This window comes from Eleutherodactylus coqui, chromosome 6, assembly GCF_035609145.1.
Source record: "Eleutherodactylus coqui strain aEleCoq1 chromosome 6, aEleCoq1.hap1, whole genome shotgun sequence".
Taxonomy (NCBI): Eukaryota; Metazoa; Chordata; class Amphibia; order Anura; family Eleutherodactylidae; genus Eleutherodactylus; species Eleutherodactylus coqui.
The window spans coordinates 157354803-157426891 of NC_089842.1; the positions used below are offsets into that span (position 1 = coordinate 157354803).

Below are 72089 nucleotides of genomic sequence, written 5' to 3' on the forward strand. Positions count from 1 at the left end.
TATTAAAGGTATATATAAGCACCCAACAGCCGTCCCACGAACTACCACCCAACTACCCCTCCTGTGCTTTACACAGAAGCAATAGTCCTTCTGTGAATGGAGGTGGAACATCGTTCTGGCCCGCCCACCTCCATTCACAGTAAACAGGCAGTCGTTCATAGTTGAACAACTGCCTGTTTACACAGGCCAATAGTTGCTTAGTTTTTAGTTCTGCTAAAAACAAAGCGCTTACGACAAGTGAGCAATTTGTCAGTGCCCTGTCGGTGGCCACATGTACACAGGAATTTGCTATTTCCAGTGATAATTCGGGAGATAATTACCCCGTGTAAAGGCACATTGCAAATTCTTAATACTCCTACACTGCATCTCCTGTTCTCACTGCTAAGGCCTGTGATTGGCTGCAACTTTCTGTGACAATCCATATACAGACTAAAGGCCCATTTAGACACAATGATTATCGCTCAAAATTCGCTCAAAAGCCATCTTTTGAGCGATAATCGTTGTGTCTAAATGCGCGGCCATCGTGCACTGTTCGTTCATTGGTGATTTCTAGCAAGCTAAAAATCACCAATGAGTGTTATTAGCGCCGCACGTTGATTTTCTCAGCAGACAACGCTGACAGGATCCTTTTAGCTGGTATCCCGCTGGGACTAACTCGAAGCTGTCAGCGATGTCCCGCTTCGCCTGCATTTAACTCTTTAAGTAGCTAATTAGCTACTTAAGAGTTATGCAAAGATGATCGCTCAGAACTGTCACTCAAACTGCCGTTTGAGCCATCATCTTTCAGTGTAAATGGGCCTTAACTGCAGCTTGTTAACAGACCTGTTGGTGAGAACAAAAAGATGCAAAGTTAGAAGAGTCAGGATCTGGGATGAGTGAGTATATGCTCTTTTATTATTTTTCAGTTGGAAAAAAAAGAAAGGTTGAAAACCCCCTTTAACATCTTATAAAAATACTCCATGACCCAAGAAAGCAATCTAGTTTTGACCACCAGGTGCAACTTTTGTGTAATAAGGACTTTCAAACCTTTAAACTAGTTTGACAGTTGAGTGTACACTACCTAAGTTCATGGTCTTAGCTCTCATCCATCTGCTGGTGTTCCATTATGGGTGGACAAGCTAAGAGGATGTGCAGCAATTTCCTTACACTGCACTGTTCTGCCTGATAGAACCTATCATTAAATGCATGCATTGTGTAGCTACAAGATGTCAGGTAATGCTTCATACTGGGAGTCAGGGCTGGCCTTAGTGTGGTTGGTGTCCTGTGCAGTATTTTTTATTGATGCTTCCCTTATGGTTCTCAAATACTACAATTATACACCATTCAAATTAATATTATATTAAAGTGCCCAAATAGAAATGCCAGACAGTTGCCTGGATAACACTGCCCAGTCACATCAGGGAATGTTGATGAATCCTATCCAGCTGCCTTTCCATAGGTTAGGGCACTATTGGGTAAAATCAAGTATGCAAGTTCTAGGAGCTGAAATTAAGTTATTGGGGCAGTTGCATGCACTTAAGCAGTCACAGGTGATCCTGAGACACTGCATATGTTGCACACTGCTAAGTGGAAAGTCACAGGTTGGAAATCCCTGCTATAGACCATGAAGATCTCCTTTAGGGCGCCCACCCACTGGCGATTTTTTTTTCTTTGCGTTTTGTGTTTTTTCTCAAGAGCAATTAGAATTGAATGTACTCCTGTCCACTGGCGGTTTTTTTTGCGTTGCGTTGCGTTTTTTAACATAGGAACTGTCAGTTGCATATGTATCCTTATTTTTCTCCTAATGCACCCATGAAAGTCAATGGAAATTAATGGAAAAGCCGCGAAAACACCGCGAAAACGCGGCAAAAAACGCAGCGGAAAACGCAGCGTTTTTCACGCACGAAAATCGCAAACGCCAGTGGGTGGGCGCCCTTAAAGAGAACCTATCTCCGTGTTCATGCTGGCCGAACCACAGGCAGCATGAACCTAGGACAGGTGCAGCATCCCATAGGGAGACCCCTGACATACGTGGGGAGCTGGGAGGGTATAGTGCTGACGTGTCATGGTGGCACTTACCAGACTCCTTACCGGAGGGACACACGCAGCCAAAGCCAGAGTATCACTGCAGGCCACCTGGGACCCCCCTAGGATAGGGAATGCCCATTAAACAGGGTAACAGCGGCTGTAGTTATCACGGGTGACGCCACCGTTCCTTCACACACCGGTATGACCCTTGGCGGAAAATAAACTCAGTGTCAGACAGTTTCTTAGTACTACGGGTCCCTAGGAACAGTTAGAGCCTGGCAAACTTTACTTGAAAACTTGGAACAATTATTACAAGGCAGTTCACTCATAGACATTCACAGTGCAGGTAAAAGGCTAGTCTTCAAAATGTAGTACCTCCACACAGCTCTCACAAGCTCAAAGACTCACGTGTGTGAACAGTGATTATTCTCTTGCAGTACCTTCACCCAGTCTGGAAGACGCGTGGGTCTGACAATTAAAGGGTGTACCTCTACGCGGTGATCCAGGCTCCAGACGGCTGCATAGGAAAATTAGACAGTGAAGCTGCCTTGAGAAGAAGTAGTTACTTACAATTGCTCTCTCACTCTTTTGGGGCTCACTCCACTTACAACCAACACACAGGTAGCACGGGATATCTCTCCTCCTCCATTTTCAACAGAGGAAGGCTGAAGGTGCCTTCATGTGGCTCTGTGTGAGCTGGACCTCAGGTGGCAGGCAAGATGAAAGACCTGCTACTCCAGAAGATGGAACTACTTTCCCACTCTCAATCACTCCTATTTATACCTTCTCTCATACCACAAGACATAACAGACTTGATACATTTACATGCAGGCTTTAGATTTTATTGAATACTTAACCCTTCTAGCGCTGCAGCTGTGCAACACACATACTGGAAATAACAAGAAAGCTTTGCACAGTGCATCAACAAAGGACAAACATGTATGACATTTATGGAGGGGACCAGGATGATGTACTGGGTCACTACAAAAGGTATGCCCATTGCCTTTTTGTATTGGGTTATCCTGAAACTGCAATGTTTCAGAATAAACACACATTAAAGTTTGATTAGGAATGGAGCTCGCTAGAGGTACCTGTCAGTATTTAGCAGCGCTAGCCACAGCTAAACTTCCTCCCCTCTATTTTTTTGACGGCTCCCATAGGAATCTATGGAGCCTCCAGCGTTGTGCGGTCCAAAGATAGGGTAAGGGCGCCCACCCACTGGCGTTTGCGTTTTCCGTGGGAAAAAAACGCAGCGTTTTCGCCGCGTTTCCCGCGATTTTTCCGCGCGTTTTTCGCGGCGTTTTCGCGGCTTTTCTGTTAATTTCCATTGACATTTATGGGTGCATTAGGAGAAAAATAAGGACACATATGCAACTGACAGTTCCTATGTTAAAAACGCAAACGCAACGCAAAAAAAACGCCAGTGGACAGGAACACATGTTATCTCTATGCCTGTGCAGGAAAAACGCAAAACGCAGGTAAAAAAACGCCAGTGGGTGGGCGCCCTAAGACCTATATTTTTCGGCAGCATGAAATTTCAGTCGCTGAAATCATGTGCTTATGTGCTATATTTTTCAGGTCCTATATTTTTGCGCGCCAAAAAATCGTTCGTCTGAATGAATCCATAGGAAGCCATTGGTTCTGAGGGTCGCTATTTTATTGCGCTAGCCATGAAATAACGCTTGTGTAATTAAAACCTGAGGCCACTCTCACACACAGTGTTGGTAAAATGCCACGATTTTGATCAGGTAACTACATCCGACAGCAGTTTTTAAATCCACCTCATCTTGGCGATGGGTAATGAGGCACAAAAAAGCGCAACAACGTGGCAAAATAAAGCCGACAGCGCTTGAAAATCGCAGCATTAGTGAACGCCGCTTCAAAGTGCAGGTCTGCGAGGCCCCATTGGGATCAATGGAACCATTGTACTGCGTTTTGAACGCCACAGTAATTGCGGTAGAACGTGTATGTGAGAGTGGCCTAAGGGTGAATTCAGACGTGGCAGATTTGCTGCGGATGTTACTTGCAGACAAAATCTACAGTGAAGCCACAAGACAATATTCAGCAAAGTCTGAATCTAACACATTCCAATTCTGCTGCAGATTTGCGCCGAGATCCGTGGCTGCAATAACTTTAAAGGACCTTTCACACGGAATGGAATATTCCAAACTAGCGTTGCGGAATATGTCATCCCAGAATTCCACACCACAATCCGCACTGCTTTCTGTGGATTTTGATGCAGAATTGATGGTAGGATTCTGCTTTTTTTCAATTCTGCACCAAAAGCCGCACATTAGCAGTGCAGAATATGAGGCTAAATATTCTGCAGAAAGATCCCTAATAGTTTCTAAAACAACTTTCTAGACAAAGAACACTTCAGATCAGCGGTGTGACTTTCAGGTTCTCTATAAAGCAGTGCAGCCCCCTGATTCCAGATACGGATGGGGGTCTGAAATCCCCAACTTGAGATGTGATTTACTGCAGTGCTATTTGATTGGATTTCCCCTTTAAATACAAAATCCACGATGTTCAGGGTGTCAAGCTGCAAAGCCTGATGGGAACCAGAGTTTCGCACTGTGACATGCAGAGAGCTTCTTAGTCCTGCCTTAAGCTATAAATGTCTTGACTCCAATAAAACCGGATTTGCGTTTTTCACATGTAATGCATCAAAGATCCCCAGTATTTTATATATCAATAATCTATTCTATTCCCTCGATTGTGTTAATCTTACTAATGACAAATTAGCATTCTCTATGTATACTTCCTAGGTTTACAAATTAACACTACGGCTTTCAGGGGAGCAAGAATCATCCACGCTTGCTAAAGTCTCCGTGGATTGCCTGACACACAGCAGATTTTTAAATTCTCTTTTAAAGCTTTCAGCTTCAATAGAAATAATTTATACATTTGGCTATCAGTTTCATTTTGCCTTGAGTGGGGGAAAGGGGTCAAACTGGGGGAATGAGAAGCCATATAATAACTCCAAAAAAATTCTCAATTAACCCTTAGGGTAGCAAATACTACAGATGATGTTTATCAGAGACGAATGTAAAAAAAAAAAAAAAATCAAAGGCAACGTAAAAGCCAGAGGTGCTACATACACTTACATGACCCAGATAGGGATATTTTTATGCTGCTGTTATTTAGAATGGATTACAGGGAGGAGTCCTGCGTACAAAAAGCTATGTACAGACAAGAAACCACTACTAACAGTCGTCTACCTGATGGGAATTCCCCCCTGTGTTCATTGTTTCTCAGTATCATTATGTATGCGTGAACGAAAAAACGTCTTCAGCAGTTTTATGAACTTTCTGCCATCAAAGTGGTCATAAGAGACAGAAATTATTATAATACTTACATTATCATGTGTAATAAAGGCTATTTGGCCTCCTTAAGTCATGTTTCTCCAGAATGTCCTTATTGTCTTTTTGGATTTTTCAACCACTAGGGGCATAGTTGGGGGTGGCAAGTGCAGCGTCCTGTAGGGTGACCACAGACACATGGCATGCGCTGAGGAGCTGGGAGGGCAAGATGCTGGCTTGTCACGGCAGCACTTACCACACTCCCTCCTCGAGGGATGCACGCAACCAAGGCCAAGGCAGCGCTGGGCCTCTTCCGGACACCCCCAGCATGGGGAAGCCCAAAAACATTAGGACAGGAGAAAGGGGTTGTAAATAGCGACGCCACCACTTCGGTTGCCACCGGCATGAACTTTGGCAAGGAAATAAACGAGCCACAGACAGTTGTATAGTTCCTCAGGTCCCCGGGAACGGTCGGGACCTGGAATAACTTTTACTTGAAACTTGAATAGTACAAAACAAGGACACTTTTACAACGTGCAGGAATGAAATGAAACCAAGTAGCTCCACATGGCAGACCCAGAGTTTAAACCACCCGTGTGTGAGCAAATAAAGACGCGTACCTCTACTCAGCAGAACTCAGACTTTTGGATGCTTGAGTGTGAACAATGAGCCTGAAGTACCTCCACTTGGTGGTCCCAGACTGTAGGACTCAGGGGTGTGAATTGATTAGATAAGAGTACCTCTGCACTAGGCCTTACCACAAGAACACTTAAGCTCAACTCACGCTTTCTTTCTCTTTTGGGGACTCACTCCTCTAGCAGCATTTCTGGTGGTGTGCGGGGAATCTCTCTTCCTCCTCCATTCTTCACTACATAAGGGCTGAAGGTACCCCCATGTAGCTGGAAATCTTTGACGGGAGCCCAGAAGATGTGGACCTTTTTCCGCTCTCATGCACTCCCAATTATACGTTCTCTCACCCCACGTGACAAAACAGAATTGTTACATTGCAGTTAAGTGTCTGCAAAGCAGGCAGTCTCCATGCTTTGCAGACACTTAACCCATCACATGCTTCAGCTGTGCAATACACAAAACAGAATGACAAGACAGTTTTGCACAGAGCATCAACACAAGACATTACATGTATGACATTTATGGAGGGGGCCAGGAAAGCATGTACTGGGCCACTACACAAGTGTATGACTCCAGACAGGGTACCAACTGCTGTGATTAGTGTTATGGTAACTGGTCGCAACAAATGCTATCCCTTACCTAGAGACATAACTGGAAGCTTTTAGGTCCCAATGCAAAATCTGTAACGGGGTCCCCAACTATAATACTTTATTCATAGTACTAGGCTCCCTATATGGGGAAGAGAGGCCTTAAGTGCAACTGCATCCCCTATAGTTACACCCCTGCCCTTACCTCCTCCTCCTCTTGTTGGCCATGGCCAACACCAAGTTCTCTGAGCCGTGTGCAGCAGACACCGCACCTCCTATCTGTTTCCTAGCCCCGAAAGGTTGTATGCATGCAGCCAGCCTGCCTCTTAAAGAGCCAGAGCATGCACCCAGATTTTCCAACACCGGCCAATCTAGACAACCTTCTGGCTATTTTAGGAATTCCTAACCCTCCCTCTGCTAACAGATGCCTGAGTAATTAGTCGCCAATTGTGCAAAAGTGTTATAGTGTTCTGTCCGCTCTCCTGATTTTGATCCATGTCTGTTCCACTCAGCTTTCCTGACTTCTCCTCTCCTGACTTCAGCTTGCTTATTGACCACAGATAATCGTTCTGATGCCTTCTCTGATCTTCAGCCTATTTCACAATTACAGAGTATTCTGCAAGAATATGACAGCTGAGAGCTATATAAAGCAAACAAAAGTGAGTGTGTAAGCTTGCGTTTGCGTGCTGTATTCTAAGTTTGCTGTTTCTTAAGTGTGTGATCTGAGATTAATAAATTTAGATTTAGGGACTTTAAAAAAGAGTCACTTGTATTTATTTAATGCTTATCTATTTTAATTTTTACTTGCATATATTATTTATATCTAATCTATCTGTACCGCCACCATCTAGAATGTGCTCCATGATTGACAATGCTGTCCAGTGTCCATCTTGTGCCATGTATGCAATCCTTCAACAGTCATTCGAGGTGCATACAGCTGTATGAGCTGCGACCATGTTGGATGTTTAGAAACTCATATCCTGAATCTAAATGCGAAACTTGCAACACTGAGATCCATTGACAACCTGGAAAAGGGAAGAGTGCCAGGGAGGCATGTTGTGAACTGGCACACCCCAACAAGTTTTGCAAAGTTGGCAGATGAGGGGGATGCCATTACAATATTAGCACTGCTATAGCATGACATGTCCTCTGACTGCCAGAGGTATGTCTGCTCCAGTAATAAGGGGAATAGGAGTGCAGGGCAGGCTAGACTGGTCCTGGTAGTGTTTGAACTCAATTATTAGGGGGACAGACAATCTGTCCCAAAGACCGGGATCATCAAACAGTGTGTTATCTTCCTGGCGCTCAAGCTCATCGCATCATGGTTCTGGTTGACAGATTACTGTTGGGGCCATTACTTTGGGGTACCACAGGCTGCAGTATTGGGCTCTATTATTTTTAATATATTTGTTAATGACCCGGGACAAGGATTGTTCAGTAAAATATTAATATTTGCAGATGATAAAAAACTATGTAAAGTAATTAACACCACAAACAACAAAATGTGCTTGCAAATGAATCTGGATAAGTTGGGGGTTGGGCAGAAAAGTGGCAAATGAGGTTTAACACTGATTAATGTAAGGTTTTGCACATGGGCAGAGGAAGTACATGTCATCATTACACACTAAATGGGAAACACTGACATGTAAAAGGACTTGGAGATTTTAGTTAACTGTAAATTTATTTGGAGCAACCAGTGTCAGGCAGCTGCTTCCAAGGCAAATAGGATTGTGGGGGGCATCAAAAGGGCTATAGGGGCGCATGACGGGAACATTGTTCTTGCTCTTTACAAGTCACTAGTCAGACCACACATGGAATATTGTGTTCAGTTGTGGACCCCGGTACTCAAGAAGGACATATCAGATCTTGAGCGAGTTCAAAGGTGGACAACTAAATTGATAAGCGGAATGGGCATACTGCAATATGCAGAGAGGTTATCAAAATTGGGTTATTTTGTTTAGAAAAAAGACAGCTGAGGGGCATCCTAATAACTATGTATAAATATATCATGGAACAATGCAGAGATCTCTCCTATCATCTATTAATACCCAGGACTGTGACTGTAACAAGGGGGCATTCTCTGCGTCTAGAGGAAAGAAGGTTTCTACACCGACATAGAAGTGGTTCTTTACTGTAAGAGCAGTGAAACCATGGAACTCTCTCTGCCTGAGGACGTGGTGATGGCAAACTCACTAAAAGAGTTTAAGAGGGGCCTGAATGCCTTTCTTGAGTGTAACACTATTGCATGTTATAGTCCATGATCGCTTCAGATGTGTTGTTGATCCAGGGATTATTCTGATTACCAGTCAAAGGAGTCGGAGAGGAATTTTTCCTTAAAATTAGGAAGTTTGGCTTCTAACCCATAGCTGTTTTTTTGTCTTCCCCTGCATTAATATTGCAGGAAAATAGGCTGGATGAAATGCATGGACACAAGTGTTTTTTCAGTCTAAAATACTATGTTAAGAATTCTGCCTGTCTACACCCTCAGATATGACATTATGGTAGTTCTAACTCAGTTGCATCAGTCGCAAAGAGCAGATCCAAACTAGTAGTTAAAGGGTGATAACCAGGAAACCCTAGGTGAAGACCTCAGATCTAGCCCTAGGCCAAACTGGTTTTGTGGCCCAACAGATTCACGTCTGCTGCTGTGCCAGTCAGGAATTTAAATATAGGACAGGAATAGTGAACTGAATCTTTGAGAGACTGAAATCCAAGCTACAACCAGCTATGGTTATGATTTCGATCATCATATGCATCTTGTCGCTGGGTGTCCTCATCAACTACCAGAATATCTGCACCAATATGATGTTCTGATAGTATCACTAGTAAACATTTTTGAAAGTAGATGTAATTAATTCAAGAACACAGTGGTCAAGAAATCCACCAAACATCTCGACAGGTCAGTAATTTCAATATCTATAGCCACATAATTGGTCATTAAGAGGAAGGATCTAAAGTATGCTCTCTGGAGCTGGAGATGCTTCGGGAACCATGGCTAGTCTTACAGGTATGTGATCTATGGGTTTGTACAAGGCAAATGAGCTGTCTCTGCTTAAGGGTACACCTGAGGGGCACCTCGGGCGCACATACAACTTAAAGGGGTTGTCCCGCGGCAGCAAGTGGGTCTATACACTTCTGTATGGCCATATTAATGCACTTTGTAATGTACATTGTGCATTAATTATGAGCCATACAGAAGTTATAAAAAGTTTTTCACTTACCTGCTCCGTTGCTAGCGTCCTCATTTTCATGGAGCCGTCTAATTTTCGCCATCTAATGGCCAAATTAGACGCGCTTGCGCAGTCCGGGTCTTCTTCTCTTCTCAATGGGGCTCCGTGTAGCTCCGCCCCGTCACGTGCCGATTCCAGCCAATCAGGAGGCTGGAATCGGCAATGGACCGCACAGAAGAGCTGCGGTCCACGGAGGAAGAAGATCCCGGCGGCCATCTTCAACCGGTAAGTATAGAAGTCACCGGAGCGCGGGGATTCAGGTAAGCGCTGTGCTGGTTTTTTTTTAAGTCCCTGCATCGGGGTTGTCTCGCGCCGAACGGGGGGGGTTGAAAAAAAAAAAAACCCGTTTCGGCGCGGGACAACCCCTTTAATATTAATTCTATCTAGAGATGAGCGAGCACCAAAATGCTCGGGTGCTCGTTACTTGGGATGAAATTATCGCGATGCTCGAGGGTTCGTTTCGAGTAACGAACCCCATTGAAGTCAATGGGCGACCCGAGCATTTTTGTATATCGCCGATGCTCGCTAAGGTTTTCGTTTGTGAAAATCTGGGCAATTCAAGAAAGTGATGGGAACGACACAGCAACGGATAGGGCAGGCGAGGGGCTACATGTTGGGCTGCATCTCAAGTTCCCAGGTCCCACTATTAAGCCACAATAGCGGCAAGAGTGGGCCCCCCCCCTCCCAACAACTTTTACTTCTGAAAAGCCCTCATTAGCAATGCATACCTTAGCTAAGCACCACACTACCTTCAACAAAGCACAATCACTGCCTGCATGACACTCCGCTGCCACTTCCACTGGGTTACATGCTGCCCAACCCCCCCCCCCCCCCCCCGCACGACGCAGTGTCCACAGCGCACACCAAAGTGTCCCTGCACAGCCTTCAGCTGCACTCATGCTACACCACCCTCATGTCTATTTATAAGTGCGTCTGCCATGAGGAGGAACCACAGGCACACACTGCAGAGAATTGGCACGGCTAGGCAGCGACTCTCTTTAAAAGGGGCGGGGCGATAGCCTACAATGCTGTACAGAAGCAATGAGAAATCCAATCCTGTGCCACCTCCATCAGGAGCTGCACACGTGGGCATAGCAATGGGGAACCTATGTGCCACACACTATTCATTCTGTTAAGGTGTCTGCATGCCCCAGTCAGACCGCGTTTTTTTATAAATAGTCACAGGCAGGTACAACTCCGCAATGGGAATTCCGGTGGCACCCACAGCATGGGTGGCTCCCTGGAACCCACCGGCTGTACATAAATGTATCCCATTGCAGTGCCCATCACAGCTGAGGTAACGTCCGATTAAATGCAGGTGGGCTTCGGCCCACACTGCATGCCCCAGTCAGACTGGGGTTCTTTAGAAGTAGACACATGCAGTTACAACTCCGTGTGGACCGACAGCATGGGTGGGTGCCAGGAAGCCACCAGCGGTACATAAATATATCCCATTGCATTGCCCAGCACAGCTGAGGTAATGTCATGTTTAATGCAGGTGGGCTTCGGCCCACACTGCATGCCCCAGTCAGACTGCGGTACTTTAGAAGTAGGCACATGCAGTTACAACTCCTTGTGGACCCACAGCATGGGTGGCTCCCTGGAACCCACCGGCGGTACATAAATATATCCCATTGCAGTGCCCAACACAGCTGATGTAATGTCAGCTTTAATGCAGGTGGGCAAAAAATTAATTGGATTACACTGTAGGCGAGGGCCCCAAAAAATTGGTGTACCAACAGTACTAATGTACGTCAGAAAAATTGCCCATGCCCAACCAAGAGGGCAGGTGAAATCCATTAATCGCTTTGGTTAATGTGGCTTAATTTGTAACTAGGCCTGGAGGCAGCCCAGTTAAAATAAAAATTGGTTCAGGTGAAAGTTTCAACGCTTTAATGAGCATTGAAACGTATAAAAATTGTTTACAAAAATTATATGACTGAGCCTTGTGGGCCTAAAAAAAATAGCCCGTTCGGCGTGATTACGTCAGGTTTCAGGAGGAGGAGCAGGAGGAGGAGGTTGAATATTATACACAGATTGATGAAGCTAAAAGGTCCGCGTTTTTGATGGTGATAGAGAACAATGCTTCCATCCGCGGGTGCAGCCTACGTATTGTTTAGGTATCGCTGCTGTCCGCTGGTGGAGAAGAGAAGTCTGGGGAAATCCAGGCTTTGTTCATCTTGATGAGTGTAAGCCTGTCGGCACTGTCGGTTGACAGGCGGGTACGCTTATCCGTGATGATTCCCCCAGCCGCACTAAACACCCTCTCTGACAAGACGCTAGCCGCAGGACAAGCAAGCACCTCCAGGGCATACAGCGCGAGTTCAGGCCACGTGTCCAGCTTCGACACCCAGTAGTTGTAGGGGGCAGAGACGTCACGGAGGACGGTCGTGCGATCGGCTACGTACTCCCTGACCATCCTTTTACAGTGCTCCCGCCGACTCAGCCTTGACTGGGGAGCGGTGACACAGTCTTGCTGGGGAGCCAGAAAGCTGTCAAAGGCCTTAGAGAGTGTTCCCCTGCCTGTGCTGTACATGCTGCCTGATCTCTGCGCCTCCCCTGCTACCTGGCCCTCGTAACTGCGCCTTCGGCCACTAGCGCTGTCGGATGGGAATTTTACCATCAGTTTGTCCGCCAGGGTCCTGTGGTATAGCATCACTCTCGAACCCCTTTCCTCTTCGGGTATGAGAGTGGAAAGGTTCTCCTTATACCGTGGGTCAAGCAGTGTGTACACCCAGTAATCCGTAGTGGCCAGAATGCGTGTAACGCGAGGGTCACGAGAAAGGCATCCTAACATGAAGTCAGCCATGTGTGCCAGGGTACCTGTACGCAACACATGGCTGTCCTCACTAGGAAGATCACTTTCAGGATCCTCCTCCTCCTCCTCAGGCCATACAAGCTGAAAGGATGAGAGGCAAGCAGCATGGGTACCCTCAGCAGTGGGCCAAGCTGTCTCTTCCCCCTCCTCCTCATCCTCCTCATGCTCCTCTTCCTCCTCCTCAACGCGCTGAGATATAGACAGGAGGGTGCTCTGACTATCCAGCGACATACTGTCTTCCCCTGCCTCTGTTTCCGAGCGCAAAGCGTCTGCCTTTATGCTTTGCAGGAAACTTCTCAAGAGGCATAGCAGAGGAATGGTGGCGCTAATGATTGCAGCATCGCCGCTCACCATCTGGGTAGACTCCTCAAAGTTTCCAAGGACCTGGCAGATGGCTGCCAACCAGGCCCACTCTTCTGTAAAGAATTGAGGAGGCTGACTCCCACTGCGCCGCCCATGTTGGAGTTGGTATTCCACTATAGCTCTACGCTGCTCATAGAGCCTGGCCAACATGTGGAGTGTAGAGTTCCACCGTGTGGGCACGTCGCACAGCAGTCGGTGCACTGGCAGATGAAACCGATGTTGCAGGGTGCGCAGGGTGGCAGCGTCCGTGTGGGACTTGCAGAAATGTGCGCAGAGCCGGCACACCTTTCCGAGCAGGTCTAACAAGCGTGGGTAGCTTTTCAGAAAGCGCTGAACCACCAAATTAAAGACGTGGGCCAGGCATGGCACGTGCGTGAGGCTGCCGAGCTGCAGAGCCGCCACCAGGTTACGGCCGTTGTCACACACGACCATGCCTGGTTAGAGGCTCAGCGGCGCAAGCCAGCAGTCGGTCTGCTCTGTCAGACCCTGCAGCAGTTCGTGGGCCGTGTGCCTCTTCTCTCCTAAGCTGAGTAGTTTCAGCACGGCCTGCTGACGCTTGCCCACCGCTGTGCTGCCACGCCGCGCGACACCGACTGCTGGCGACGTGCTGCTGCTGACACATATTGATTGCGAGACAGAGGTTGCGTAGGAGGAGGAGGAGGGTGGTTTAGTGGAGGAAGCATACACCGCCGCAGATACCACCACCGAGCTGGGGCCCGCAATTCTGGGGGTGGGTGGGACGTGAGCGGTCCCAGGCTCTGACTCTGTCCCAGCCTCCACTAAATTCACCCAATGTGCCGTCAGGGAGATATAGTGGCCCTGCCCGCCTGTGCTTGTCCACGTGTCTGTTGTTAAGTGGACCTTGGCAGTAACCGCGTTGGTGAGGGCGCGTACAATGTTGCGGGAGACGTGGTCGTGCAGGGCTGGGACAGCACATCGGGAAAAGTAGTGGCGACTGGGAACTGAGTAGTGCGGGGCCGCCGCCGCCATCATACCTTTGAAAGCCTCCGTTTCCACAACCCTATACGGCAGCATCTCCAGGCTGATAAATTTGGCTATGTGCACGTTTAACGCTTGAGCGTGTGGGTGCGTGGCGGCGTACTTGCGCTTGCGCTCCAACACTTGCGCTAGCGACGGCTGGACGGTGCGCTGAGAGACATTGGTGGATGGGGCTGAGCACAGCGGAGGTGAGGGTGTGGGTGCAGGCCAGGAGACGGTAGTGCCTGTGTCCTGAGAGGGGGGTTGGATCTCAGTGGCAGGTTGGGGCACAGGGGGAGAGGCAGCGGTGCAAACCGGAGGCGGTGAACGGCCTTCGTCCCACCTTGTGGGGTGCTTGGCCATCATATGTCTGCGCATGCTGGTGGTGGTGAGGCTGGTGGTGGTGGCTCCCCGGCTGATCTTGGCGCGACAAAGGTTGCACACCACTGTTCGTCGGTCGTCTGCACTCTCAGTGAAAAACTGCCAGACCTTTGAGCACCTCGGCCTCTGCAGGGTGGCATGGCGCGAGGGGGCGCTTTGGGAAACAGTTGGTGGATTATTCGGTCTGGCCCTGCCTCTACCCCTGGCCACCGCACTGCCTCTTCCAACCTGCCCTGCTGCTGCACTTGCCTCCCCCTCTGAAGACCTGTCCTCAGTAGGCGTAGCAAACCAGGTGGGTTCAGTCACCTCATCGTCCTGCTGCTCTTCCTCCGAATACTCTGTGCGCTCCTCCCTCGGACTTACTCCAATTACTACTACCTGAGTGATAGACAACTGTGTCTCATCGTAATCGTCCTCCTCCCCCACTGAAAGCTCTTGAGACAGTTGCCGGAAGTCCCCAGCCTCATCCCCCGAACCCTGGGAACTTTCCAAAGGTTGGGCATCGGTCACGACAAACTCCTCCGGTGGGAGAGGAACCATTGCTGGCCATTCTGGGCAGGGGCCCGAGAACAGTTCCTGGGAGTCTGCCTGCTCCTCAGAATGTGTCATTGTAATGGAGTGAGGAGGCTGGGAGGAAGGAGGAGCAGCAGCCAGAGGATTCAGAGTTGCAGCAGTGGACGGCGCAGAACTCTGGGTGGTCGATAGGTTGCTGGATGCACTTTCTGCCATCCATGACAGGACCTGCTCACACTGCTCATTTTCTAATAAAGGTCTACCGCGTGGACCCATTAATTGTGAGATGAATGTGGGGACGCCAGAAACGTGCCTCTCTCCTAATCCCGCAGCAGTCGGCTGCGATACACCTGGATCAGGAGCTCGGCCTGTGCCCACACCCTGACTTGGGCCTCCGCGTCCTCGGCCGCGTCCACGTCCTCTAGGCCTACCCCTACCCCTCAGCATGGTGTATTACCAGTAGTGCAGAAACAGAACGCTGTAATTAAATGTGCTACTTATTGTCCTGTGGTTGGAGGCTGACTTCGCTTACGGAACGCACAGCAGAGGCAGGAAAGAATTTTGCGCAAGCCTGCTGTAACACTTAGCTGGCTGCGTATGAATTAGAACAACTACCCCCAGCAGAGACCCAGTACACTTGTGGACAGGAATACAGCGGTGATGTAAGAGGCAACACAGAGGCAGGAAAGAATTTTGCGCAAGCCTGCTGTAACACTTAGCTGGCTGCGTATGAATTAGGACAACTACCCCCAGCAGAGACCCAGTACACTTGTGGTCAGGAATACAGCGGTGATGTAAGAGGCAACACAGAGGCAGGAAAGAATTTTGCGCAAGCCTGCTGTAACACTTAGCTGGCTGCGTATGAATTAGGACAACTACCCCCAGCAGAGACCCAGTACACTTGTGGACAGGAATACAGCGGTGATGTAAGAGGCAACACAGAGGCAGGAAAGAATTTTGCGCAAGCCTGCTGTAACACTTAGCTGGCTGCGTATGAATTAGGACAACTACCCCCAGCAGAGACCCAGTACACTTGTGGACAGGAATACAGCGGTGATGTAAGAGGCAACACAGAGGCAGGAAAGAATTTTGCGCAAGCCTGCTGTAACACTTAGCTGGCTGCGTATGAATTAGGACAACTACCCCCAGCAGAGACCCAGTACACTGAGGACGGTCACAGGCAGCCCAAATAGATTTTTTTTCCCAAATGTTTTTGGAAAGGCCCACTGCCCATATACACTAAATATGTCTTCTGTCCCTGCCTCACCACTACTGGCCCTGGACAATGTAAAATTACTGCAGGACGCAATGCTCTGCACGGCCGATATACAAAAAAAAAAAATGTGCAACACTGCAAAAAGCAGCCTCCACACTACTGCACACGGTTAGATGTGGCCCTAAGAAGGACCGTTGGGGTTCTTGAAGCCTAAAATAACTCCTAACGCTCTCCCTATAGCAGCTCCGGCACCAGCAGCACTGTCCCTGATCTCTATCAGAATGCATCTGTGGCGAGCCGCGGGAGGGGCCGATTTATATACTCGGGTGACACCTGATCTCGCCAGCCACTCACTGCAGGGGGGTGGTATAGGGCTTGAACGTCGCAGGGGGAAGTTGTAATGCCTTCCCTGTCTTTCTATTGGCCAGAAAAGCGTGCTAACGTCTCAGAGATGAAAGTGAAAGTAACTCGAACATCGCGTGGTACTCATCTCAAGTAACGAGCATCTCGAACACGCTAATACTCGAACGAGTATCAAGCTCGGACGAGTACGTTCGCTCATCTCTAATTCTATCTTACAATTATTTAATTATTATTGGAACTGTTATTTGCTCACCAAATGGTGATATTATTTGAACACTGTATAGTGGTTTAAGGATAGTACCCATTGCTTGGTTACAGTACTGAGACTACAAAGTAGCTACAAAGAATACCTTTCTCTCGGTAGGTCCCACCATGTTTGTACAATACACAGAAATAAAGTATTGCAGTGTGAACTCTGCAATACTTTATTTCTGCTGTGCTATGATGCTGCTGAGTAGTGTTGAGCGAACAAAACCAGAAGAACCCTGTTATGGGTCGAACTTTGCTAAAAGTTCAGTTCAGCATGAACCTGAACCATGTTTTTAACAAGGTTATACCTAAAACAAGGTCCTATTGGTTTAGTTCGTGCAACACTAGTCCTGAACACTGGTGTACAATACTGTTTAAGAACCATAACAGCCCTGTATAACGCTCTTAGAGAGTGCTATACACCAATTTTGGGGGTTTTGGTGAACTTCCTGTTCGGTTCGAAATACTTCAGACCGAACCAAACGTTTTGTAAAGTCCGAACTTAACTTTAGAAAAGTTCACTTATTACAACTGCCATGTTTCCCTCCAGATTACAGCTGAGAACTGTGGATCTCGGTAGCAGCACCTCCTGTGATCACCTTAATATTAAAAAATCCTTCTAACAAAAGAGAATGTCCAAAGCAGGAAATTCGTATAAGGTCTATAAATCCATATTTGCATATATGTTTGCATATGCAATCCGTGACTCCATTGGCAATTCTGTCAGACTCGAAGGCAAGAATAGTGACATGTGCATCACTACTCAACGTAAAAATGATGCAAACCCCAATGGAACTCAAATTTCTCACACTAAGAGTCAATGGGGTCTATTGGGCACCACTGGAATCTGCCATACGACAGATCCAGCACAGTATATGTGAACTGAACCTAGCATAGCCATACTGAGACAACACCAATGTGCCATACAGTGACAGCATAACACAACTGGGTGCTGTCTCTGTACAACCACATGTATTTGTATAGTCACTTAGCACAATTATTATAGAAAGCAGCAGCAGTGGCCATAACTTTTTGGTTGGTTATATAGAGGTATATTAATGCTATAGAAATAGTGGGTGATGACTGATATTCCCGGAATACAGTTTGGTTGCTGAATATATTGCAACATATTTTTTTATCTTTCCTTAGCTGAATTTACAGTCTTTTCACTTGAGTGAAAACCAGCTGCAAATGGCAAAATCACTTGTGGAACAAAACAGATTGTGAAGATGCATTGTCCCTGTATTTTATTTGTTGGAAAAAAAAGTACAACTGAGAAATATATGATTCTGCTGGATAACAAAAAGGTCCTTTTTACCCTGAATCCACTGATATGTCTAAAGCTACAGAGCCAAAATGTTTTGCATTTGGGTATTCAGCAAGGGCATATGATGGCCACACCATTTGTAGAGGTTTGATCCACTAAGTGAAGGGGGTATATGCCTGTAATATAGTCTTATAACTTGAAAAGGGTTCGAGCAATACTGCAAATCCATCTAATAGATTCAGCACATTAAGCCTTTGGTGTAAATTAAAGGTTTGCAATACTGAAAGCAAAACTAATGCACATGCACTTAGAAAGTTTCTTTAATTCAAGTTTGAGTTGATGAAATGTTGCCATAAATCTTCATTTTCGGAAAAGCTCATTGAGTGCTAAGATATAAGGCAAATACAATACATGGATTCATCGCATTTAATCTCAGATATCATACTGTGTTACAGCTACTATATACACACTACCCCCTTGCATTGTATCTGTCACACCACAGAGTGCAACATGGCAAAATCGGTTGACAACCTATTATATTATTGTGTTTGCATTTCTGAAATAGTGATTATTTCAACCTCACATCTCACTTTCTGACAGATGTTCTCCTATAGAAATGAATGACGACCTAATTGCCACTGTGTTGCCATATAATTTACTAGCTATTTTGCAAAGGCATAGACCACTATGGAATCCAATCATATCCTAATTTCTTTTAATGATGTCCCGATATGTATGTGGCTCCACGGGGAGTTGAACCCATCGTCATAATACCACGAACCATTGATCACATGATGCACTTGCCCAAGTAAGTTAAGAAATAGGGTTGGGTGGCTGGTAGAATCAAAAGCATCATATCTACATATCCCGCATGGCAAAGGAAAAGATATAGTGGTTGTATGAGATTGGAAGAATAGGAGCAACCTAATAGGACACATGGACTAGAGTTGCCTTCATAAGATAACCTCCAAAAGGATATTTAAAAGATACCCAGAGGGCACTCTAGTGACAAGTCCTTATTAAAAAGGACTGTCTAGCTTAGAAAACCTTTTTATATACCTTATTAGACAATTGTGAATTATCAGACAGGATCTTCTGCTCAGGGTGAAGAGTGGCCACAAAGAGTGTCTCCCTCTTAAGGACCTGTCTTATCCTGCACTACATAAGCAACCCATTGATTTGATTGGACTATATTGCTCAAAAGGGTTGTCCCACTTCTAGTTTTTTATCTGCAGGACGCAGACCACTCAATAGATTGCGCAATGGCCAGGGTTTGTTCCATTCACTTCAATAAGACTCAGCCTGCAGTACCAACTTGGGCCACTGCGCACTGTATGGAGCTATCTGCTTCCTGTAAAAACAGCTATAAGTGGGGCAATCTCTTTAATTTTCTCTCTGGTGGAGGGAAACTGAACACATGCTGCCAGATTTGCAAACGGAGTACAGATAATCACTGGGGTCCCAGCATGGGGACAATCCCTTTAAATGAACATCTATACATCACCAGTAGTGAAAGGGTTAGCTTAAATCCATAAATTCCGGTCAAAGTAGTAACAAATCAGAGACTTTTGCTATTTTCCAAGAGCTGAGTCACACTTTTTTCTTTACTGTAAACCGTGCGCCACAATGAAGCTGAAGCCGTTAGCACAATTAGCATAACCCACAGCCCGTGACACCAATTTGTATACAGAACCATGTTTTATTTATTTTTTATCAGCCCCTATCAGTAATAAAAATAATCAATGGACTCGCTGCCGGGACGGGGAAAGGCCATTTGGGGGCTCTGCATTTTTTGTAATTTTTTTTTCCGGCCTGTGTTGAGTCAGGGGAAAATAATTTCTAGAACACGGTAGGAATCCATATGGTTGAGATCAAAGGTGTTACTGGGTGCATGATTCTGCTTTATTGCCAGGCACTGCTGTTAATTAGAAAACAAGATCAGAAGCAGTATTAAAATCCAATTAAATTGATATGAACAGATTGCCAAGTGATGTTCACTAATGTATAATTGAGCACCATGCAAATTTCGGTGACTGTCTTTTGTGTTCTTCCCCCCTCACTCTGGAATGAATGATGAAGCTATGTAGTTTTTCGTCGTTGACGAAGATAAACAAGTTAATGCGCTGATCTAGGGGGTATTGCTTGGGTGATTGATGAAAATGAGAGTAGAATATTAAAGTGTGACTTTTTGCCTATATTTTTTATTTTTGTAAATTCCAAGGCAGTTTTATTTTACTGGGTTTTTTAAAAATTATTTTTAGTTTGTTTTTGTTTTTTTACTAATCAACATCATAAATAGCTTGTAGTGGCTCTGTTACAGGGCTTGATTCATGCTTATTTTTTACTTTTAATTACAGCAATTCTGTTGTTTGCAAGTTTGAGCGAACATCAGGATTGATGCTTGTTCCAATAAGGGAGGAGCTATATGCATCCTAGCAGTATTCATAGCCACCCCATACTGGCTGGCACTATAGTGCCCACTAGATGTAGGGTGACAGGCTTTTCCGTTTCATCCACCAAACAACTCCTAATTAAAGATGAGCGAGCGTACTCGCTAAGGGCAAATACTCGAGCGAGTATTGCCTTTTGCGAGTACCTGCCCGCTCGTCTCAAAAGATTCAGGTGCCAGCGGGGAGGAACGGGAGGAGCTCTCTCTCTCCCCCCACTCCCCCCGCTCACTCCCGCAACCCACCGCTCACCCCCGCCGGCACCTGAATCTTTTGAGACGAGCGAGCATGTACTCACAAAAGGCAATACTCGCTCGAGTATTTGCCCTTAGCGAGTACACTCGCTCATCCCTACTCCTAATCCCATCCCAATCCAATCTGTCTCCTACTACGTAAGTAGTATTACGGCTCCTTCAGACGAACGCATTTGCGTGCGCAAAATTTGCCAGTGAAATACGCAGAGAATAGAATCCATTGAATTTGATGGCTTTGATCCCCTACCAGTAATTTCCTGCGTATTTGTGCATCAATGGCCCCATGGAAGCGTGCAAATGTGCAATACACTGCGCAATTCCCTGGAAATGAGAACACATCTGCACCTCATTAGGCTTAATAGCCTTTTAAATCAGAACAGGGGTGAGTTGAGCGCCCTGTGTACACAAAAAGTACAGTAGTATGTGCGGATACGCGCACAAATCAACCTCATTCATTGCACAACCACATTGCACTAAGGCGAGCATATTTGCGTATAAGCTCATCTGAAGCTGGCCTTAGGGGTCCTTCAGAAGAGCATATTTTAGTGTGTGAAAAAATACGGTGCCCAAAACGCGAAAAATAGAACCCATTGATTTCAATAAATTATTTCTCTTTTATTCCCGATGGTTCTTGGGAGCGCAAAAATAGGACCTGCTCTATTTTGTGCATGTTTGCATGCTAAAGAGGTCCATAGAGCTTTATAGGAAGTGCACAAATGCACACATATGTATGCACAGGTATGCGCTAAATGCTGCGCATACCCATGAACACCAACACCTCGTTTGACAATCATCAGTTTGGGGTGATTCCCCCCCCCCCCCCAACACACAGACACAGTGTGAACTAGTGGTGCCTGTGCAAATACGCATAGTATTTGCACAGGCACGCGCAAAAAGTATACTCGTACCCTGCGCAAAAAAGTTGTGCAGGAGCGAGATTATTTTGCAAAACGCTCGTATGACGCTGCCCTTAGATTGGGTGTCTAAAAATCCACAGCCCAAACAATACAGATCTTTCTTAATGGTGAATAGGATTACCACAGGAATTAAGTGCTGGGCCTCATTCACCTGATTGTGTATGTATGCAGCGTATTAAGCGCTGAACAGAACCCATTGATTTCAATCGGTTTGTTCACATGTGCGCATTCTTTCACGCAATGTTCAGTCGCATGAAAAAAAGCAGAATGTCCTGATCTAGGGTGGTTGCACACAGCTGTATGCACAACTACGCTTCCCGCTATGGAGCATAGTATATTGATATAGAAGTGGCAGCATCCAAGGTGCAGTTTTCAAAGTAAATCTTTAATCTTCCCAAGTAATAGAATAACGTTTCGATTTGTAACGTCTTTATCAAATATACAGGTATTATCAAACATAGAACTAAAATAAGACATAGCATGATTTTCCAGAATTTTTGAGGATGCAAAACGATTTTTCAGGCTTTTTGAGGATGCTTGAAATATAAGCCCTACCCCAAAATTAAGCCCTGCTAAGAGTTAATTTAAAAAGTCAATTTAAATAGTGTCCAGGCAGCTATACATGTAAAAAAGTTAAACCTTTTTGAACAAAAATTAATATAAGACACTGTCTTATTTTCTCGGAAACGCGGTATATATAGACAGACAATTAAAAGCAAATGGCCAATTGCAATACAAATGTAATTATGGTAAATCACTACCTCCTTTTCAGCGGTGTCATGGCGTTCACCACTATAGACCAGCGTTTGTGTAACCTGCTTGTGCGCATGCATCATACGTCAGCGTCATGACGTCAATGTCATGTGATGTAACGTCAACATCAAGTGTGACCACGTCATGCCGTATCTAGCGCATGCGTGTTGTAGTATAGAGTGCGTTCCAGCGTGGAGCGCATAATCGAGATCCAGTCTCAAGCCACCAGCTACCGATGCTGTTCAAATGGTGGAGCATAGTTGCGCATAAACAAGTTTTTTCTTTTTCCATCTGGCCATTCAAACTTCGTGCCATAGCGCAGGCTTTTGAAAAAAATAATGGGAAGATAGGTCCTACACCATCGTGTGCGTACGTAGTATGAACTACATGCTGTAAAGATAGAGCAAGTCCTATCTTTTTCGCAGGTGTAGTCACGCCCGAGAAAAGAGCTAGTGAAACTAATTGAAATCAGTGGTTTTGTATTATCCAGTTATGTGGCCATGATTTTCACCGTCGCATAACGGGACTAAGAAATGTTCGACTATTTAAGCCCTAAGGCCTTCTTCCCAAAGGTGCATGCACAACTACGGTCGCCGCTACAGAGTGTAGTTGCGCATGAACAAGGGAAAAATCAGCATGTCCTATTTTGGTGAGTATTGCGCACCGCAATAGGCCATTGAAGAGAAAGGGCCAGCGCAAATACACAATGGATACACAGAAAGCCTGTGTGAATGAGCCCCAACAATACAACAGAAAAGTTATAGAAAACTTGCACAGACTCTTTTGAGGAATAAGGCCCAATGCCCACATGCAGATTTTATTTATGAAATCCGCGCGTGGCCCCCACACGGGAGATCCGTGTGTCTTGCTGCCCGTAAGGATGCATTAGCATCTGTAGGGCAGCTAAAAGCATGCAGATGGGATTTCTTCCCGGTATGCGGGCCGCACGCACAGGAAGAAATCGCAGCATACCTCCATTTCCTTGCGGGTCTCCCGTACGTACGGCTCCCGCGGCTTCTATTGAAGCCCATGGAAGCTGTCCGTATCCATGGCACAGCCGCAGCGTTTTTGTGCTGTGTCGCGGATACGCGGGAGAGCAGGAGTTTCTTTAAAAAGCTGTGCACAGTGCATGCACGCGGCACGCTGCCGGCATGCCGAACACATCTGCCGGCCAGAAGAAAAAAGATCCCGAGCACATCTGCCGGCCAGAAGAAAGAAGATCCAGCACGTCGGAGAGTCCCACAGTGTCCAGAGAGGTGAGTATAATGTCTTTTCCCTCTCCATGTCCTCGGGCCCGCACGCAAGGGCGTAACTATAGGGGATGCGGTTGCATCCAGGCCCAGGAGCCTTAGGGGGCCCATAAGGCCTCTCTTCTCCATATAGGGAACCCAGTACTATGAATAAAGCATTATAGTTGGGGACCCTGTTATAAGTTTTGCATCGGGGCCCGGGAGCTTCAAGTTACGCCTCTGCCCGCACGGATACCACTGCGGGATTCAGCAGTGTAATCCGTGCATGCAAGTGGACACTGGGCCTAAGGTCTGGTTGTTCCCAAAAATAGGTGCTGACTCTTGTTTAGGCTCTCTGTGCCATAATGGGTCTAATCACAGGTTTGCCACAACAACTTGTATATGGTGCTGTAGCACTTCCAAAGGGCCTATGTGACCATCACGTTAGTGCCCATTTCCAAAATGTAATTGCTCTCAGTAAGGGCCGCTACGGAGCGTATTATCGCATGAACCAGTCAAAATTATTTTTAGTTTTGACAATTCAAATTTCGTGCTATTGAGCACGAAAAGTAAGATAGGTCCTGCACTATGTGCGAGAAAGATAGAGCAAGTCCTATATTTTTTCGCCGGTAGTAATAACAACACGTGAGAATCTTGCTAATCAAAATGAAACCATTGAAATCAATGGTTTGGGTTTGTCACGTTTTGTGACCGTTATTTTAACGGCCACAAAATGTGGCAAAATCACGTTTGTCTGTTTAATCCGTAAGAGAAACAAAATGATGTTGTAGATACGATACCTTTTAATGGTCTACAAACACAATGATTTTGCTTCTCAAAGGCAGCTTTCACACGGCAGTATTCTACTTAGTATTTTCATCCGGACTTGTAAGCCAAAACTAAGAGTTGAACCTACAGAAAGAATAATGGACAAATTCGCACATTTTCTGAGTTTTGGCTTGCAAATATAGATGCAAAATACTGACCAGAATACTGCCATGTGACAGTAGCCTTACTGAGAGCAATAACATTTTGTTCAACTGGTGAACACGGTGCCAAACTTTTTTCTCTTTGCCCATTTCCAGAATCGCCTTGTCCAACCTCAGTCGCGTTGACTTGGCTTGTACTCCAACAATGCTTGCAATGTTTCCAATGCGGTCCCTTTAGCACAACTGAAGCCACACAATTTATCACAGGTTTACAGCTTATTATAGAGTAGCACATAAACTTTAACTTTGAACACAGCACACAGTCCAACCTCACACTAACTTTTACTACTTAGTAACTTTTACTATTTACATCATTTATTTCTTGGTGCCACTTGCAGGAAGCCACTTGGCGCCACTTGGTGCTTGCAGGAAGAGAATAACTGCTGATTCAAGTTTATGGTTCATACATCACAGAAGTATAGGGACTCACTACATGCAAGGAACCTTAGTGAGCTGATGTATCTTGGCCAAAATCCAACTAATGCCTTGCATTTATTATCTATTATTCACATGCCCAGGGTGACAGTACCAATGTGGTTCACTGTTTGAAGTGCAGGGCAACCCGCTGAACTATTATGGCGTCATTAATAGGTTGCTGGTCTGCATGGTGCACTACATGTATCAGAAGGTCTGCCACTTTGTATCCACTCTGTGTGGGAGCATACACCAAGCAGCTACCCCCCTCTATATTAAGAGGCTGTGTGAGTGGCTGTCTCATCGGTGTCCGTCAAAGGTGTAGTTAGCTCCCTTATTTGGTAGTCAGCTACCTACATGGTGAGAGGATGCAGTTATATGCCCTCCTTAGTCAGTAAGTATATAGCCATTTTCTGTGAGGTTTATGGTTCAGCCTCAACTGGTTCAGCTAACTGTAGACATTACCCTACATTCTTCCAGTCACAGCATACAGTACCTCTCAGCCTGAATCTCCACTTCGCCTTAGTCTAGGTCATGTGTTACCAGTTCTATTATGATGCCCAACATGTTGGGGCCTAAACAATGATCCAGGGCAATACACAGTCAACAGTTCCTTTACAATAGTCTCTCAGACTCACTAGCCACTAAAGCTCTCACAAAATCTCCAAGTGATCCTTCTAAGGGGTTCTATCACTAGGACTGATCTCTGTAGCATTCACTGTCCACACACAGAAGCTTCATGGGCTTTTTTCGTCTTCAGACTACAATCACTCGTCTAGCCTACCAGTATAATCCTTGGTGACAGCCCGGTCACCTCTGCCCAGTCTTACAGGATGATTCACTGTCACTCATGAGTGCTTGCTGCATGCACTCTCTCCAGAGGCACCCCAAATACATGGTTATACATACAAACTCCAAAGTTAACCTAGAGATGCCGTAAGCATCACGCTTCTAGCACTGCAACGTCCACCATCAAGTCATCGCAGGGCACCAGCAAATTGGCCTTTCTGACATACACCTCCTCTTCCTATGGGATGACATCCAAGAATACCGTTCCGTGTCATCAGCCAACACAGGAATGAGACAATGGCTCATCAGCTCTGACTACAATGTACCAGAGGTGTCTGAAGTCTGTGAGTACATGGCAATCACAGTACAATTGAGCAGTAATCATCATCGACATCACATCTCAATCACATTAACATGGTACAATGGTGAACACAACAAATCTCAACTTTGTAGAGGGGCAAGCATGTCATTTTCTGTTTATTCCCCATTTGTAACATTCATTGTACATGGAAAAATCCAACAATAATGAGAATTTGTTGCAGAAGTATCTGACGAGTGAAGGATTGGTGCTTCATAGTGAAGAAACAGAGAACTAAATCTTGACAATAGAGTGTAAATCTTCCTGAAGGTATCCAAATCATACAGATACAGCAGGGCTTGTAACAATTTATAGGGGCAACTTCTTCTAATTAACCATATACCTGTGTCTAATAGACATGGTGACCATGAGTTCTCAGCCTATGGATGCAAACAATACAAGCTCCAATTCGCTAACAACAAGCAGAAGACTTGAATACAACGAGGAATTTAACTACAGGATATCTTAAAGTAAGGTGACCAGATTATCCCAGTGACAAGCATATGATTTTACCTACGTCGTTATAAAAAGTTCAGTGCCATTTCAAGAAAGACAGGGAGCAAATTCTGCAGCATTTCCACATCCAATAAACAATCAAAATCTGTACCATTGGTGCAGATTTTGACTGGACATCAGCCGGGTATCCGCAGCTGATTTCATTCTATGCGGCGCTTCCCCTCACATCCTCCGAAGGCTTCTTACAGTCAGCGCTCTCTGGCTTTAGATTCCCAGAGGCCTGTAGTGGCCTCACCTGACCAGCATCACATTTCCGCCACAAGTAAACATACCCAATGTCAGCTTAAGGTATGCTGCCACGTGCAGAGTGGCCTCAGTAGTATTAGTGTCCCGTTTATCGGCCCCAATAGTAATAGTGACTAAGTATTAATAATGACCCCCACAGTGGCCTCAGTTGTAATGGTGACCCCCACAGTGGCTTCAGTTGTAATAGTGACCCTCACAGTGGCCTCAATAGTAATACTATTACTACTGGGGCTGATGTAGGGGACACTATTACTAATAGTGTCTCCTATATTGACCTCGGAAGTAACAGTGACCCCCACAGTAGCCCCAGTAGTAATACAGCCCCCCCCCCCCCCCCGCGAGACCGATATACTTACCTCTTCCTTGTCTTCAAAGTGCTGCTGCTCCATCACTCGCAGTGTGTGCGCCTGGACTCCTCTTCCCGTCTTCTCTCCTCCTGCAGAACCAACGAGGAGAGGTCAGGGGATGAAGATCCCGGGTGCACATAATGCCGTTAGTGTGTGCATCCCGCAGCAGTGCCGCAAAGTGATTATCAGCTGGGGAGCCTCGGCACCCCTGGTGGTAATCACTTTCATGGTGACCCCCGCATCCTGAAAGCGGGACAAAAGCAAGACAGATGACCTGAAAGCGGGACAAATGGCTGTCCCACTTGGGACCCTAGGAAAAGTGGCACATGGGGTCCCAAAGAGGGACTATCCCGCCTAAATCGGGACGTCTGGTCACCTTAATTAAAGAGAACCTGTCATCAGGTTCATGCTGCCCTAACCATGGATAGCATTAATCCATGACAGGTATGTACAGCACGTCCATGTATGGTATATTCTGAAATGCTGCGGCGTTTCAGAATAAACAAACTTTGAAGTATGACTCGGGAGTAGAGCTGAAAGTCGAAGGGGAGAGCCGTGCCAGCCTCTCCTCTCCCACATCATGCAAACTGACAGCTTTCTCCTTTTTAGTGTATAGGCAGAGAGCTGTCAGTCTGCATGATGCGGGCAGGGAGAGGTCGGCGCGTCTCCCCCCTTCAACTTAAAGCTCCATTCCAACTTCCTTCTGAGTCAAACTGCAAAGTATGTTTATTCTGAAACGCCACAACATGGTTCGGGCAGCATGAGCCTCGTGTCAGGTTCTCTTTAAAAAGTTGCAAAAGTTTTCATTTACACAAATAGAAAATCGCTTTAACTAGCATCAAAGTCTACAAGCCCTTGAAAGACTAAAATTCCTTTATTGTCTTATCTGCGGCCAGTTGTTAAGCCTCAGCCCAGACACAGAGAGGCCTCACCCTGAGCGCCCAGATCCATACAGTTATCCATTCAAGGCAAGAAGCAACCTGTCCAGCCACCGCATACATCCCAACCAAGATGTGAACTAGTTAAATAAAGCAGAAAATACCTTCGAATATGAAACCTTACACCAAGGAAAGGATCAAAAGACCATGTATGAAAACAGCGCTCTATCTGATCTGTTGACTTTTTATGTAGTTTTCACATAATTATGTCTGGAGTTATAATCCATCATATATAACAGTGGCCTCCAATCTGTGGTTCTCCAGCTGTCAGGGCATGCTGGGAATTGTTGTCATACCACTGCCGAGAGACACAACTTGTAGACCACTGCTATATAATAATACACTCAGCAAAATTGTGCAAGGCAGGGATGAATTGGTCCAGGACAGGGTTAACTAAGCTATAGCAGCACTCTTCATCCTGCCAAAACTATTATGGGACGTAAACTATATTCACACAGGCGAGTGCGATATCTTGCTTGCCAATGTGCATTTTTCACACCGAAGCAAGGCGTTTTTCATTCAAAAATGTGAAATTACGATCCTCAGGCATGACTTTCATGCACATCAGAGGATCGCAAGTCTTTCCTAAATGGAAAACATCACACTCGCATGCACGTTGCACGGCATGCGAGTGCCATGCGATGTCCTTTAAGGTCCCATTGAAAACAATGGGCAAGGCGTTTCGTGGGAACGCCCAACGATAGAACATGCTGCGACTTATCCTCTCAGTATCGCTGCGAGGAAAAAAAAAACGCTTGTATAAATAAGTCCATTCGAAAGAATAGAGTTCATATTCGTGCGAGTTTTGTACGCCTTGCACTGCACACAACTTGTGTGAGATTCTCGCCTGTGTGAATAAGCTCTTACTGAGATAAAGCAATTGAAGAAATTGAGCATCAACATGTACAGTTTCATAACAATGAAGTCATATATGTCATTCAGGATCTGTAGAAAACTGGGTGAGAGCCCCCGTGCACTCTGTAAAAACTGCCATCAGTGGTTGTCACCTTTTAAAATTCTATTTTCATAAAACTAGTGATTCCCAAACATCTTCAGGCCTGGAAAGTCCCAACCCGCTAGACACCACACTATGGAACCCTTTCTCCATATGGATGGCACATCAACTGAGAGTGGTTATGTTGTCTATGGTGATGTCACCTCTGTAGATTGCAATTGGCCAGGTGATGTCATTAGTATTCAGAACATGTTACCATTAAGACAAAAATCATGCATGACACAAATTTTTTAGAATCTCCAATGCCCTTAATATGTCGCTAAATGGTGCTGGCAGATAAGGAATGCAAATCGAAGATCATTCATTACCAATTATTACAGCAATCCAATATCAAACGGCATTGAAATGTCTAGAATATAAATAGATGGGTCATAGACGTCTCCAGGTGGTCTTTGTCCATCTCATCTACCCAATCAATACTACAAACATGAAAAAGGACATGGCACTAATGTATGTATCAGGCAGAGAGATGTGGATCTGGCTTGCCACACACCAATTTGGCTCTGGGCTATGCAAGGAGGCAGCACCTGGGGTACCCTGTTTTTCAGACTTGACTCCTCCAAGCAGAAAATGGATGTTTTTGCTGTAGGGTCTCCAAGCCGTTACTCACAAGGATAGTCATGGTAGTCTGGCTGCTGGTGCTGCACTTGGTGGAAGTGAGGTACCTGATGCTGTGAACAGATGTGTAACCAGGGAGCTAGCAATGGTCAGGGCTGGCAGCAGAGTATCACTAACAAGGTTCAGGCAGAAGATCAGGGCAAGCAGCAAACAGTTACCAATTCCAATGCACAGAGCCAAGATCAGGGAGCACATAAGACAGAATGGTCAGGAACACAGGCAAAAGGTCAGACCCAGAATACACTAACTGGCTTTGTCACAATAGCTATAGGAGACCAACTGCTTAAGCATCCTCTATGTGAAGAAAATGCCTAATACTGCAGGCCTGGATGGGTATTGTTGAATGACATGTTTAGGGGTCACGCACTGGTCCTTTAAGAGAAGAGGCAGCAGCCACATGCTCACCACGCAGGTAGACACCAGGATGGCAAAGGAGGTCCACGCATGGCATGCAGAATGGTGGCGTCCAACCATGGCTCTGCTAGCAGTGTACTGTGACAGCATCATCTAAGCTAAAGTCTGAGAATCCACAGAGACCCATCATAGAACCTAGTTTGGGACTCACTTGCTTAGACCAAGATCAAGATATTTGAGAAGTTACTGTATAAAATGACAAGACTTTATATTTGCAGATATTTGTAGTTACCGTAATTCTAATAGCAAATATACAGGATTGCTCCTTTCCTTAGATGGCATAATATTGTCCATAGGAGATAAATGACAATCATCAGTAGCAGTAGCTTCCATCCTCGGCATAAAGTGCTTTACACTCTGTAGAGAAAGCAGTACAAGAGTTAATTGTGTCTTCTCACATTTGGCATACAAAGCCTGATAAAATTTCACCTTTTAATGAAATAAATGACTCAATTAACAAGATAAAAAACAGCAGTACGTGGCAAACCCTCTTGGTGGCATAAAAAACGCATATAAAAGAATTATCTTAGCGGGGTGTTAATACAAGGAACGCCACAATACACAGCAGGCTCTTGCATTGACTGACAGGCATCCTGCATTGCTGACAGATCCATCAGTTTGCTGACCGCTGGCTTGAGTTAACTGCGCCACCCTAGGAATAAATTGTTCCTTAAAATGTTGGTGCAGGCAATTTATTCCTGTTAAAGCTGCTGCGCTGAGCTTTTGTCTTGTAGTCTGACCTACATGAGCAGCGGGTCGCTGGTTCACAAAATATTGACCTTGGGTCTACAAGCACTGTGGGAATTTCAAATACATGGCCACAGACCTTGTTAATTATGGGAACATTGTTAAAGTTCTTAACTTTATCCCATATCATCTCTATAATCCTATGTGGTCGAATACAGCCCTGAAGACTGTGACATGGTAGGACTCTTAAGGACTCTACTGGTCCATAACTACACCATGTTCATTGACCTCCCACAATTCTATACACACAATAATCCTTTGCTCGGAAGATCTTACAGCACTGCTCATCCTTAGAAACTTACACAGGTGGGGCAGGAATCAAGAAGAAGTAAGGTGGGTAATCAAGTAGGATGGGTAACATTATGCACAGCAGTGAAGACGTAAGAACCTACGTGGGCACTGTATTGGCGTCCAAATGGTCAAATAATAGAATAGTGGAATAAGATGCCAATTTCCAGAAAATTTAGGGGGAGGGGGGAACTAAATAAAAGGGGTGTCTTTTACCTTTTTACTTACATAGAATATGAAGGTGATGAACGAGGATCAACTAAGGGGAGAGAGGGCTACTGAGAATATTAAAATGGACCACTCGAGAAGTTGGCTCATGCCATATCCCCAGCCCTTTTCCATTCCTTGTAGAAGAGAATGGTGGTGAGAACTTAAATCTGCTTTCATCTCCTTTTGTTCGCTTTTCTTGAAAGACCTTTGAATCGGGCAAGCTTCATGCAGATTTATATTGGCCATTGTGAACAAGGAATTGCTTCTATCATAAACATGTCCTTGGTTACATGACAAGCTTGAAACATGGTGGAGAAATACTCAATGCTTCTCAGCTACTGGATGACTCACATCATGCTCTTCTTGCCAAATTTCACATTCTCAAGATGTATTCTTTCTATGGGCCTTGCAGTTTCCTGTCGTCCGAATAAGGTCTTCATACTCCTCATCTCTCACTATAATATCTGTAAAAGAATAAACCGCAGTGGCACAAGTGACTCATTTGTGGACTGCCAAAAGACTTTGGCTAGTCATTCGGTTACAACTAGTTTGCACTATAGATTCAGGTTTCAATTTAAATTTTTAGGGTCCAAATAAAGAAACCAAATCACCCTAAATATCAAGTGAGATTATTTTCTGAGTGGCCTGGATACATTTAAAATGTCATTGAATCATTTAATATTGCTTGGTAGGGTCGCTTTTCTTATTTTTTTTCCAAAAACTCTAAAAAGAAAAACTTTATATTTTTAGAAATTCATTTTGAGAAATTAAATAATAAGCTCAGAGCATGAATAAGTAATGTTCCATTACAGATTCAGTATACGGCACTGCTTAATATGTTGACTTCATATACAATTATTGGATAATAATTATCAGCTATATCTAGTCTGACACCAGCGAACATCTCGTGTTGAGAAAGTGTGGAAGATGACTTTGATATACAGAGAAGTGCAGTCACATATATGTATATATATAGATAAGCACAATCCTAGTTTCTTTGGATAGATGTCAAATTTTATATCTATTTATAGCAAAATGACAGATGTCTCTGGAAATGAAATTTAAAAAATGTTCAAAAACTATAGAAATACTTCTAGAAATGCGGGCAAATCTTTATTACAGGTAAGAGGAAGAATGCAGCCTTTGATAAATGTAGATGAATGAAAATTACATTTGTAAGGGAATATGATATTAACTGTTTATGCTCCCAAATTAACATTGAAGGCTAATAATATATGGGGGAACTGAGAATTTATAAGATGTACATTTTCTAGCTATGCATCAAGAAGGTGACAAGTAGAATTGATTGCCTATGGCAAAAGATTAAATTAGGATAAACTCACCCAAATCTCTCAAGTATTAAACTTCAATATTAATGCTGAGACAAATATTTAGTTGTCATGGCACATAGAAAAATGATGCTGCAAGTTATAGTTTGAGAAATGGGTTCTTAATTGTACAGTCTGTGCAGGGACCGGCTACGGCCTGTGTGACAGGAGTGCTAATTATCCACAGGGCAGGTGGGACTAGGGCATGAAGATAGTCAGGCTAATGTGTCAATCACATCCTTAAGAGGTACAGCAGCAGCTGCGGTCTTTTTGTTTTTGTAACTCCACACATTAGCAATTTAATAATTCATTATTATATATAATATACCGGTATATATTTTTTTATATTTTTTTAATTGACTGATTTTTTTTTTACGTTTTTCAGATGGATTTTATTTTTCTAGCTGTACTTGGAAAATTACATCTCTAAACAGATTGCTTACTTTGGAAAAATAGAGCCAGTGTTTCTTTTGCCCTATGTTAATTTTCTTTTATTATCCATAAGGCTGGGATTGCATCCAGATCTTCAAAACCAGGACAGCTCTCAAAAAGCCTTCTTTGGGAAGGCTAGATGACAATATAGGGCACATGTACAGCACTGTTTCACAGTTCCGTAAACATCACGCTGTATAGAGGCATAAAACAGCACCCGTCAAAGGCTATAAGCCCTACTTTACTTCCCTATGCCCCAATTTCAATACTGTGCCATGCTCCATTGGATGACATCTTGAAGAGGTATTCTCACCTATCTTCTAAGGTAGAACCTCTTGATATGGTGCCGTAAGATGGCGCCACACAGTAGCACGAATATAGTATGAAGCTGTGGGCACTCCGTATGCTGCCCTACAGGCTCTCTGTACATGATTGACCAAGTTCATAAGGCTTCATTATATAGAAGAGCTTGCTCTGTCATATGTCAATCCATAAATCAAAAATGCATGTGAGTGCAATGTATTAGGCCAACAAAACAGTCGTTGGTGACAATTTTTTGCGTCATTTTGTAATTTATCATGACGGTTGCAACCTATTAAAAAATTTAAAGTGACTTACAAAACATGCATTGATTTCCGTAAGCAAAAAAGTTGCAAAATTCCCTGATGTATATAAAAAAAATTGTATATATTTTATTTCTGGAGTTCACTGTCAATTCCGAGTGCACACAGCATGTCCACTTGGTGCTTTAACCCATTGTTGCTATCTATACAATGACTAAAAACAAATAGCACTGACAAAGTGAATCACCACGGGTAGATGGTGCGGAGACATGCCTCGGACCTTTGTCGTCTGCATTCCCTGAAAACCTTCCATTAATTCATTATGGAGGAGAATAAAAAATGGATAAGACAAGTTAACTGTCTAGAGATTTTTTTTCCTTTTTTCCCTGTCTTTTCCTCCCAGAACCACAGTTTTTCACAAGGACTTGAGTCTACAAGGAAAAAAATGAGGACGTAGTCACCGAGACAGGCCTGCTAAGGCAGAGTTTTTCTCTAGCTTCTGTTCCACACAGCTTGAGGCAAAGAACGTTGTATAGGCCTTGACCCACTAAGGTCATCATTTGTGAAGAATTCTGAGGCCTGACATCTGGTGCTGGCTTTGAGTAAAATCTCCAGGCCTTGACAGCCAAAACAGAGGCCTGTATAAAATAATCCCTCAGCAAGGATCCTAGACTTCAGTGAAAAGGCTAAATGGTCTTCTTTTTGTCTGAGTGTCCAAGCTTTATGTTCTCGCCTCCTCGTGTAGTATAGAGTTCATGAAAAAAGCCGTTCCCACAATGTAGACACAGCTTACATTCTCACGAAGCAGCGCTATCTCTCTATCACCTGCAGACCTTAGATCCATAATGTTTTTCAAAGAGCGACAGGCCAAGAGCTGTGCTCTTATTTGAAGTACTACTTGCGATGTGGAACATCTCTTTTTTATCTTCCAGTTAAAAGGAAAATGTATAAGGATATAGAAATAATACTATCTTCATTTGTATGGGAAACTCTATAGGGTATTTATTCATCTTATGTTACTTACCCCTTTTTTGTGGGCCAACTGAGAATTGTCTGGGCTCCTGAACAAAGAGGGTAATTGGCCTCCTTGTATCCAATCTTTTTTTTTTTTTACTTTATATCCCCCCGTTCCCATAAAGATATATAGTGCAGGCTCTATCTGGAGAGCAATGAGCCACCCTAATGTTTTTGGCCCTCAAGCAGGGCACAAATGGTCATTGTGCCCCTGTATTATATATAGTATATAATAGAATAAGATGTTCTTTCTTTTCAAAGGAAACATACTTAAATGGGTTACTTACTTTTTAGAACTTCTGACATATTTGTAACCTCCAAAATGGGCCTCAGCGCAATCGGGTCATCACTGATATAAGCTAGAAGATGTCCATAGTCAGATATTACAAGGTGCAGTAAGGAACAATTCAATGCCTGGGAGCTCTTTAATCTGTCTATTGTATTTTTATTGCAGAGTTCTGTTCCCCAATGCCACTGACCAATGCCTAGCACATAGAATCGGAGTTACTAGCGGCACAAGTGTAGTAAAGGGGCATTAAGGTTTACTGTTTTGTTATGTTTTGTAACATTCTTTGTTCAAGCATTGTACTTGACATTTGTATGTAACAAAAAATATATGTTTCTCTTTAAGAATGGCGAATGGTTTGGAATGTGTTGGAGCGGGAAGCAGAAGGTCATACAAGGGTGGTCAGTGTAAGATATAAATAAACAGGTGCACAGTGCAATGGGTGCATTGAACAAGAAGAGTTGTACTGAGTGGTTCCGCCACCTCTCCAGAGAGGCTAGGACTCTCCACGCCATTGGTGTGAATAGAAGAAAGCCCAGTTCCCAGGCCAATGCTGATGAGTTTGTGCAGACCGCTACCCATGCCAATAAGCAGAGGCGTAACTTGAAAATCCGGGGCCCGATGCAAAATCTGTAACAGGGCCCTCCAACTATAATGCTTTATTCATACTACTGGGCTTCCTATATGGAGAAGAGAGGCCTTATGGACCCCCTAAGGCTCCTGGGCCCGGGTGCAACCGCATCCCCTGCATCCACTATAGTTACGCCCATGCCAATAAGCAAAAAAAGAAGCATGGGCTCACCTCACCAGCAGTATCTTCCAATATAGTAGGGAAATCTGGATTTCAACGGGAGCTCTGTCCTCAAGAAGCCGACGGCAGACAGCTAAATTCCATATGAAAAAAGTAAAAGTGGAGAGGAGCTGCTACCATTTTAAAAAATTACGTTCTTTATTGAATAAAAAGCATACAGCTACAATAGCCTTTGTCAAAAGCTACCATGCCATTCTACCATAATGGTTTGAGAGTCAAAAAAGTTTGACATGCAACGAAAAAATTATTTTGTGCAGAGCCACCCACACTATGTGTCTTGCAACCACTACTGTTTTGGGAGACAAGACACTCAACCATATAGGCAATGGGGCCATCTAGAGGAGGTAAGATACTTCATACACTATCCCACCAAAGACCCAAGCCTGAATTTGTTTGATGCCCATTCCTGGACCAGGAACCTATTCCACCCAGCCCACCACAAATGGAAAGTCATAAATTGCTAAATGTTTCACAAGGGGTTGAACTACCAGGTCTTGTGACAGTTCCTATGACAGAGAGCTGATTGCTGCCAGGCTTTTGCCGAAACGCGTTCAGCGTCACCTGTGAGCTGTATGCTTTATTTTATTCAATAAAGAAGGAAATTTTTAACGGTAGCAGCTCTCCTCCATCTCTATTTTCTGCTCATATGGAATCTGGCCGCTTGCCGTCGGCTACTTGAGGATGGAGCTCCTGTTGGATCCCAGATCTTCCTGCAACATTGAAAGTTACTGCTGGTGAGGTGAGCCCACATCTTTCTTTTTTGGCAGATCCATAAATATAGTATTACTTGGTGACAATTAAAGTCAATAAATGACAATATAATCAAAAGCTTATAGGAGATGCAGAAGTTGCAGTCCCATGCATGTGCTAGAGCTGAAGGGAGCCCATAATAGCAGACAAGTAGTATAAATGATGCACCATAGCTGGGGACCTTGATGCAGATTTTACATTGCTGCCCACAAATTTTTATCATGTCATGTTGATTTAAATGGTGATATTTCCACACAGAGATAGCCAGAATGTACCAAACCGCACATAAAATTGTGTAAATTCACCTTACACCATGTCCACCAACATTAAACAGAATCAGAAATCATGGCTGCTTCCCCAGATAAACACTGTTCTCGGTGATTATTCATTAGCTGGCTAATGAGCAATTACATATTCATGTGCTCTTTACTTCCTATGCATATCATTAAGAGATATTAAAATGACAAATGTTTCATTATTTGGCAAAATAGAAGCTTTTTTGTGCTAGTTGCTGAGAACCGGGCTGAAGCCAAATGACCAGTAATGACCAGTAGAGTCGTTGACGATGTCACTCAGTGATGTCATTTGTGCCTACGATAATGGAATCCTGCACTAGATAGTGGAGGGGTCAAAGGTCTTCTGATAAGCCCATTGACACTACAAGGTTGTTGTTTAGAGAGGGGAGCACTAGTCAGATAAGTTTGTTTATAAGAAATTGTCAAGGATTGTCAATAAAGCTTTCTTCTGTTTGAACAGCTATTATGCACCTTGTGTATAACAAATGATGCAAACAAATATTAATTATGTTTGCTGATTAGCCTTTGAAAAGTATTCTTGTATTAGGTTTATACAGGGTGTTTTAATCATTTACTCAAGAATACCACCCTGCCCCATAAAGAATAATTGGAAAATATTATTTAACTATGCATCAAGAGTCCTATGAGGCCAGGTACACGCATTGGGGGCACAGTTAAAGGCACAGTAAGGCACAGCTTGCAAAAACATCACAACAAAATATCTCCAGGTCTATTGGTGGAATTTTTATGGGTTTTTTGTTTTGTTTTTCTTTTTTCGTAGTTTTTTTTAAGGTTTTGTTTTTTTAACATCACATCCTCTGCAGCAGACTGAAAACGACCATACAAAAATACATTAAGTGAGTGATCATTCCTATCCTGGTTGCTCTGGATCTAGATAAATAAAAATTACGGTATAAAAACATTCTGTGAGAATCTGTCCTTGTAAGGCCTCATTTACATATGGCTTTATTTTTGTGTCTTTGGAAAAAACAATAAAAGGCGCATGAAACCATAGTGGATTTTGTCACCACAGAGCTCTATCATCTGTCTGTCTCTGTTTAACAGAGGCAGATAGACTTTTATAGACCTTCCCACTACTTAAAATTACTTCACAGCCACTCTGTACTTCCTGGTTGCTGCTGACGAGGACCAGGCGACTCCTGCAGCCAATCACTGGCAACAGCAGTGACATTCTGATTGGTTGCATAAGTCACATGTCCTGGTCAGCAGCAATCAGGATATCCAGGGTTGCTGTTAAGTAATTTTAAGCAGTGGGAAAACCCCTTTAAGATGTGAAGGTACTGTAGTGCCAATTGCTCCAAGGTTAGAGGGGTTCAGAAAGCCTAGTTTTAACACTATTTAAAGTGTTATCTCAGAAAGACAACCCCTGTGCATACCCCCGCCCCTGTCCAGGACCACCACTTTATGTGCTAATCATAGATTAAAACTCTGGTGGATCTGGCACGTTTATGCATTACCTTTGAATGTTCATTATGTAGTGCTACATTTCCTAAATAAGGCGATCAGTTGTTATCACCAGAGATGAGAGAAGAGTTGTCTTACTTTAAAGGGGTTGTCAAGTTATAAACTATTGATGGCCTATCATCAGGATAGGTCCTTAATAGTAGATCGGTGAAGGTTTAGTGCCCAGGACCCCCACTGATTAACTATTCCCTGTGCAGGTGCACTTATATACTGAGCTGATTTCAGCAGGAAGCAGACAGCTCCATTCCCACAGCAGTGGTGCAGCTTGGTATTGCAGGTCAAGTTCCCATTCGGTTCAGTGGGCGTTTGGCCGACAATAGTGCACCGGCCCAAAAGAACAACTGATCGTCAGGGGTCCCGGATGATGGATACCTGCTAATCTACTATAGATAACCTATCCTGAGAATAGGCCATCGATAGTTTACAACCAGACAACCCCTCTAATGTAAAATCACAAGGCCTGAAATGCAAGAGATAAATGCAAGTTAAATGCAATTTAATAATCCAAACCAACTGTAGGGTGCATCCACACATGGAAATCCGGACCAAACTCTGCCACGTGTGAACGCACCCATAATATATGTGTATCATGGCAATACTTGATGCTATGAGTTTAGTATCCATGGGGCCCTGCTACGTCTCTCTCTGCCCCTGCTTGACATCACAATTACGCTTTATGTCTGACATATATTGTGTACTAAAAAAAAGGATACAAAGATTTCTATCAAGACAATGTCTAGTTTATGTCTGGCTATTTGTCACCGTGAAAAAACAATAGCGGTGGATGAGAAGACGGATTTAAACGTATGGAATACGTTTGCATAAGTTTGAATACATTTGCACGTTCCTGTTCTGGATCCATCAGAAGAGAGAAAAAATAATCTCCTTTTCTTCCAAACCTGTTAAATTAATACAAAACTTGTTAGAAAAGTAAATACATGTAAAGCATGTGAAAGAGGCCTCCGTATATAACGTGAAATGTGCACTTTATTATTACATGCATTAGTGTTATTTACAGACAAAACAGTGCAAATAAGCATTATAATTAGAGATGAGCGAACGTACTCGGATAGGCACTACTCGTCCGAGTAATGTGCCTTATCCGAGTACCGCTGTACTCGTGCTGAAAGATTCGGGACGCGCTGCGGAGCGGGGAGCTGCAGGGGAGAGCGGGGAGGAACGGAGGGGAGATCTTTCTCTCCTTCTCTCCCGGCCGCTCTGCCCTGTCAGCAGTGGAGCGCCCCGAATCTTTCAGCACGAACACAGCGGTACTTGGATAAGGCACATTACTCGAACGAGTAGTGCCTATCCGAGTACGTTCGCTCATCTCTAATTATAATGTATAGGTGAAGTTATGGCAAGGGCAACATGAGGGCACAAAAATTGCATAACTAAATGTGGTGGGGGCAAAGCCTTAAAAGGGTTTTTAGGAACATACAAAATGGTTAAGCAGGCTTAAAATCAAATAAAATTGAATACACACCTATTCTGGCCGCTCAACGGTCAATGCTGAAGCCACGGTGCCTGCCACAAGGAACTCAGAAGAGGAAGGCGTCACATGACGTTCATTGTGAATGTGACTGCTCAGTCACTTACAGGCTTCAGCAGTTGATTCTTCTGAAGCCTGTGAGTGGCTGGACAGTCACACGCACATGGTCGCCCACCGTTTCTTCTAAGTGCCGTACAGGGAGCAAAGAGGCTCCAGCGCTGGATAGAGAGCGGCCGGAAAATCCCTTTAAGACTCTGCCAGACACCGCTGGTGATGGCTTTGCTCCTTTGAGTTAAAAAAAGGATAAAGCATGTTGAAATCCAACAGCCCAAACCTTCTCTCCCTCAGTATCTGTTGGCAGAGGAAAGTCAGGACACCCCCATACATACATAATAATATAATGTGCATAGCCACCTTTAGCTGTATTTAGAGGATTCCTAGACAACAAGGCATAGAGAACTGGTCTTAGCTGAAATCTCTAAAATCCTTACTACTAGGCCATGAGAAACATGGGGAAACCACCCCCTGCTCCTCCATGTGGTTCCTTAAAATACACAGTGACTTTCCTCATACAGTAAAAGGAAATGTAACATACTATAGTGTTGTAGGTCAATGGGATAGATGCCATAGAACATGTGCTGTCATAGGGTCTTTGGAGAGAGGGAGCCCAGCCCTGGTTGGCCCTATTCCCCTGCTACTAGATGGTGAGAACCTTTTGAAGGACTCCCCTCTTAAGTGAAGCTCATTGTTAGCAAATATTGGGATGTGAAATTGAGCCAAGAATCATGGAAAGTATGTGGAGGGGCAAGAAAAAACAGGTCCTTCTGTTTAGGTGAAAAAAAATAGCCATAATGGCAGGCCCACTTTTATATTTTTTATTGTGGCCACTTATATATGTACACCACTGCTGCAAGTGTTATGATATCTGACAGATATGACTCTTCTCGGAAAACATGTTATGTTGCCCCTAATCAGTAAATATACTGCAACCTGGGAGAGCCTTTCAGGGTGATACTCTAGCTCCAAGTCAGTGGGATTGGCTTTTTGAGGGTGTAACTTGGGGTATGGTAACCTACAGGATGTAGGTAACCTATATATAATGAGAGAGAATGAAAGAGAGAAAACCAAAGAGAGAGAACAAAAAGGAGAGGTAGAGAACAAAATAAAGACTAAGTGATCAGAGAGAACAAAAGGTGGTGCATTCAAGTCGCGCTATACACATGGGTTGCTAATAATGCTTTTGTGTACTTAGCATACGTAAACATTGCAACCCATCATGTGCTATAGGGGTTTTTACTATATGCTAAGAGTTTCACAAAGTTAAATGTTACAAACCTTATATGTGGACTCAATACTGATGTGATGCAATCAGAGACAGAATGCACAGTGACATTGAGTGACTCAAAGTTGACATCCTTTTGACTCATTTCTTTTATTCTTCAAACCTTTATGACTTCTCCAGCTAATTGTTTCCTCAGTGGCCCAAACATCTTTGTGTCTTTTTATAATAGTAGCGCTGAACACTGTATCACCTGAAAATAGTGTCACCTCTTTGGCTTTCTTGGGCCACTGTAGTCTCCGTCCCGTAATCTCAGCTCTCCTAGCAGTCAGTCACATATAATGGCATTTGACTGCTTCGGTCAATCCTGGGACAATAACAGGAGGGGCCAATGGGGACTAAAGAGGTAAGCAGAGTAATTTTTTATTTTGGGCCAAAGACTGAGTGATGGGGGAGAGGACCAAGAGAGGGAGCCCAAAACTAAGCCAGAAAACATGATAGGTGACTTGATAGGTCTAGTACCTGTCACGGCTTGTCAGTCGTGATGGCATCGTGGCATGGTGGCCCTGACACAGGGTCTGACCCGTCACCCTATTATTATGCAGAGCAAGGGTCAATGCACATTGTACAGAGATTGCTATCTGCTCTACCTATCAGCAGGTGTGGTGAGCTTTATATTCCTACCACGCCATCTTCCCCATGCTGTTTATTTCAGTTCACTAGAGGAGAGGTTGGAGCTGGTGAGATCCTCTATCCTGGGTGATATCTCCCATTACAGAGAAGTACTGCTTTATCCTTTCTGTTGTTTTTGGTTCCCTTGTTGTTTGCCTTGCGGTGGTCAGTCCATTTCTCCAGGAGTTCCTATAGGGATAGTCAGGGCCCAGAGGAAGATAGTGGGGCTGTCCTTATCAGGACAATAAACTCTGCTTGCAGGCAGTGACTCCTCACTTCTCTGTTTGATAGGGACAGGTTCTTTCTATCTACCTGGAGTGGTGCTCACTGTCCCGCATTGCGTGGTGTTTTATACTCGCTTTCAGTGTGAACGTCACCCTGCATCCATGCTGTGGTGAGGTGCGCCCAGCGGACGTGACAGTACCAATATTTTTTCATAGGATATTTTAGAACTTTACACTGCACCAGTTAAAAAAGGAATACAGTAGCCTGGAATATGTGGATTTAAAGCCAATGATGTAGCTACTTGGGCATCAACTGAAACCAGGCCCTTGTACCCAGGAGGCCTATAGTCCACTCGGGCCACACATAAAACATGGGGCACAATGGAATGATAACTTCTTCCAATTGCACAATACTGTGTCTATTTTAGAGCTTTCTAGCTATACAAATCAGGAGTGGACATAGACAGCAGGGGCCTAAATGGGCCCCTTGAACTCCAATGGCTCATCAAAGAGTACCCCTTCCATAACTGTCTAACAATTGACTTGTAATTTTGAGCAATAAAAAATCTTTAGCTCAGTTCTTACATGTGGTATGTCAGTCCTTGACACATAAATATATATTATAAAGAATATAGATTCTAGCAGGTCATCATTAGATATAGAGGCATTTGAAGTCATTGGTGGTTTTCTGCAGTATAGCTAGCACTAGGGCCCAGGATATCTAGGATTGCCTACATCTTCTTCTTTTGTGTAACAAAGCCCAGACAGTGTGCAATTAGAGATAAGGTTGGTGGGGCATTTGCCCCAGGTGCTTAGTGACAGAGGCGGAAGCAACAAGTCACTCTGTCTCGGCTAGGGTTTTCATTTACAGGGCTACAGATACAAACTGAATCTATTCCCAAGCAAGGAAAGTCCAGCTCTGCCTCTGGGCCACCAGAGGATCTTCCCAAAAGGTCGACATTCTGACAGCACAATTCAACACCGCATGCGACCACTACTCCCAGCATAGTGGAAGTTGTAGTTTCTTGCAGACCACTGACATAGAAAATCTTCCTTGTTCAATATTTCAGTAGCATGAATAAATCTACCGTCTGATATCAAAGCCATTAGCAATTCCAAAAATAACATTCAGGCTCTCGCTACACTCATTCCAATATTTTCAGTACTATCTCTCCACTGAATGAATTCCAAATATAGGCCTGTCCTAAATTCCCATTCATTAAAATGGGCACTGACGATGCTCTGCAAACTGACAGCCATGATGGGCTGGAAGACGTGAGCCAAATCTACTATAATATTCCAGTTTGGAAGGGTTTCACTTCTGGTGCCGCCAAAACGTCTACATTACCCGGATTAAGAGTATTAACTGGTTGTTGGAAGGAGGATGTAATCAGCAGCATCGCGCATATATTAGCCTGTTAACCCCCAAATTCTGCTGTTTTGTATTCCTGCCCCTTTCCTAGTTTTCAATATCTATATTCATGTCCTTTTGGGTGGCAAAACAATTCATCTCTGCCAACAAGATTGTTCTATCCAAAGCAAACGCTCCAGCTTCTCCTGCCGGCTGGATCTGTCTTTTCTTAGCTCAAAAGTCCTGAGGGGTGGGTAGGAATTAAATATTTGATGCACTCGGCTGGCTGACCATTTCTTGACATCTTCCTTCAGCCACGAGAACTTTACAAAAGCTGGAGCGAGAAAATGAGCAGAGAGTAACAGGAGTTACAATCTTATTAATTACAGGAAGTTCATGTATGAATTTATGAATACAGGATGTTCCATCCATCAACAACAGCTATTCCCATCATAAGATACCTTGCAACACCACCCTTACCTATTACCCTCATTGGCCGCATGTGCAGACCAATTGCTCCTTTTTCCCATTTCTTGCTACAAATAAACACAAACACTTTATTTGTTAAAACAGAAACTATTTATTGACTCAAAATTTCAAACATCCATTAAGTAATCAAATAACATGTAAATAACTTTTTCCCAAGATGCAAGAATTTCAGGAAGACTCCTGGAGGCATCCACAGTATCTATAATGCTCACCCCACCATCCTCAGAGTGCAACTAAACTCCTTTATGGTTGGTCGCAAGCACCTGAACTAAGAGCACCCATAATGATGGCACACAGCCTGTGTAGTCGCCCAGAGTTAATGGGGCCCCTCCACAAGTATGAGTGAGTTTGTCTTGTGTATTTGTATTGTCTATGTCTTCTACATGAGTGAATTTGATGTGTATTGCACCTCTGCAGCACTGAATGGGTTACTGTCTGGGTTATGTCTGGAAAATGTATCGGGTTGTTTGTCACGTGACCATGTAATATATATGTGATTGCAAGGTGCATGCAAGAGAGTCTCTAGTCTAGGAGAGTCTGCTTCTAAGTCTAGTCTAGGAGAGTGGAGACTTTTGGTGATTAGGAGAAATTGGGCCTTGTCCTACAAGGGACCCCAGGATGGAAGAGGCTGAGCGACTGCCTTGTATGTGCCCTTGGCCCAATTCACGCAGGCCTTCCTGTTGTTGACCAGGAGGACTGAGAGAGTGAAAGGAACCACCATGCAGAGCTGAGTGTTTACTAATTAAAAGTGAGTGTTGACCAGTAGAGAACTGGAGAGAGTGAAGGAGAGTGGCTGGTGACAGAACCCCACAGATAACTTGGACTGTGGACTCATCTGTCATTTTGTGATTTCTCCCTGTCACACCACTAATTTTGCCTGCACCAGTGTCCTGATGGTTGATGTACAGAGTTTGGACTGTTAACTGTTATTTCAAGTAAACAAGCTTAACCGACCGCTCCCGGTTCTACTCTGAAAACGTTAACCTTGTGTGAAAACGTTAAACCTCAACTAAAATGTGACTAACTCCCTTCCTCATGACTAATGAATGCCTACCAAATCCCACCCAACTAATGTCCTGCTTAGGTCAGGTTCACATCTGTGCTGGAACCTCTATTCGGAGGTTCTGTCGCAGATTCGGCACACAATACCCAAAAAATTAGCACTACATGCAGCGCTTTTTCTTCTGGTAAAATGCTCGACAGCTGAGTGGAAACTGAACTGACTCCACTTTATCAATGCGATACATTTGGCGCTGTCGGGGTCCATCATAAGACGGAGCCGTTCGACCTGGGGATTTCCCTTTCCTGCTCCAATAACAGACCAGGAAAACGGAACCCTCGATGCAGATGTAAAAAGCAGCCTTACATATCGAACTCCATGTCAACTTTTAAAGCTACAGCACACCCCTGCATAACCTATCCCTTTTCCCCCACCTATTCCTTTTCTAACAACGATATCCCCTATTCTCCCTTTTCTGCTACAAGCCACCTATTCCGCTATGATTGCATCCCACTCCATAGCTCTCATTTGTGATAACAGAGATTAGTGCAGGAACAGGAAGTTTTGTGCATGCAAACAATTGTACTCATGTCATGGGAGCACCTTTATATGATCAATAAGCTGTATTTACAAGGGCGAGTGCAATGTAGGTCACTGAAAAAAATGATCGTTTCACCTGCAATTTTCCTACGTGTATGACGCAAGTTTTAGATGAAGACGCGCTATTTGTGTAGTGGTCCAAAGTTAACAGGACCCCTCCATAATGTTATATGTCTTGTCAGTGTCTTGTTTGTAGAGTGCATCAACATATGTGTATTGCATGGCTGCAGGACTGAATGGGATAATGTCTGGTATGTTCTGTCCTGTCTGAAAATGTATAGTTTTGTATGTGTCATGTGACGTTGTGGTATATATGTGTTTGCTGAATGCAAAGCAAGGGAGTCAGTGAGAATCTGTGAGAGTTAGCGAATGCCGGAGCCATGGAAGAGTCGGAGAGGTGGTCTGCTGTTCCCACCAGGGCCTAGCCCTGCAAAGAGACAGCTTATGGCCTTCATGTGTAGAGAGAGTGAAAGCCGGGACATGATGGAAATACGTTGGTGTGCAACACCGGTAGCGCACTCATCCAGAGGAATGGAAAACTGCTACTAAGTGAGAGTAATGTGGTGTGCAACACCGGTACCGCACTCATCCAGAGGAATGGAAAACTGCTACTAAGTGAGAGTAACGTGAGTGTATGACAGGAGAGAGAGAGTTTGCCGGGAGAGAAATCTCACAGATAACTTAGACTGCATACATTTAAAAAAACTCGCTGCTGTGTGTTGCCACATTGAACAATATGGGTCTGTTTCTATCCGCTTATAGTTCACTTGGGGACTAAAAAAATGCTGGTGGAGAGAGATAGATAGATAGATAGATAGATAGATAGATAGATAGATAGATAGATAGATAGATAGATAGATAGATAGATAGGAGAGATAGATAGATATGGGGTAGATAGATAGATAGATAGATAGATAGATAGATAGATAGATAGATATGACAGATAGATAGATAGATAGATAGATAGATAGATAGATAGATAGATAGATAGATAGATAGATAGATAGATAGATAGATAGATATGACAGATAGATATGACAGATAGATAGATAGACAGATAGATAGATATGACATAGATAGATAGACAGATAGATAGATAGATATAGATATGAGATAGATAGATATATAGATAGATATGGGATAGAAATATAGATATGAGATAGATAGATGACAGATAGATAGATATTAGATAGATATAGATATGAGATAGATAGATATAGATATGAGATAGATATATAGATAGATATGAGATAGATAGATAGATATAGATATGAGATATTAGATAGTTAGATAGATATGCGATAGATAGATATATAGATAGATAGATATGACATAGATAGATAGATATGACATGGATAGATAGACAGATAGATATGAGATAGATAGATAGATATGAGATAGATAGATAGATTGATATAGATATGAGATAGATAGATATATAGATAGATATGGGATAGAAAGATAGATATGAGATAGATAGATAGATAGATGACAGATAGATAGATAGATAGATATAGATATGAGATAGATATATAGATAGATATGAGATAGATAGATATGAGATAGATAGATAGATAGAAGATATTAGATAGATAGATATACGATAGATAGATAGATATGAGATAGATAGATAGATAGATATGAGATAGATAGATAGATATAGATATGAGATAGATAGACATACATTAGATAGATAGATAGATAGATAGATAGATAGACATACATTAGATAGATAGATCGGTTTATCTATGTATGTAGATCATATACATACATGTATGATATCTAAATAACAGTTTACTATGATATCATCTCCGCAGGGAGTATTGTGAAGCCATCTTCCATTTTACTGAAGGAGAGGATTAATTTTTATTGTCTGTGCCAGTTAATGCCTGTTTGGACATAAAGGACAGATCAATATGATGGAGAGCACAGTGGTTTTACTCACAGGAGTTCTGAAAGAACATCTTTTTTTACTAATCCATTTTTATAAATCACTTTAAAGGCCCTATTGATCACTAATTGGGAGTTACACCTAAGCCCAAGTGGCTTGCAGAATCCTTAACACTTACTGTGCTGCAGAGCAGAGAGAGGCCAGGCTATAGGGGAACTATTATTTCTGCAGTTTCTTATTATGTACCTTTAGGATTATGTGAATGCTTGTCATAAAGATGACTGTAAAATAAGTAGCAATGCAAACAATGAAATAAAAAAGTTTAAACAAGTTTCTGCTGCTAGATTCTCCTTAATTAGAGGGGTTGTGTGAGATTGAGAAATGGGAGCTGCAATACCAGACACAACCAATAGACAAAGGTGGCACTGTTTTTACTAGCCTTACACAACTCCTTTAGTCATTTCTATTTTGGGTGACATTATTTTCTTCTTCAAGTGTATTTGAACCCAGTTAGAATGCAAGCTCCTCTGCCCAGGGTAGCAAAACATTGTGTTTATTAGAGAAGACGCCAGCCCCCCGCCCCTGGGCCCCCAATGAAAATAAAAGTGGGTTAATTTTGTCTCGGCGTGAAAATAAAGAGAAACAAAAAGAGATTAAACAAAGCTTGGCAGCTGTGAAGCCGGGGGAATCTTGTGTCATGTACAATGTATTGTTGTGCGGTGGGAGGGCCATGCACTTTGAAGAGCGACTGCAGAACTGGTATGAGGAAGGACAGGCAGTAGGATGTAGGCACAAGGAGCACAGAAAGGAACTTGATTGCACTGCATGTCACTCAAGTCTTAATTACATGCAAATGACTACAGAAAGGAGTGGTTTATGTAGATTTTGGTCTTTCCAGGCACAGTAATTAAGAGAAAGGCCTGCAAAATCAGGTGCAGGAAGATAAGAGCGTTAACCCGTGATGCGACAAAAGCCAATGAGGCAAATAGTGGGATATAACTGTGATACAGGTGGGTTACTAATTTAGGGGAGCTCAAGTGTAGACACCACAGGCTCAAAGTGTAGTAGTCTCAGTTGAAGAGTATTCCCAATTCAGAAATGTATTGCATATCTACAGTATACGTTATAAATATCGATAGATGTGGAGAACATGAGTCCCCCTCCCGGTGAGTTGGCCGTCACACGCAGCATCCAAAAGCACAGAAGTGAACTTGATGGAGAGGTGGCCACATTATCCCCATTGGTGCAGGATTCGCATTTCGCAGACATTTTTATGTGGAGTTGTCATTATTGCCTAAAATGGGTATACCCCGTTAAAGATCCCTTGTAACGATATTTTGGACATCAGATGTTTAGACTTTAATTTCTGGGGTCCCGTAGAGCTGAAAGTCTTTGATCACTCCTAAGTGATATGTCGGGATTGCATGGCTTTTCTGGACTGGATTTCATCCATCATGACCTGTCATTTTTAGCATATTTGACATCACACAATGTTACTTATCCATTAATGTGTCTGCATTCAGGTCACATTCTGCAGTTCTGGTATCCTCATTTTCAAAAAAAATCATAACTTTTTGATTTTCAGGTGACATATCTACATGAGATTTTGTTTTTTGCGGGATGAGTTGCATTTTTCAATGGCACCATTAAAGTATTATATAAAGTATTGGAAGATATTTTAAAAAATTAAAAAGTGGGACAAAGTGGGAAAAAAACACCCATCTATTTTATTTTCTCAACCGTTTTTTATTTTTACGGCACTTATGTTGCTGTAAAAAGTGACACGTCTTTATTCTGAGAGTCAGTACGAGTAGAACAATAGAGTTTTTTTTATATATAGTAACTCTTAAAAAAAATAAAGTAACTTTAAAAAAAAAGTTTTCTGTAGCCATTTTTTGACCCATGTAACTGTTTTATTTTTTCTGTCGACAGGGCTAATTTTTTGTGGTGCAATCTGTAGTTTGTACTGGTATCATATTGGGAAGCATGGCTTTTTGATAGCTTTTTATTACATTTTCTTTCTTGGAGACAAAATGACTAGAGATGAGCGAGTATACTCGCTAAGGCACATTACTCGAGCGAGTAGTGCCTTAGCCGAGTATCTCCCTGCTCGTCTCTAAAGATTCGGGGGCCGGCGGCCGGCAGGGAGAGTGGGGAGGAACGGAGGGGAGATCTCCCTCTCCCTCTCTCCCCGCCGCAACTCACCTGTCACCCGCGCCGGCCCCCGAATCTTTAGAGACGAGCGGGGAGATACTCGGCTAAGGCACTACTCGCTCGAGTAATGTGCCTTAGCAAGTATACTCGCTCATCTCTAAAAATGACCAAAAAGCGCAATTCTGCCTCGACGCACAGAGACTACTATACGTGTCTCAAAGTATGTCCATAAGACTCCCTTCCTATAAAAGGCAATAGCTCATTTTCTGACTTACTTTCTGTGGTTTTTGTGAACATTAGTAAAAACAGTAATAGTGAAACAGAGTTCCCTGATATAGCCCTTGAAAAAGGCCGTGCGGCCGAAACGCGTTGTGTATTATTCATTATTTTATTAAACCGTGTAACCTGTTTTTTCACCGTTGGCTGACGCCATTTCTGATACGCACATTGGGATTAGGAGGCGCCTACCCTAAAGGCGCCTCCTCGAAGTAAGTGACATAATCTTTAGTCCCTCCAGTATAGTTTACTTTCACTTATTCTGTGGTGTGAGCGCTGAGGTTTTTTTCTTCTTTTATCCCATTGATATAGCCCTTTAATATTACTTCTATCTGGAACTGCACCCTATGATGCATGATGTCCAGTCACTAGCAATGTTAACAGTGAGGAGGGGGTTGAAAAAGTGGCAGGTCAACTGTGTTTATGATATCCATAAGACTATGTGATTATCTACTTAATACATGAAATACATGATGGGCAATTGTAGGGGGACTAAAAGGAGTGCATGAGATTAGGAAATTGGGTAGTTTTGTATTGAAGCATTCAGTTAAATGGAGCAAAACTGCAATACCAGACACGGCCATGGAGAAAAGTATTGCTTTTTCTGAAAAAAAAGCTAAAAATTTCTTCCTCATGTCACACATTCATTTAGTCTCCACACAATTAGCCAGTGCACTACTTCCCATATGACTTAACAGGCACTAACTTTTCAGACAACGTATTCTCATCTACTAGCTTGTGTTAGTCTCATCATTTCTGTAATGTACTTACATTAATACTTATTGCTTTACTTCTGTAAATCACTTTTTAAGTGATTGTCACTAGGGGTCTCCCTTCTAGCTTCTCTGAAATCCATTGTCTGTCATTAGGTAAAGCGCTTCTGTAGGAAGGACACAGAGGCATTTCCTTAGCAATATGGGGAGGAGTTATCTTCACATGGTTGCTCCTGTGCACTCAGAGGCTGCAGGCTGACAGATCTGCAGGTACTGTAATAACAATCTCCATAATCTCTGCCTCTCCAGGGGGTGTGGGTGACTGTGTGTGTGTGCCTGTGTGTGTACACACATCATATTGGGTTTACTCACCATTTGGCTAGAGTGCCTGAATCATCCTGAGGAGCAGAGGGGTGGGCATTTAGATACTGTTCCCTTGCTGACTGTGGAGTCAGGGCAAGGAAGTGCAGGACAGTGAACTACTGGCAGAATAATAGGCTTGTTACATGCCCCCTGCATGAAAGTGGATTGCAAAGAGCAGAACTGCAGAAAAATGGGGAAAGTCACCTAGAAATCAGAACTTGTAGACATGGAACAGAGCGCAAACAGTAGCAAATGAGTGGGTAAGGAGAACTTGATGTATTTAAAAAAGACTTGCTGAAAACGTAAGTACACTTTACTATAGATATAAAGCATTTATTAAAGTAGCTTTCTCTAGAATCCTGTCTAGAGATAAGAACAGTGCTCTGGCTGGGCACACATTTTCTCTGCAGCACCAACTACAAAAGAAATATAGTTTTACATGCCAGACAATTCAAATAAATGATCATGCATGGACACTGGACAGCCAGGATCTGTCATATGGAGAGCAGCTTTGTGGTAACAGCTCTCTACTCTGACTCATAGAAGGGGATCTTGAAAAAAGGACCCCCTCTATAACGTCTATATGCCCTATTAGGTTATATAGGAAGGACTTGGCTTAGTAAAACAACCCTTTAATTACGTTAATGGTTTCACAAAAAGTGTCTTAAATGTCTACTTTCACGACTTCATTTTTTTCTATTTGCTTTGCGTTTGTCTCTTTATTTTACTCTTCTTTAGTCCTATTTTACGTAATGGTTTTCCTTGTACTTTTCACAGAAAGGTTAGTCATGTTTGTACAAAATAATTACATCTTTATAAACTATAGGGCAAAAATTACCCAAAAACCACAATTAGCTATATTTTTTATATAAACAGCAAAATTTAATAAAAGAAAAAAAAGAGAGAAAAAGTCAAAAATCCCCAGCATTTTCCTACATTGACAGAGCGGCACTGAATTAAGTATTCACTATTTTTCATAGCCCATTACATTATAACCTGCTACTGAATGGAGATGAAACGTGTGGAGCATTATTCAAATAATCATTTTCCTCTTGCATTAAGAAAAAGAAAATAAACTGGTATTAATCGTCCACATCTTTACATTATTACTGGCTATATTTACCTTCGCATTTAGTGAGCTTATTAATAACTTGGAGGTACTTCAGCCATCGCACACACAAGAAACTAATAACTCTCGCTAAAAGTACAATACAGGATGTAACAATGAGGCGAAATATTGCAATCAATAAGAAACCTGAAGATTATATTAAAAGATATTTTAGTTTCTCTGGATAAAAAAGGGCTGTCTGAAGGGCCGAATGTTTAGAATATGATATGCATAACACTAGACAGAGTTGAAAATTATTGTTAACACTTTACTAGCCAAGGGACTGTGAAGCATATGAGATGCTGAACACTTGGTTTGTTCTATGTATATATAGATATGTTCAGTTACTTTGGGCATTTTATAAGCAAATAACCTATTGCCATCCATAGAGAAATTAGAAAGATAAACCAAAACAATTTTGGAGTTTTTTTGTTTTTTTTTAGAATTCTATGTGCCATTCAGCAACTTTTCTTTCTGGAAATGTATGAATACATTGACAACTGGGCATTACTATTCCCTAGCGTATGTCCCTACACAGTCTGACCCAGTCAGGCAGATTGGATAGTGTAACTGTGTGAAGGAACACATTCCTTTGCGAAAGCAAATGGTAATGTCAAGTTGTTAGGTCCTTTATACAACCCCAATTCCAAAGAAGATGGGACGTTGTGTAAAATGTTAGTACTTGTTAAGAAAAAAGGGATGCAATGAATTAGAAATCTTTTATAAGCATATTTAATTCACAATAGAATGTAGAACGCATAGCAAAAGGTGAAAATGAGACATTAAAGGAGATGTCCCGCGCCGAAACGGGTTTTTTTTTTTTTTAAACCCCCCCCCCGTTCGGCGCGAGACAACCCCGATGCAGGGGTTAAAAAAACCACCCGCACAGCGCTTACCTGAATCCCGGCGGTCCGGTGACTTCAATACTTACCGCTGAAGATGGCCGCCGGGATCCTCCGTCTTCGTGGACCGCAGCTCTTCTGTGCGGTCCACTGCCGATTCCAGCCTCCTGATTGGCTGGAATCGGCACGTGACGGGGCGGAGCTACACGGAGCCGCTCTCTGGCACGAGCGGCTCCATAGAAGACTGCTGAAGACCCGGACTGCGCAAGCGCGGCTAATTTGGCCATCGGAGGCCAAAAATTAGTCGGCTCCATGGGAACGAGGACGCTAGCAACGGAGCAGGTAAGTAAAAAACTTTTTATAACTTCTGTATGGCTCATAATTAATGCACAATGTACATTACAAAGTGCATTATTATGGCCATACAGAAGTGTATAGACCCACTTGCTGCCTCGGGACAACCCCTTTAAGTCATTTAGATATTGATGGCAGTAACACATCTCACAAAATGTGGGAAAGGGCCATGTCTAACACTGTGCAGTATGCACTCTTCTTTTCACATCAGTCTCTAAACGTCTGGGTAATAAGGAGACTAATTGCTATTGTTTTCCCATTCTTGTCGGATGTAGAGTTCTAGCTGCTCAACAGTACTGGGTCTTCTTTGCCGGATCTTCGTTTCATAATACCCCAAATATTTTCTAAAGGTGAAAGGTCTGGACTGCAGACACTTGATCTTTCTGGTGAAAGCTGTATTAGGACTTGTCTGACAATGTCAGACTGTGTAGCGACACACCTTATTGACAAGGAATGGTCAAGTTCAAGTTGTCAATGTTGTTTACTAGAGACCTTAATCCTAGTGTTGAGGCTTGGTTTCCTTACCTTGCTCTAATTGGCTAGACAGAGTGACTCTGACTTCAGAGGAGGGTGCAACAGCCTTTTATAAATTCTTGGCATTCCAAAAGGGCGGCACAGCTGGTAGTAGTGCCGTGCCTGCATCTGGGCATGTCATCGTAATCTAATCATTTGCCCAGTGAAACTCATAGAGATGATACTCTGATACCACTACTAGGTTTGAATTGGGGAAGCAGGAAGGAATTTAGGGCAAACTCAAAAATGCCCCTTTCATTTTCGATCGATCATGGCAAGCTTGTTTCGACAAGAAAACAAGACTGGATGAAAGGAAAGCTTATCATCTCTGTAGGTGTAAGGTGGGTATCATCCAAAGCCTCCCATATATGCATATTACCTGCCCCTATTGTGGTTATGTTCAATAATGGTAATATATTGTATTTTACCTTAAGAGGGAAGGGAGTGATTTGAGCGCACACAGAAAGGGCAAGTAGCCATCTTTAGACAGAGCAGAGGGAAGAACAGTCCGAGAGTGACCTGCTACACGTTCTTGCTCAGTAGGACGCTGTTGTACTCTGGTGATACCGGGACTTCTCAGAAGGACCTGTTATAAAGAGGGAAAAGAAAGATATCATTTAGCTCCGGAATTGCACGCCAAGTAAAGGCAAAGTCTCAGGCATACACAAGTAATTGTTTTCTCCACACAGTGTGGTTTGGTGCGTCCTTCTCCCTCACTATATAACACTGCAATAAATATAGGTGCTCTACACCAAAGCACATTAAAGGGAGTCTGTCAGCTCAAACGTGTGGTCCAAACTGCAAGCACCATGTTACAGAGCAGAAGGAGCTGAGCAGACTGATATATAGTTTTATGGGATAATATTCAGTATAACTTGTATTTTATTCATTTAAACTAGAGATGAGTGAACGTACTCGGCCGCGCCCCTTTTTCGCCCGAATACCGCGATTTTCGAGTACTTCCGTACTCGGGTGAAAAAATTCGGGGGGCGCCGTGGGTGAGTGGGGGGGTTGCAGCGGGGAGTGGGGGGGAGAGGGAGAGAGAGAGGGCTCCCCCCTGTTCCCCGCTGCTACCCCCCGCGCCGCCATGCCTCCCCCCGGCGCCCCCCGAATGTTTTCACCCGAGTACTGAAGTACTCGAAAATCGCAGTGCTCGATCGAGTAATTACTCGAAACGAGTACGTTCGCTCATCTCTAATTTAAACCTTTTGCTTATTGTGAGCTCAGTGGTCCAATGGGCGGAGCTATCAGTGATTTGCTAATATCTGTGTATGACAGTGCATACAGAGTTAGCTGTCAATCACTGATAGCTCCGCCCATTGGACTGTTTAGCTCAGAATAAGCAGCGATATAAATGAATAAAATACAAGTTCTACTGAAACGTTTCCCATAAACCTATATATCAATCTACTTAGCTGCTCCTGCTCTGTAACATAATGCCTGCAGTTTGGATAGCAGAAAGGACAGGGCCACGGGTTCATAGCTGAGGCCCGGCTTGGACCAATACTAGCCTGCCCAGCCAGCTTGCCTCCCAGGGAGGCCATGCCCATCGTAAACAAGTGCCTTTCTCACCATTTCATAGAAATTAATTGAAATTGGTGGATGAAGATTAGAAACTAAGAATACTGTAGTTCTGTAAATCTTGGCATTACAGTAACTGCTATGCTGCCATGGTTGAGTAGATATTGTTAGCTAGTGTGGCACTCTAATTCCATTACTATTGAGCCAGTGAGGCAGGAAGATATCCATGGTTATATCCATAGGCTCTTTTTTTTGTTTTCCTATACTACTGATTGGAATATATTTCCAGCTACTAAAAAAACTGTGGTCTCTTCTCTCTGGTCATCAGTATCAGACAATAATGTAAAAGGGGGTAATATACTAACATTCTTTAGTACAACTTATATAAAGGATTAGATGATTGTGAGCATGCCTGCTATGATGAGCATACAGTAAGATTTTCGAAGACTTTACTCTCAGTTGACCTGCAGCTCCCGAAAATCTGTATTTTCTTGCATATTTATTAAAAATTGAGGTAGCCTTACCTTAGATACAATGGTCAAAGTTGTCAGTGTATTCACATATTTCCGAGAAGGATAAAGGCTCACTGTAGAGATTTAAGAAAAGACACTCCCAAATTGTTAATATATGAGGAATCCAAGTACAGAACTCCTAAGAGACAACCACTTAAAATTGCTTCAATCAGTGCTCTTCTAGGGATTGGTCTTTCTAGGAAATCTGCTCTGGATTAGTAAGTGGTCTTCTCAAAGTAGGTTCCATTGCAGACCCAGCCCAAAATATCGAAGGAAATAACGCTGCATGCAGTGCTTTTTCTTCCAGTAACGGAACCCAAACAGACCCCATAAAACGGATCCATTTGGTCAAGGGATTCCCCTTTCCTGATCCCCAAATGAAACAGGAAAACGGAACCCCCATCGCAAATGTGAAAGCACCTTAAAACAGACATAGCAGGAGAGATGACAGGTCCCCTTTAAAACCGTGCAAATAAAAAAATGAAATAAATAATGTATCACCTCATGTGAGATCGGTGACTAGCAATAGCTGCCAATGGCTGTGTACCTTCTGCCAGCCCGGGGCTCAACCATCACGGTAACTCAATAAACAAAAAGGATGTAAATTGCTTAACACATTTCACACAGCCTTCCAAGGAGTCTTCTTCTTTACCAACTTTTTGATGAATGCTTTAAATAAAAAACTGCAAAGATAATAAAAATATAACCACTATCATTGTATATCTGTAAAAATAAAAGTTTTGCTAGTATCAGACGATGAAGTGAACAGCAACAAAAGAGGAAAATGGGCCGGTAACGTGTTTCCAGTCACATTTTGACAGCTGTGAGATTGACAAAATAATTTGTACCCGTCAATTCCTCCGGAAAAAAAAAATTTACAATGGATTTGCCAAGCACATTTTTAATTTTAATCAGCAATGAAAAAATGACAACGCAGATCAAAACAAAACATCAGCCTCTAAGTGGGCTTTACAGATGATGTCAGGAGGACTCCATTAGAGAGAGGTACCTATAGGAACATCAATCAACATCTTCAAAACTTGCTACATCTCTGAAATTTAATTAGACATCGCAGTTCCTTCACCACCAATTTGCAAAATCTGTCACTTACTAAAGATATAAAATGGTAGAAAGTCAGGAACTGTTTATGTAAATTCCCCCTAAGTTGCCAGTGACCACTTAGCTGAAGAGTTAGGCTGCGATTTGAACAGTAAACCCACACAATTCACTTTATTTTAGTCCTTTCTCTTCTCTTACATTGCTGCAAATACAATAGGAAAAAACACAACAATACAGCGCTGCATAAAAGGCAATTGACAAACTTTTCATATAGAGGCCAAGACATTAAAGTGAGATATTTCAGAGTGATGTATTATATACACATGGAATAATTTTTCACAGATAAAGGAAGACACGTGCGCAGTGGGGAGGGGACAATGTTCTGTAATCCTTCGATTTCGTGTTGATTCTGGTCTATATAGACATAGCAGAGTTGAATTTGGCAGGGAAGTAATAATGAGTTTGTTATTTGATATGATGCTGTCTGATCTGCCAGTAGAGCTGTAATGATACATTCAGCACTGCTACATCTATTTAAAAAGACAGCCAGATTTGTGTGAATTGGGCTATTGGACTTCATAGCTGATAATAACCAGCGCTGAAGGTCAGAGGTCTTCTTCACATTTTTTGTAAAGGGAATGTGTCTTCAGAAATGACCTATTATATAAATCACATTTTTGTGTTAAACATAACTTGTAAAAACCTTTTATGATGCTGTTAGGGACATGACAGGAAGACGAGTCACGTCTCCCTGCCCTCATGATCCAGCGGTGTCCCCCTCACAGCACGAAAATCTGACTCCCTTACCTGCTCTCTCCCATAGACTTCTATAGGAGCGCACGTGCATGAGACTCTGAAAAGTTGCCCGCCTCCCTGTCACATTCCCTAACATCACCATAACTTAAAGGGGTTGCCTCGCGGCAGCAAGTGGGGTTATACACTTCTGTATGGCCATATTAATGCACTTTGTAATGTACATCGTGCATTAAATATGAGCCATACAGAAGTTATACACTTACCTGCTCCGTTGCTGGCGTTCTCATCTCCATGGTGCCGTCTAACGCTGTCTTCTCCTTCCATTTAGACGCGCTTGCGCTGTGCGGTCTTCTGCTGTGTTCAATGGAGCCGCTCCGGCGTGCTCGCGCCGCCGAGATCTTCTGCGCATGCGCAGACCAGCTCTCCGGCGCGAGCACGCTCCATTGAACACAGCAGAAGACCGCACAGCGCAAGCGCCTCTAAATGGAAGGAGAAGACAGCGTTAGACGGCACCATGGAGATGAGAACGCCAGCAACGGAGCAGGTAAGTGTATAACTTCTGTATGGCTCATATTTAATGCACGATGTATATTACAAAGTGCATTAATATGGCCATACAGAAGTGTATAACCCCACTTGCTGCGGCGAGACAACCCCTTTAAGGACCATTTACACGGAGTGATGATCATTCAAAAAAAATCGGTCAAACGACAGGTTGAGTGACAGTTTTGAGCGATCATCTTTGCATAACTCTAAGTAGTATCCTGCTGAGAACCACCAGTGGGATACCAGCTGAAAGAATGCTATCAGCACTGCCCACTGAGATATCAGCGTGCAGCGCTGATAAGGCTCATCACTCATTTCTAGCTTGCTAGAAATGAGCGATGAGCAAATAGTGCATTAACAGTGCACAATGGCTGCACGTTTAGATGCAACGTTATCGCTCAAAGATGGCTTTTGAGCAAATTTTGAGCAATAATTGTTGTGTCTAAATGGGCCTTAGGTTTATGGTGCTGTAGGATGTGACAGGTTCCCTTTAACACCTATATGTAGATAACACAGGATCCACCATTCACAATAGGTGATTAGCTGTGACTATTTATTCCCTGCCCGTGTGAAGTCGTCCTAAGGGTAGCTTTACTTTGGAAAACTAAAGTTGTTTGAAATAGTTGCTCAAGCAGGTTGCTAGCATTCAGACAACTGTTGTTCCTTTAAGGGTTCAATTCAAGAGAAAGAGAGAAGAAATACAGACAAATTAGTTCACAAATCGTTCATATACGAACAGCTGTGACTTTACACCGGGCAACTTTTGATCAACCAGTAACTAATTTCTGGGTGAACTGAAACAAAACAATCAGCAACAAGTCAATGAATTATCCCTCGTCACCCTATTGGTGGCCTTGTGAACATGCCAATAGTTGTCTCATGTAGAGCCACACTAATGTGCATCGTAGCATTTTTTAAAACCCTCCACAAACAAACAACTTGCAGCAAAACTTTCGGTACACAGCATTAATGAATAGCTAAGTGCTGCCTGTAATTGGCTGAGCGCTCAGCCAATCAGCACAGTCCTTTCAGGAGGCAGGAATTTGGACAGCAGTGCAGGAGAGGCAGCCGGAGGACGCGTCTAAGCGGCGGAGTGGTGAGTAAAGTTTTTTTTTGTTTTGTTTTTTAACCACAGACGCCTGTGTGAGAGTAGCGAAAGATCTCCTTCAGACCAGGGTATACGCTTATGTATTTGTACGATGTATGAGGCTTTTTTGTGTATGTATTGATGCATTTTACTGTACTTTTTGCACATGTATGGCATGTTCATTTGCGCAGATGAACACGCCCTGATGTAAATGGCTTTTTTTTCACAGCAATACGTGCAAGTAAAACGCGCGCAAGAAAAGCAAATCAATGGGTTCTATCCTCTGCGTATTGCTCCTGCTACATGAGTGTGAACAGCTGATCAGAAGAAGCGATGGACTCCAGCCAATCTACTATTGAAGACCTATACTGAGGATAGGCCGGTGATACTTTACAACCGGACAACCCCTTCAATATGTTTGTGTTAAACTGGCCTAAGATGGAGCAATGATGGTTCACCTGCTCAAGATCAGTTAACAGAAGTAAAAGAACAAATGACTACTTGCTACCAGATTCTCCCGCAGATTAAGGCTGGTCTATGGAGGTCCTAGCAGCAAGGCAGTATGTGATCAGCTTAATTTAAGGGGATCCTTCTAACTAAAAGGGATCATCCGAAATGGACAAGGGATTTAATAATTTTACAATATGGACACAGACCAAGAAGATTTCTCAGTACTATAAAGTAACTTGCATCTTATGTACATTGCCATTACTGTGATGTGTAATAATGGAAACCACAAAACCAATGGTCCCCTGAACTGTAAAACAGCTTGGTACATTAAAAAAACTATTTAAACAAGTAGAAACCACAAGACGCAGTAATATTGACGGGAAGCTGCACTGTATTACATGATCTTTTGAGCATTCCTATTTTCAGCTATGAAAATAACAAATCAATATAAATGTCTGAAGCAAAATTACTTACAAACAAGCCTCGAACATTCACCTATATTTAGAAGAAAAGAAAAGTTTATCAAGGCTGGTCACATGGAAAAATCGCTTTCAGACAAACAGCAGGCAAGTGCAGCGGGCAAGGGGGCAGCGGTCACTGCTACCTAAATGTGCGGCTGTCACTTTTTCAGGGTTACATACTATTTCAGGAGTGACGCCAGTGCCCTCTTCTTTAGTGTGATATACATCAAGGAACCAGGAAGCAGAGATATATGGAGCTGTTAGTATTGTCACCATATAGCTACATACTGTAGCCAGATCCACCAAGTCCCACCTGCCACGTTAATCCAGAGGACTCTTTAAGAGGTGGACGCTATTTGCTCCAAATAAAGAAACCCAGCACATATAGCTGGTATCCAGCCTTCTTAAACTTGTTCAATAAATCAATCACCACATCATCCTGTGGAAGAGCGTTCCATAATTTCACTGCTCTTACAGAAAAGAATCCTGTCTACGAAGGTGAAGCCTTCTTTTCTCTAGACCAGACCTGCACAACATACGGCCCATGGGCTAAATGCTGCCCGGCAAAGGATTTTTGGCAGCTTGTGGACTGTAACATAACTATGATGTCAAGAGGCTAGCCTCTTGAAATAGCCATGTCACAGTCATGTTACACTAGCCACTGCTAGCCGCTAGCGGTTAAGCCTAAACTTTTCCGCTAGTGAGACATGACTATGCACGGTAAAGGACCCTCAGTAAATGACAGTCACGTGACTGTAGTTCAAGTCAGGGATGGTCCTGTAGGTTTCTAGAGTGGCAGTGCAGCAGAATCTTTCCGTATTTGGAGCCATGTATATGCTGCAGTAAGGGCATTGCAGAATAAAAAGTTACATGTAATTCCTCTTGGGCTTTTTCTTAGGTTAAAAAGTATATTGTAAATGTAAATTGATTGTTTTTCAATAACAGGAAATTAGGAGCACAAAACAAGTTGTGCCCAAGCTCGTCGGAATAAGCCCTAAGGTCACTATCACACGTGTTCAGAAAACGCCACTTGAAATTGCTGTATTTTACTACGATGTCAAGCGGCATTTTTGAATGCGTGTCACAACATTTGACAGCATTTTTTAATGCACCCCATCATTGTGAAAATGCACAAAAATAAAGCATTTAAAAATCGTTAGAAACCCTGCGTTCGAACGCTGGTCTGCGAGCTCCCATTGAAATCAATGGGGATGTTGTTCCACGATTAGCGCGGCACTCGGAACGCGCACTAGTCGTGGTACAAAGCGGTGAGTGGGAGAGCAGCCTTAGTGTGGATTTGTAACTGATTTCACACTTTCAATAGAAGGACTAAAGTCTGCTGTGGATCTGCACCAAAATCCATATCAAATTCTGCGCCAATGGTGCAGATTTGGGTGAAGATTTTCCACTGCGGAATATTCTGTGTGATTTCAGTCTCTAAAATCCGTGGCTTTCTGACACGGCTCTTGGACCTATCTTCTAGTTTGTTTTTTTTACCTGCACACAATAGCACGTAATTTGAACCGTAAAAAAAAAAATTTTTGACTGGTTCATGTGCTAAGACATTCCGTAGCGAGCGTATTTGCGCATGCACCAGTCTGAAGCCACCCTAAAATTGATAACCTCTCTTGGTAGTACAATCCACCCAATCTTTTCTCTACATTGGCTCTGCCCCCTTCTTATACACAGGGGCCCAGGGGCGTAACTACAGAGGGTGCAGGGGATGCAGTTGCACCCGGGCCCAGGAGCCTTAGGGGGCCCATAAGGCCTCTCTTCTCCATATAGGGAGCCCAGTACTATGAATAAAGCATTATAGTTGGGGGCCCTGTTACAGGTTTTGCATTGGGGCCCAGAAGCTTCAAGTTATGCCTCTGCATGGTTTAGGTATTGGTACGGGTTCAGATACAGATAGAGAAGGGGGCCCAGCTCACCTTTTGCATCAGGGCCCCTTAGCCTTTAGTTACGCCCCTGCAGGGGGTCAAAACTGCACACAATATTCCTTGTGTGATCTGGATAGTGATTTGTAGAGAGGCAAAGTAATGTCCTTGTCATGAGCAACTATGTCTTTTGACATGGGATGATTTTATTTGCTTTGCCAGCAGCTGCCTGGCACTGGTCGCTAAAGTTACGTTTACTGTCCAGCAATATCCCCAAGTCTTTATGGCTGGTGTCACACAGTCCTTTTTGCAAAAATGCTGTGTTCTTGCTTTTCGGCCTCAGGCATTTTATGTTGCAGCACAAAATGCCAGATGTTAAGCTGTAGGTCAATAGTAAATTATGAAATACACTACAAATAGTGCATTGTGGGGGTCTTTTTTCCCACCTTTGGTGTGTATTTAGAGCTATGGCATTTTTTCAAAGCCGCATCATTTTCTGGGTTTGGTGTTTTGTATTTTTTTTACTACTGTTTTCTCACAGGATTCTGTATAGGGAAAAAATGAAAAAAAAAAATACCCTATGATTGACCAAAAACACCGCCAAAAGCAATCACCTGTAGAAAACAGGCATCATGAACAGAACGCATGCCAGAATAAAAAACGATTTCTGAAGGAAGCCTTACAGTGGCAGTTTTAGGTTTGACCGGAGCGGAAGTGTTTAAATAGAGCAAGAAGTGAACGAGCCCACGATGATTTTTAGTCTTGCTGAAACTGAACGATGCGTGAAAAGCGCACAATTCTCATTCGGCTGTTGGCTCGTACTTAAAACGAACAATTATCAGTCACTTTTGCTTGTTTTAACGATTTTTTGAACGATAATCGCTCTGTCTAAACGTAGTATAAGAGAGAGGCCCTACAATGTTGTTATCACTTACAGATAAACAATCCCCAGTGACCACTGTATTCGCCTGTGGCACAGGTAGGTTGTGGACAGCTAAAGTAGTAAGGTAAGTGTGTAGACCCCAGCAAACAACTCCCCATATCCCATCTTCTTGTATTCCTCAAAGGGTGACAAGGAAAGATTTAGATATCGGACTATGCCCCACTATCACCAGAAATTAGGCGATAGATGTAACATTTATTACCAGTGCACACAGATAGCCACCTTTTGTAGAGCAGAATGTTTTGATGCTTGTTTCACCCTTTTGGGTCTTTCTGTGACCCTTAAACATGGCAAGCCTTAGATCAGGTGACCCATGCGGTCATATAGGGCACCAGCTACCAACTTGTAACAGCACCAAAAAGATTACACTGGAGGCGCTTGGCCCCCTTAGGACCACTTGGCCAGATTAAATCTTTCCCACGCAGCAGCGTCTTGTAGAGTTTCATGAACTATCCTCCTACTGGTTCTGTCTATGCCTCTCTGATGTTCTGAGGTGCTGCTGCAATGACCGTGGGCGACGGCCTAGAAGACAGCGGAGTAGAGTTTGGCCTTGTCACGGTGGCACTACCGTCTCCCACCCGGAGGGTAACCGGTGACACGTCCAAGGGACGAGGGGAGGTTAATAAAGGGGAACCCAAATAATGGATTACCTTAAATCATGTTGCGTCTCGTGACGCCACCGTTTCTTCCACAGCTGGGGATTTCTGGATAATGGAGTAAATCCTCTCCCGTGTATTTTCCGTGGGAGTAAATCCACACACGCACGGGTACTGTTTAAGACACAGCCTCCGGAAACGGATGAGTGACTGGTTGTTTTACTTAACTTCAAGAACAGAACAGTTCAGCAGCTTCTTGACAAGTTTTGTGACAGGGAGAACTCACGGGGCGTCAGTAGAAACCACAGCCACAGTTATCTGTAGGTCCTGGCCCGGTATAACACTTTTCTCTCTCTCTCTGTTTCTACCAATTCACACTCACGAACGGAAACACGATGCAGAACCTCTGGGGAGTATTAGTCCCCAACATTCACTAGGCCATCCTCTCGGCCTCTTCGATTCTGTGTCTGTGGGTTGAAGGTACCCACAGACAGCTGCCTTGTACTCCTCTCTCAGGACCAGAACAGAACTCAGAACACCCTTACACACACCTCCTAGACACGTATATAGACTTGGTCACATGACAGACAAAAGATACATTTTCCAGACAGTTAGCTCACATACCAGACACTTGACTCATTCAGTGCTGCAGAGTAGGCAATACACACCATTCTTGCAACATGAAAAACACTGACAACACAATATTGAGCATAGACACTATTAAGGAGGGGCCCCGTTGTACTGGGCCACTACACCACAGTCAGCCCTTCGGCCCCCTGCAACACAATCGCTTAGTTCTGCTACTGTGTTTATGTTATGAGCTTGGTTCTGGTGTTGTATTTATGTCATGAGTTCAGTTCTGGTACAGTATTTACTGACTCAGCTGTTCTGGTGTGTGTTTGCAGTTATCTTGCTGCTTTCTGCACATGCAGATTCAAGGCAGACTGCTTATCAGTGGAATATATATCATCTGCCTATCAGAGCACCAAAGAACATTCTGCATGGGGTGCCATCAAACCTAAGATTGGCATTGCCATTGGGTTAATTCCAAGCTGTTCTAGTTCCTCCAGAAAGATAAATCCTGCACAGGTCCTCACTACTGTATAGCAGAGGGAATAGAAGCAACCAGGGCTCAACCACCTCTCTTCATTGTCCTCAAAGCAGTTGCACGTTCTGCCTCTATTTTATGTTTGCCCTTGAGATTTATCCTAATAGATTTCTTTCTGTTTTGCATGGGCACTCATTAAGTGGGTTGTCCAGTTGTAAGCTATTGATGGCCTATACTTAGGATAGGTCATCGATAATAGATCAACATCTGTCATATGGGTCCTCCACCGATCAGCTGTTCACAGGGCCAGTGTCTCATGCACTGAACTGATTTCTGCAGGAAGCAGGCAGCTCTGTTCCCACTGCAGTGGCCAGGCTTGGTATTACAGGCAAAGTTCCCATTCACTTCAGTGAGAGCTTGGCCTGCAATACCAAGCCTGGCCACTGCAGGTAGAATATAGTTCTCTGCTTTTCACAGAAATCAGCTCATTGCATAAACACTCCGCCCTCAAACAGCTGATTGGTGGTGGTTCCTGATGACGGAACCCCGCTGATCTACTATTGATGATCTATCCTGAGTGTAGGCCATCAATAGTTTACAATTGGACAACCCTGTTTAACTTCAATAGGTGCTGAACGGAAACAAGATTTCCCAGCAGGAAAAAGTAAGTGTTCCTGAAGTTCTCCTCAACATAACCACTTCTTAATTGAATGAAAAAAAACCCATAAGGAAGGTTATAGTTCTCTTTGGACAACTCCTTTAAGCAATGTACAGATGAATTACATTTATTCAGTGCAAAAGTATAAACAAACAGTTTTTGCCATAAAATAGCTGGTAGTCAAGAAATGTATACAGGCATTAATAGACCAATATCCAGTTGTAATATGTAATACAAGGGTTCTTTCTGTCCTATTTATAAATTGTCTTCTTTTACTTACTATTAAGAAAAAAATTTAAATTAATTTTTCAAAAATTAAAAAAATGGCAAAAAGAGAAGAGGTGATTTTTGTTTGTATCTTGTTTTTTTTTACATTATTCATGCCAGCGCTCATTGATACAGTTTCGCAGTGGGGTCCAAAATATCTTGTCAATAGAGGCAACAGGGTGATATTTGTCTGGCATTTATTTGATTTTATCCAAACGCTGAAGTGAGACATATGGGTTATGCCAAAGAAAACAGTGATTTAAGGAACACAGCAAACCTTGCCAGGCTCTCCTGCGCTTTGTACGTTGACAAAAGGAAAGGGAACATAGAGACAAGGTCAGACGTGTTGTAAAGAATGTGTTTTATAATATTGTTTTCATAATTGCCGGTAGATCATTTAGAACCCCTGACCATTTTATTCTTCATTCCTCGCAGAAGGGAAAAATCGCAGTGAAGAGCAAGCTTTTGCTGACACCTTTTAGTGCTGAAAGAATTGTATTGACGGGTGATGTACGGTGGTGACAAAAGTAGGGAGACTAATGTAAAAAGTGTGACCTTCTTCCACGGCGCCTAGGATTTGTTTCAAAATCTGCTATTCAACACATGCAGCACAGAGGTCTCTGAAACTGAACACTTAACATTTCCATTCAAGAGATGAAAGATGCGCTACCAGCCAATCAGTTTCTCTATGATTAAACCCGAAATTGCATTTAACCCATTAAATAGTAGATTGAATTCTATAACTTTAATGGGTTTGTTTTGCACACTGTACATAGTACTGGTTTGCTGTCAAGCTGGATGGTGATTAAATGGAGTTCTGGATAGAATCCAGGTCATACCTTCACGCTTATGAGCTCTTTACTGGTAAGAAATGCGCAGCAAAAAATGTTAATTTCCCATTTAAGAAGTGGCAAAACCTGACCAGTGACTCAATGCTTGCTAGAGGCTGCCGGGTGCCCGGGTACGCCAACAGCACAAGCATTGTGAGATGATTGGAGTGCTGTATCTGCTGAAATAAGTTGCGGATTCACACTTGATTTCGAGTCAAAACCTGCACTAATTATGAATTTTCACCAGAATTTTCCACTGTGGAAATTTTGCAGCATTTCAGCTCCATGTGAACATGCCCTAAAACTATTCTTTCAGAACATATATTTACAGACTGTGTGTCCTGGTGCATCACTGGTGCTCCCCTGCCTCACCTGTCACCGGGTGCTGCCATCGGGCACACTGTGCTCTGCCCTCCTCTGCATCCCAGGTGTCTGCCCATAAGGATTTGTGAGCACTCCTGCCTCCTCTCTTTATGGGTTCGAGCTCCCTAAACCTGTCCTCCCCATTTCTGCCCCTGCTATATTAGGCATCCAAACCCTAGGGTGGATGCCTAAGCAATTGGGTTCATTAGCCATTCTGACTTCTGTGCTCCCTGATCTGAGCTTTATATTCTGGACTTTGTCATTGCTTGCTTCAGCCTGAACTTCGTCATTGAACCTGTGCTGCCAATACTGACCATAGTTTGTATTCCTGCAAGACGAATGACCTTTGAATCCGAAATTCAGATGCTCCACCCTAGTATCCTCAGGACACCTTCACACTGATGAGAAAATCACGCGATACGAGAGTGAGTAAAAACGCAGAATTATGAAACCAATGATTTTCGATGGTTTCCTTCACATTTGTGATGTTTTCACTCCAGCGATGCTGCAAGAGTAAAAATTTGCAGCATGTCCTATTTTTCAGCATTTTTGTGGGGGGTTTTTTATCACTCATGTTTCCTCATAGAGCCTCTTTTCTATCGCAAAGCACAAACTTGCGATTTTCGTGTGAGGTAATGCGTTTTTAACATTTGAAAGTCCTACTGACTTTCGCGGGAAAAAAATCGTATGAGAAAATCGCAAGTGGCAATGATGTTTTTGTGAGAAAAAGCAGCGGTGACGCTCAAAAATCGTGGGAAAAAACTTGTGATTTTCTCGTGGTGATATTGTGATCGCCAGTGTGAAGCAGGCCTCAGGGATGAGAGAGATTGCACAAGAGTCTCCTAGCACCACACTAATTCACTTACTCTGATATTGCCGGCGTCATGACGTAGCGGACTACCTACAACCATGTGATCATCTCAGCCAATAACAAGTGTCCTACATAACTTAAACAACAATTCTTTTACTTCCCAACCACCAGAGGTCACTAACGACTGACCCCAAGCGGGGCCAATTACTCCACTGTACCCCTGTTACACAAGGGAGAAAACTGGGGTTCTCCATGTGTTGCCTCGCCAAATAGCACAACTCAATCTGTTGCGTGGCCAAGCGGATGCACATCTGCCTGCCTCACACAGTGCTTGTAAAACACATCATAAGTATAGGGATGAATGGCCACCAAGCAAAACTTTGTGTGTGGGTTCATACAAATACGCTATACAGAGCTTAAGTAATATCACCATATAGTGCCATAACAAGGCTGCCATACACAGCTCAACCTATACTCAGTGCACAACAATGCCTTGTCGTGATTGGACACCAATGGCCCAATATCACACTGGCCTATGTGAAATAAGCCTAAGGGTTATAGAAATAGCAATCATAGTCTTCTTCACCTTGTTGAGGCCTACAGACCATATAGTCACATGCACTATAAGGGACCTTTCACATGGGATGGAATTACACCGCAGGACGCAGCTAAATTCCACACCAAAATCCACAGGTCTGCTGCAGATTTTGATGCGGAATTGCAGACAGGCTTCAAGCTCTTTTCAATTTTGCATCAACATAAGCAGGTAGTCTATGGGTTTTTGGCGTGGAATTTACCGCGGCTTGCTGTTCGGACTATTCCATCCCGTATGACGGGTCTCTTAGACATTGACACGATGCAATGCAATGACTTCTTTTATCTGCACTATTATGTCACTTCTAGATAGAGCTACTCCATGTCTCTATAGTCATGATGTATGTCATAATATACACAGATTCTATATTTTCTTAGTGGATAAAGGCGTTGTCCCGAACTATTGCTACAGGAAGCAGACAGCTCTGTATGTTACACAGTGGCCCAGGTTGGTACTACAGGCCAAGTCCCATTCACTTCAACAGGACTCAGCCTGCAGTACCAACCTGATCCACTGTGCAATGCACAGAGCTGTCTGCTTCCTCTAGTAATCGCTTAAAGTAGGACAAACCCTTTAAGGAGAGGGCTGAGGTATAGCTGTAGCATAAAATAACAGTAAGATGCTACCAAAGTCTGCCATGTGGCCTATCTGGCACGTCAATACGGAGGATGACGGCTGAGGACAGACAGTCAGAGTCTGTCCTCAGTTCCTGGACCCTTATGTAAAATCTGTAACAGGCGTACCATGTGGCATTTATAATATTAGTATCTGCTTTTGGGACACCTCTATAGCTATGTGTCTCTGGAAACTGTCATCTGACTAGTCCTAGTCTGAAAGGCTAACTGAATGAGCTGTTCTCATATTTTACGGTTGGCTTCAGAGCATAAGCGCAATTGTGCACGCTTCAGTTAGCCGTCTCTTAGTTATATGTGTCTCTCGGAAAGCTGGGTTCTAATCAATGTGGCTGCCATTACAGCCGCATGGAGGTTATCACTTCTGAATGGCAAATCAGATTTTAACATTAGAAAGTCCTATTGGCTTTCCCTTTTAAAAAAATCGCACGTTTTTATTGCGCAATTTTATCACGGGTGGCAGCAATGTGATGTGAGACTAATCAACAAGAAAAAGCATTGCTGACGCCCAAAAATCATGGGAACAAAGAAGCGATTTTGCCGCGATTTTCTCACGACGAAATCGCGATCGCCTGTGAGAAACTAGCCTAAAGCAGCTCCCATATGAGGTGTAAAGTTTCCCCAGTAATCATCCTCATATCTGCAGTAATCATAGCGAGCAAAATAATATCCGCCAATTATTACACTCTGCTTTTCCGCTAATAATTCTGTCTTTATTGTGGAGACCTGATCGGAGGCAGCGACAAACAAAATAATATGTCAAATCCCAGTCGTCAAGGTCAGGGAAGTGCGATAATTATTCAAATAAAATAGAATTAATAGAAAGTTTAGGAGAAGAATCTCCCGCCCGGTAAAAAGGAAAAAAAAATGACCACTGTTTATTTGCAGGATAATGAAGGTCAGAACCCCAATCCTGGCGCACAATATAGCGGGGAGGAAACAAAGCGGATATCTCCGTATTAAATGATTGAGAAGTAATTACCTCAGCATGTAAATAATATAACCGTGCGCCTTATATGTGCATGAGAAAATACTTCTCTTTGTTAGTTCAAATTGACGGTTTGCCAGCCAGCGCCGTAATAGTGACAATTGACAATAATGCGGAATTGTAGCCACGAGATGAAATCAGAGGGTCCGAGCGGAGAAAATAAGTCGTCTAATCAAGGCCTGGATTCCACTGTCTCCATTATTAAATGGCGCTTGTGTTGTTCCCTCATAGTGGAAATTGGAGTGTGACGGCGCTATATTCAATCAGTCCGCGAGATCCAGCGCTGTTTTACATACATTGTCAATGCGTCGACAACACGGCGGCAGAGCGCTGGGGGCATTTTTGGAACATTAACAATTGTACTTTACGGTTGTTCTCATTTTTTGAGGCGGGGTTATTCACTGCATAAAGATACGCAATTTTCTTATATACTTTGTGTATGAATTCCTTACAGCTTTAGGGTGGCTTCGCAAATACGAATATTTCAGCACAACATTTTTGTGAAAGTGAAGGTGGTTGATTTGCGCAGTATTTTACATTTTTGCGTACACAAGCTATGTACATATGCACGTGCAACACCCCCCCACCTGATTTAAAAGGCTATTTAGCTTAATGAGGTCCAGATGTTTTTTTCACCCGCGGTTCTGCACCGCAAATTGCGCATCTCCTTGCGTATTGTACGCACATTTGGTCACCTCACATACACTTCTATGCGTCCCATTGCTGCGCAAATATGTAGAAACATAGAGCAGAACCTATTTTTTGCACACACACAAAATGCCATTAATGGGCTCTATTCTTTGCGTATTGTGCACGCTATTTCGTGGACCTATTTTTTTGGCTCCTGCGAGAACCGTGGGCGCAAAAAAACAGAAAGGAAAATAAACCCATTGAAATCAAAGGGTTCTATTCAGTGTGTTTTGAGCGCAGGATTTTCCCGTGTGCAAAAATGCCCTAAAATATGCGCATCGGAAGGTTACTTTGGGGCTGAAACAGATGTAAACGTGTTTGCGCAAAATTTATGGAAAATGTAATGAAGCATTCATTTCAATGGGTTAGTTCTCATCAGCGTCTTTGGCGCGAGCAAAGATGTAAATAAAACTATGGGAAACACTTGCTGATCCTCTAACGCGGCTGAAAACCGCAGCGGGGGATCGCTACTTCACAGAAGTGATGGGAGGCATTTTTGCCAGAAAAGGCACACTGGCGCGATAACAGGTAGAGTGTCTCAGCCCAATATCGCGCTCGCCCATGTGCAGGTAGCCTTAGGCAATGTGGGAAAACATTGTCCGTGTAAAGGACTCTATTCAAAAGATTCATAGTCGTGCGAGTTTTTCGGCCACGTTGTACTGGCCATAGGGCAGAAATACATGGGCCCATGCACTAATACGCTTGCTGCTACGGAGTGTATTAGCGCATAAACCAGGTTTTGGGTTTTGGGCAGTGAATTACCGTTTCGATATCTCGCTCACCAACATACAATTTCCCTGAAAATGCGAGGCGTTTTGTATCAAAACCTCACAGCGCACAAATCTTGCGCGATTTTTTCGCCTGTGTAAAGCCGGTCTTAAATGGATACAAATCTGCCCGGGTGCAGCGGCGTCCCACAGAGTTGACGGCCATTGCATGTAAAATACTGCAGCAACGCTAAACCCATACATAATTTCCCCATGTATCGCACAAAGGGTTTCAAGCTACGGCCTTATGGCTAAAACAGATGAATGTGATTCAGCTAAGTGCGGCTTCACACGAGCGTAAGCGCAAAAACACATGCAATAGTGAAACTTTTTGTTCAGTGAAGGTCGCACTATTGGGCGTGTATCAGCGCTTTTTAGGGCTCGTACCCACTTGCTTTTTTTAACGCTGCGATATTGCTGCGCTATTTTACGCGATTGTCAATGGGACTTTCTAATATTAAAAACGCAACGCAGGTTTGTGCTTTGCGATTTTTGTACGATGCGTTTTTAACATTAGAAAATCCCATTGACAATCGCGTTAAAAACCGCAGGGTTAAAAAAAAACGCAGGTGGTTAGGAGCCCGATCTTCCTGCTGTTTATTTCAAACTCGCGCGCTATGGCAAGCAGTTTGAATAGTCAAAAAAAGAAGAAAAGAATCCCAGTTCATGCGCAACTACGCTCTGTAGCTGCAAGAGTAGTTGCGCCTTCGTCCGTGTGTTTTTGCCCTAACTCTCAATGCAGATCGGTACCTGAACCTCCTGGCTGCCTGTCCACGGGCGCTGCGATATCCTGCAGCGGATCTCTGCCGCGGGAGCCGCCGCTGGGGAGCAGGAGCCAGCTGACGGATCTCGGCAGTGAGCCTATCTGAGAGGAGAATCACAACAATTTGCAGCATGCCGCAATTGTCCGCCTGCGGTGGAGAATCACTGTGATTCTCCGCTCATGGACAGGGGGG

General features: G+C 43.5%; 1 long non-coding RNA gene across 1 annotated transcript; it reads right to left on the reverse strand.

Moving 5' to 3' along the window:
- Positions 1-2091: 2091 nt before the first annotated feature.
- LOC136631528 (uncharacterized) lies at positions 2092-35272 on the reverse strand. The gene is made up of 5 exons (XR_010793046.1): positions 35018-35272; positions 31745-31857; positions 30381-30505; positions 2416-2524; positions 2092-2214 (listed from the first exon to the last, which is right to left on the reverse strand). It is a non-coding gene; the product is annotated as an uncharacterized lncRNA (long non-coding RNA).
- Positions 35273-72089: the final 36817 nt, after the last annotated feature.